At 37.5% G+C, this 68,344-nt stretch overlaps 4 protein-coding genes across 6 annotated transcripts; 1 reads left to right on the top strand and 3 right to left on the bottom strand.

The window, feature by feature from the left end:
• Window positions 1–7,968: 7,968 nt before the first annotated feature.
• Window positions 7,969–11,469, bottom strand: LOC109214045 (probable LRR receptor-like serine/threonine-protein kinase At2g24230). Its single transcript, XM_019377921.1, has one exon. It carries the CDS (start codon window positions 10,815–10,817, stop codon window positions 8,259–8,261), a length of 2,559 nt encoding a protein of 852 aa, XP_019233466.1. The 5' UTR covers window positions 10,818–11,469; the 3' UTR covers window positions 7,969–8,258.
• Window positions 11,470–33,083: 21,614 nt separating this feature from the next.
• Window positions 33,084–38,713, bottom strand: LOC109214043 (protein HGV2). 2 transcript variants are annotated; one of them, XM_019377919.1, is made up of 6 exons: window positions 38,332–38,713; window positions 37,015–37,271; window positions 35,493–35,690; window positions 34,242–34,332; window positions 33,821–34,088; window positions 33,084–33,744 (listed from the first exon to the last, which is right to left on the bottom strand). In XM_019377919.1, exons 1-6 carry the CDS (start codon window positions 38,601–38,603, stop codon window positions 33,412–33,414), a joined length of 1,419 nt encoding a protein of 472 aa, XP_019233464.1. In that variant the 5' UTR covers window positions 38,604–38,713; the 3' UTR covers window positions 33,084–33,411. The 2 variants fall into 2 exon arrangements, with proteins under 2 accessions (XP_019233464.1, XP_019233463.1); XM_019377918.1 differs by having other exon boundaries at window positions 35,493–35,696; window positions 38,332–38,712.
• Window positions 38,714–58,215: 19,502 nt separating this feature from the next.
• Window positions 58,216–58,930, top strand: LOC109214046. Its single transcript, XM_019377923.1, has one exon. It carries the CDS (start codon window positions 58,314–58,316, stop codon window positions 58,776–58,778), a length of 465 nt encoding a protein of 154 aa, XP_019233468.1. The 5' UTR covers window positions 58,216–58,313; the 3' UTR covers window positions 58,779–58,930.
• A 616-nt stretch (window positions 58,931–59,546) lies between these two features.
• LOC109214042 (wall-associated receptor kinase-like 14) lies at window positions 59,547–66,126 on the bottom strand. Of its 2 annotated transcripts, XM_019377916.1 has the most exons (5): window positions 65,803–66,126; window positions 64,830–65,602; window positions 63,672–63,716; window positions 61,407–61,481; window positions 59,547–60,978 (listed from the first exon to the last, which is right to left on the bottom strand). In XM_019377916.1, the coding sequence occupies exons 2-5, from the start codon at window positions 65,569–65,571 to the stop codon at window positions 59,690–59,692; spliced, it is 2,151 nt and encodes a 716-aa protein (XP_019233461.1). In that variant the 5' UTR covers window positions 65,572–65,602; window positions 65,803–66,126; the 3' UTR covers window positions 59,547–59,689. The 2 variants fall into 2 exon arrangements, with proteins under 2 accessions (XP_019233461.1, XP_019233462.1); XM_019377917.1 differs by lacking the exon at window positions 63,672–63,716 and having other exon boundaries at window positions 65,803–66,120.
• Between the last annotated feature and the right edge of the window lie 2,218 nt (window positions 66,127–68,344).

Genomic DNA, 68,344 nt, shown 5'->3' with positions numbered 1-68,344 from the left:
GACGCCTGCAAGGCTACCTCGGTGTCTCGCTAGACTGAAGGCTAACTCCCGCGCTACTGCAGCTGCTGTCCAACACCTGAATCTGTGCAAAAGAGCACAGAGTGTAGTATCAGCACAACCGACCCCATGTGCTGGTAAGTGCCTAGCCTAACCCCGGCGAAGTAGTGACAAGGCTAGACCAGACTATCACATAAACCTGTGCAGTTATATATATATATATATATATATAGACACACACACACACACACACATCTACAGCGAGAAAATAACAAGAATAAATATTTTAAATGGGAGGGGGGACATGCTTCGGGAATAGCAGATAATACAGAATTGTAGGAGAATAATAGGAACATAAATAAATTAACTCTAACACGGATAAGGGAAATAAAAGCAGATTTCACTTTCGGTACACATCTCGTCGCAGGCATGCAACCCGATCCCATTTCTTAATGTTTCCGTGGTAGGCGTACCACCTGCTCCCATTTCATCAAAATCTCGTGGTAGGCGTACCACCCGCTCCCATTTCATCAATATCTTGTGGTAGGCGTACCACCCGCTCCCATTTCATCAATATCTTGTGGTAGGCGTACCACCCGCTCCCATTTCAATCAATAACTTGTGGTAGGCGTACCACCCGCTCCCATTTCAATCAATAACTTGTGGTAGGCGTACCACCCGCTCCCAATTCGATTCAACACAAAGCCACAATAAAATTCCGGCAAGGAAAACAAATGCAATAAAATAATAATTTCCCGGCAAGGGAACATCAATACCAAAATAACCATCCCGGCCAAGGAGAATCAGCTATAACCAAATCCTAGCTCAACTCTTACTCAGCTCGATTAATACCAGTACTCAAACATAAATAAAGTCCACGAGAATAAACTAAATCTCCACTCAATATCAAGAGTCATCAATTTAAAGCATCCGAAGTGTCATTTAAGAAAACAACAACTATCAATTTAAGACTCACGGTCATGCTTGACACCAACGTATAGATACTCGTCACCATGCCTATACGTCGTACTCAACAAGAAGCAATTAACAAAGAAGACTCAACTCCTAGTCCCTCAAGCTAGGGTTAGACCAAACACTTACCTCAAACTTTTACGGCCAATTCAATCCTCAATAACCGTCTTTCCTATCGAATTCGGCTCCAAATCAATTGTATCTATACAATAATGACTTCAATACATCAATAAATGCTAAACAGTACGAACCCAATGCCTAATTATAGCTTTTCCATTATTTTTCCCAAAAACTCAAAAATCAACCCCGGGCCCGCTTGGTCAAAACACGAGATTCGGACCAAAATCAAATCCCCCATTCACCCACGAGCCCGAATATACAATTTGTTTTCAAATTCGACCCCAAAACGAGGTCTAAATCGAGAAAAATCAAAAAGCCCTAACCCTACCCATTTCTCTAATTTTTACCCTTAATTACATGTTTTAGGCTTAGGAATTCATTAGATGTTGAAGAAAATGGAAGGAAACAAGCAAGGATTACTAACCCAAGAAGTCTTTGGTGAAGGATAGCTTCAATGGACGCCTAAGGACCTTAGAGAAGAAGGAGTTCGTGAATGTTTATGAAAATCCCGCAACAACACTGTTCTGGAATTAAAAATATAACTGGGCGAAATTGCCCTTCGCGTTCGCGACAGGCTGGTCGCATTCGCAAAGGGTAGCACTTACTGACCATCGTGTTCGCGAGATGGGGAATGCGAACGCGTAGAGTAAAAGGCTGGGGTCCAGAAACTTGTTCTATGCGAATGCGTGGGCTGCCACGCGAACGCGATGAGGAAACAATGCAAGGCTACGCGAACGCGATCACATGAATGCGAACGCGAAGAGGAAAAGAAGACTGAGCCCTCAGGGTCAAATAACCTTACGCGAACGCGTGGGCTGGGACGCGAACGCGAAGAAGGGGAAAACTAAAGCATCGCGAACGCGGGAGGAACAACGCGAACGCGAAGAAGAAATGGGGCCTGCAACAGCTGAAGCAAAATCTACAATTTTTCTAAGTCAAAAACTATTCCGAAACACTCCCGAGCCCTCGGGGCTCCTAACCAAACACATGAACTCACTCAACATCATCATACGAACTTAACCGTGCGATCAAATCGCCTAAATAACATCATTATCAACAAATTAAACCTCAAATTCAAGGCATTCTCCAAAACTTCATCAAGTTCTAAATTTAGGATTTCAAGTCCGAAACACGTCAAACGACGTCCGATTTTAACCAAACTTCACAGAAAGGACTTAAACTATATATAAGACCTGTACCAGGCGCCGGAACCAAAATACGAGCCCGATACCATCGCTTTCTAATCAAATTTTATTTCTAATTTCCTTAAATAATTTCACAAAAAAAAATCATTTCTCGGGCTTGGGACCTCGGAATTCGATTCCGGGCATACGCCCAAGTCCCATATTTTCCTACGGACCCTCCGGGACCGTCAAATCACATGTCCGGGTCCGTTTACCCAAAATGTTGATCAAAGTCAAATTTATTCATTTTAGCATCAAAATTTAGCACTTTTCATAGAATTTCATATTTAAACTTTCCGGCTACGCGTCCGGACTGCGCATGCAAATCGAGGCGACTCTAAATGAGGTTTTCAAGGCCTCGGAAGCACAGAATGGGTAAGAAAATAGGTGATGACCCTTTGGGTCGTCACAGATCAAGATAGACCTTCAAAAAGCCTATGATTCTGTGGAGTGGAGCTTTATGAAACAAGTGATGGAGGAGCTAGGATTTCCACAATTATTCATAGGATGGGTTATGGAATGTGTGCAGACAGCTAACTACTCTATTGTAGTTAATGGTGAACCTACAAGACCCTTCAATGCTGCAAAAGGACTAACGCAAGGTGATCCCATGTCACCTTTCCTGTTAGCTATTGCTATGGAATACCTAAGCAGGAACCTAGCTAGTTTGAAAGAGGAGAAAGAATTCAAATTCCATCCTAGGTGTGCAAAACTTGGGATCACTCACTTAAGTTTTGCAGATGATCTTTTACTGTTTGCTAGAGGTGATTTGAAGTCTGTACAATCAATGCAACAGAAGTTCAAACAATTCACTGAAGCATCTAGATTGCAAGCTAATCTAAGCAAGAGTGAAGCATATTTTGGAGGTGTTCATGAGACAAACAGACACCAAATATTGCAATGCTTAGGTCTTACAAGTGGAGAACTCCCATTCAAATATCTAGGAGTTCCTTTATCTACAAAGAAGCTGAGTTTAATGCAATGGCAATCACTGATTGAGAAAATGACTAAAAGAATTACTTCTTGGACAGCTAAAACCCTTTCCTATGCAGGCAGAGTGCAGCTAGTTCAGAGTGTGCTATTTGGGGTGCAGGCATTCTGGGCACAAATATTTATTCTACCAGCTAAGGTGATTAAAGTAGTAGAGGGAATATGTAGATCATATGTTTGGTCCGGGACAAATGAGATTACAAAAAGGGCACTGATAGCATGGGATAAAGTATGCTTACCAAGGGCAGGTGGTGGACTCAACATAATCAACTTGAAGCTGTGGAACAAGGCAGCTATTGCAAAGACATGTTGGGATTCAGCATACAAGCAGGACAAGCTATGGATTGGATGGATATATGCTTATTATATCAAGAATCAGCAACTGAAGACAATGCAAGTTCCTCAACAAGCATGCTGGATGGTAAGGAAAGTGATTGAGTCATACAGTATACTTGAAGAGGTGCAGTTCTCACAGAATCAGAAGAAGAGCATGATCAGACAAATATACCTGCACCTACCGGGAGATTACAGAAGAATGGAATGGAAGACAATGGTGTTCCAAAATGCAGCAAGGCCAAAAGCAAAATTCATCATGTGGCTAATGATCCAGGAAAAATTAATGACTTGTGACAGGTTAATTAGCTGGAAGGTCAATGTAGAACCTGAGTGTGTGATGTGTAAAAAAGAAAAGGAAACAAGAGATCACCTTTTCTGGCATTGTGATTATGCAACCCAAGTGTGGAACAGAATGTGCAGATGGCTTGGAAGACAGAAATTGGGAAATGGCAACTGGCAGCAGTTTGTTCAATGGTCCATAAATCAAGCAAAAGGGAAGTCTGCTTATGTGATGATATTCAGAATGATGTATGCAGAAGCTGTTTATCATATATGGCTTGAAAGAAACAGAAGAATATTTGAGAAGAAGAACAGAAACGAGGAGCAAATTTCAAAAGATATAGCATATATAGTTAGTGCTAGAGTCACTCCTAGGAACAAACATTATGTGTATAGTTTATGTTTCTAGGAAAATTAGTATAAGGAGTAAGCAAAAGATTAGCAAGTTGTGTTAGCTTTGCTTTGTTATGTAAATACTTTTTGGTGATTAATAAAAAAGAAGTTAGTTACCAATATATATATATATATATATATATATATATATATATATATATATATATATATAATTTACTTGAAGAAATTATATATTGTACATGTATAAATATACCATATACTACATACTATATACCATATACTATAAATATACTATATATACTCCTCTTATATCCAACGTTCTTTATTTGTATATAGATAATAGAGCATCTAAATATATTTTGCAAATACGTATATTAATGTATTCATTTATGCTATATGAAAAGTATCTACATATATTATACCAAATTCATAAATAAATCTTTTGGTATTTTACCTTAATCCATGATACTACGTGATTAAACATTGTTACTTTCAAATGAAACTATTGAATTGCGGCAATGTCTCAGAAAATAAATTTAAGAATATCAATTTCTATTGATTGAATTTAATACCGAACAAAAGAAAGAAAAAAGAGGAAGAAAAGAACACCATTGGTGTGAAGAACAAAGATCAAAATAAATTTGAAGATTCGAAATTCAAATTCATTAGTGATATTGTTGTTCTTGGTGAATTTGTAACTCATTTCTGCTTCCATGAATAACACGACAAATATTTCCAAAAATAAGTGGTTTGGGTGACTTCTCTGAGTGCTCAAACGAGCAGATGAAATTGAAGTGCAAGGAGAAAATAATATTATTTCCCATGGATAGGGTAAAATTCAATAGGGTAAAAATTTGCTTTGTTACTGTGTATAAAATTTTACCCTTTTAGGTAATGTAGCATGATTGAAAATTTTGCATGTATATAAGCATTCTTGAACAAAATGATCATAATGTAGTATCCTTAGTCATTACTCTACCAACTGTTCCATAATAATTCATTGACAACATGAGAGCTTCACTTTCAAGTCTATAGTTATCATTATGTTTGAATGTTATAATTTCACAAGTAGGATTTGACCGTCAGGAGGATAATGTGTACGCAGACCTTACTCTTATTCTGTGGAGATATAGAGGTTACTTCCGAAGACTCTCGGCTCAAGAACAAATAAAAAAAAGCTATAGAAACAACGATATAATGAGATAACTGACGCGAAAAAATATAATTAGTAACAACATCTTATGTACATTTCACGTTAAAAGATAAACAAAGAAATTTGTGTGTCATTTCTATTAATCATTCTTGAAAATCGATTAACCCAACTAAATCTTGTATGCTATGATTATCACTTAGCATTTTGCATAATTTACTCTTGGACATTCACCTACTAAATTGCAAAAGTATGTTATCTAATTATACTTAATTTATCTTTTAACTTTCTAGTTCCCTTATTATTAGGGAAAATGACATTGTATAGACGCTATGAAAATAATAGCTGAAAAATATATTTTTTATATACATATACATTTCTATATGTTATATACAAAAAAATATGTAAATTTTTTACATTTATACGGCTACCGAATGTAAATAATTTCAGCCGCGGCCTAAAAGTGATCTTTGCCCATTATTATTACTCTTACCAAGAAAGCAATGATTTTATTTTTGTTTATTGTTTATTTCCCATTCAAAATATTTTAATTAGTCCATACCAACTTCTTGTACAATTCAAATTCAAACCAAATAAATTATTGAAATAGCACCATACCAAGAGTACAAATACTAGCACTTAATGACAAATACTTAATATTCCAACCCATATTACCTGCAATTGGTTTTAGTATTTAAAACCCTTTTTATTTTTTATATTTTATTTTCCTGTCTGAAACTTAAACATATTACAGAGAGTAATTGATGCCAGTTCTTTCCATTCTTCAGTACTTTAGTCAGAAATTCCTGCAAACATGCTCCAAAACCAAACCAATGAATAGCATCTTGCATTTATTTTATTTATTAATATTGATTATTATAAAGTACTACATTGTACCAGTATTTTTTGACAGGTAATAGTCAAGATTCCTAGAACATGACATTACTGATTAGGTTGGTTGTGAATTACGATGTTGTAAGCAAACATCTTGCTAGTATCTAGCAAGATTTGTTTGTTTTCTCTTGCTGAAATCATTTTAGGCATATAAACTATGTTATAAAAAGAAAATTGACATTTTTGTACTATTAGTAACATGGACAAACACCCTCACAACTCAACCCCCCCCCCCCCCAAAACCCCCCTCTACCATCTCTCAAAAAGACAAGAAATAAAGGAATAAATATATATGGCGTTCGGATCAGTTTGAGCATATTTCGACTATTTCATCGAATGCCTATTACCCCTTTTATCCATCAAAGTTTCGTCTGATCGGAAAATATCACCCTAGCAATTTTTTTTGACAATGTTGGATTTTGTATCCTGATTTCTATGATTTTCACTCACTTTATTGACCGTTAAGCCAATGCAATAAATGACTAAATATATATGGTGTTCGAACCAATTTGCAAGTATTTCGGCTATTCATCGAATACCTATTACCTCCCTTTGTCCACCAAAGTTTAGTCGTTTAGGAAAATATCACCAAATGTTTTTTTTAACTCTGTTGGACTTTATACCATGATTTCTATAATTTTCATTCTCTTTATTGACCGTTAGGCCATGCAATAAAGGACTAAATATATGTGGTGTTAGACCCATTTTGCGTGTATTTCGGCTATTTCATCGAACACCTATTACCTCTCTTTTGTCCACCAAAGTTTAGTCATATAGGAAAATATCACCTAACGTTTTTTTTTTTTTTTTTAACTCAGTTGGACTTTGTAACCTGATTTTCTATAATTTTCACTCACTTTATTGACCGTAGGACCAGTACAATAAAGGACTAAATATGAAGGACCTAGAACATGAATAGCATCTAAATGATTAAGGTAGCAAGATTCAGAGAACATAGCAACAGAGAAAATTAGTCAAAAGTGATTAACTATATTATTAGTCAATAGTGATTAATTATATTAATGTTTGGAAGAGTTAGAATAATATAAATTTCTTGTCCTACATATACATTATACAGTGACACATACTTCATGAAAAAGACCACTAGAGAAAGTGGTCCTCCTATGGTTTTTCTGCAATTACTGTTTCCAAGAATTGTAATATGGAACCCCATAAATTAACAGCAGCTCCACCATAATATATTAATGAGAAATTTTTTTCCTTTATAAGAGTATTCACTCAAAAAGGTGACTTATCTCATTTTTGGATATATAAAGAAAGCGTTTTGAAAACAACCTCTCGCAGAAATACTATATCAGAAATACCATCAACCTCTCGCAGAAATACCATATCAGAAATACCATATAAGGCTGTATACAATAGACCCTTATGATCCGACTCTTCTCCGATCCCACAGACTCCAACTACTCGTACCCCAGATAGTAGATGGCCCATGGTTATCAGACCCCCGTAGTGCTATCGGTTGGGGGAGTTCAACCTACTATTATCATGCCTGAGGATAGGCCCGCGATATCGCGCAAAGCGGGAGCTTAGTGCACCGGACTACCTTTTTTAAAAGAAAGTGTCCTTGGATGCTGTTCTATGTCATCTAGTATTTTTTCCTATGAACTTTAACAGAATGAATTCATAACATGAAGAAAAACAAGGCTAAAAATATGAAACAACCAAAAGTGCCAAAAACTTGTAAGAATTTCAAAGAATTGGAAAACACAAATGGAAATGAGTGGAAAACTTTTTTCCTTCTCAAGGGTCAAGCAAGTCCATTTTGTACTATAACTTAAACCTTTGCTAGTGGAAATGTTAAAAGGAAAATGAGAAACATGGCATAAAGCAGCAAACAAAAATATTGGACTAATGTACAATTCCTCTTGTGGCAAACACAAGAAGGAGAACTCAGAACACCAAAATGAAGAGAGGTAAAAATTTATGCATTGAGCCAATGTTTCTGTATCCTTAAATCTTTATTGTTGTGTAGGCTCAATATCCTTAAGCAGTCCAACTACTTGATGCATGCTCGGTCGTTTCGCAGGAACTTCAGCTGTGCATAGATAACCAATTTTCAAGGCTTCTAGTATTTGAGTTTGCGATGCAGTTCCACGAATTTTTGGATCGATAACTCTTGATCCCTGGTTGTTCCTTACTAATCCTCTAACCCAACCAACCAAATCAGCATCCTTGTCTTCTGGATAATCATCTTCAACTGGTTTTTTCCCGGTAATTAGCTCGAAAAGAATGACTCCAAATCCATACACATCTGACTTTGGTGTTGGATATTTCGGGGAGCTGCTGCTCTCTGGCTGAAGAAACTCTGGGGGAATATATCCAGGTGAACCGCGAGTGATCTCATCCTCAAGTCCGGTGCCAAATATTTTAGCCAATCCAAAATCAGATAATCTTGGTTCCAAATTTATATCAAGATAAACACTGCTAGCTTTCACATCTCTATGTATAATGGGAGGCGAGCAACCGTGGTGGAGAAATGCAAGGGCTCTAGCTGTGCCAAGCGCAATCTTGTGCCTAAATCTCCATGTTGTCAACAATCCTTCAGAACCAACATTCTGAATACTGTTATTATCATCCTCTTCCCACGTGTCTGTGCTCCAGTCCTCGGTAGTTTGAACCCCGAGTGGCAAGTCATGAAGCAAATTCTGCAAATTTCCGTTCTCCATGTAATCGTAAATGGCAATTCTTTGCTCACCAGCCAAGCAATATCCGGTCAACGGCACAAGATTTGGATGTTTTATCCGGCCAAGATACTCGAGCTCTCTTGCAGCTTCTTGGTCTGTCATTGTCGAACCGTGAACAAGAACTTTCACTGCCACATGAATCCCACCTGGTAAAAAGCCTCTATAAACCGGACCAAACCTCCCTTCAGCTAACAATGTACCTCGATCAAAATTAGAAGTCGCAGACAAGAGATCTGCAAATGTGAAATTCAAAAGTGGCTTCTCAAAAATAACCACGGGCACCGAGTTAGCTTGCTTAACATCAGCAACCCAAGTGGTTGAATCAGTCTGAAACGAAAAGGGGCCTGAAATAGTCTGTTCTTCTTTGTAAGAATTCTGTTTAACCACCCATATCGTGGTTTTCCTTCGACAACCAAACGCCAAGAACAACAACCCCAAAAGCAGAAACACCATAGAGAAAGTTAAAGCCAATGCAAGTTTGAGTCCTCTATGTTTTGGAGCTTTCCTATGGAAAAGAGCAGGATTGGCAGCAATAGGACATCCATTTGATGAACCAATGAAAGCCGATTGGAACGTTTTCGAGGAGAACTCAGAAGCACAAAGAGTTAGATTATTGTAAGAGAAATTGAACCTTTCCATATTGGGAAGTTTCTCTAGAAGTGGCAAAGGGATATCACCAGTCAAATTATTGTATGAAACATCAAGAACTTGGAGATTTCTATTGCTCAATACAGGAATGCGGTTACTAAGATGGTTTTTGGATATGTCAAGGATTTTCAAGTGACTCAACGACGAGAGCTCTTGAGGAATATGGCCAATCAAACTGGTTCCAGAGAAATTAAGATACTCTAAACCAGATAACATATCAACATGTGGAAATTCTTGTGGTAAAAATCTATTATGTGCAAGATTAAGGTATCGAAGACTTTGCGCATTGATTAACTCCTTAAATATCTCTCCACTAAGATGATTCTCAGATAAATCAAGATAAACCAAATGAGACCAATTGAAACTGGAACTGAAGTTTACCTGAGAAATATGACCTTGAAATTGGTTTCTACTCAAATCAATCACTTCCAATGGCCCCTCAAAAACACCAACAACAGAACCCTTAAACAAATTTCCTGAAATGTTGAGATGAGTGATCGAAACCATCCCTAACAAATCCGAATCTTTCCCATTAATCTCATTTTCCGCAAGATTCAAGAACTTAAGCTTTGGAAATGCAGCACCAAAACCATCATGTAAACCACTAAGTCTATTTTCTGAAATATCAAGAAATTCCAAAGAATGACAATTCAAGATTCCATAAGGCAAATCTGACTCAAACCCATTCTTACTAAGATTAAGAGAATGCAATCTTGAAAGAGAGCTAATGGCTTCTGGAATTTTACCAGAGAAATTGTTAACAGAAATGTCCAAGATTTCAAGCTCACCAAAATTGCCTATATTACTTGAAAGGTCATTAGAAATGTGATTATGTGAGAGGTTAAGGTACTTAAGTGAACCTAAACTCCAAATATCAGAAGGTAAACCAGTGAGATCATTGTTACTCAGATCCAAATACTGAAGTTTAGTGAGTTTACCTATAGTATTATCAGGAATAATACCAGATAAACCAAAACTTTTAGCTGTCAAATTGACAATATTTTCTTCCTTTGAATCACATCCTACACCTTTCCAAGAACAAAAATGAGCTGAAAAGTTGTGAACTTTACCCATTTTTTTCAAGAAATCAGAGACAAAGAAACCATCAGTGTTTGGTTGCTGACAAACCAAAGGCCTAAATAACACTGTTAAAACCAGGAAAAATTCAAGAATCCAAATTCCCATTTTTGGGATTCAACTGTCAAACTCAGAGAGAAAAAAAAAAAAAAAAAGGAGAAAACCAAATCCCCTCCAACAACACCAAAAATCTCTCCTTTTTCAAAACTTCAAAAGCACCTTGTACTTTCCAAGAATCAGCAAAAACAAACACTTTCTATATTTAGCACCACAAATGACAAACCCACAAAGCCAAGAACTTCAAGAATAGTATAAATTGGCTAAAAGTCAAGAACTTTAACAAGAAAAATGGTTAAAAATCAAATCTTTAAACAAGAATTGAGAAGATAATGGGATTTTCAGAGGACAACTAAGATTTTGGGGTTTCTGAATAATGTGAACTTACTTACCTTGTTGCATGTCTACTAATGAAACCAACAAATACAACAACATAAATGCTTTGTCTTTGTGTTTCAACAAAGACAAAAAAAAGAAGTCCAAATCTTTTATATAAAATAAACAAGACTAAAAAAGGAAGAAAAAGATACTTAGAAAATTGACAGTGTTGTGTAAATGTGTAGTGGTAAAAATGTTGGGAGGGTTTCATAAATGGAAATGAGAGTTGGGTTGGTGAAGTTAGTAGTAAAGGTGTTGGATGGGAATTCAATGATTCTGCATTATGTTCATTCATTCATATCATCATTTACATAGCAAGTGGAAATACAAATACTAGTAATACATATGATTTTCTTGATTACTATCTTTAAAGAACAAAAGGAGAAAAAAAAATACAGCAGTACTGAACTATTTTTAGGCTATTTTATTTAGGGGTCGTTTGGTTCGAATACGGTTTATGCTGGGATAAGTTATCTTGGGATTAGTTATGCTGGGATTGTTTTTATTCACTGTTTGGTATGTTGTATTAAAAATGACAATTGCATAATTTTTAAGAAAAAAGTATAAGTTATCCCGGCACTAATTATTCCACCCTCTACAAGGTATAAGTTATCCCAGTACGGGATAACTTATAGTCTGCTAACCAAATAAAGTATTAAGGTGGTATTAAATTTTTATATCAACACTATATCTACTTATACATCATACCAAACGACCCCTTAAGGGCTTAAGTTATTGGGATTGTTACACAAATAGCCCGCCAAATTTGATGTTTATTTTTTTAGTCGGTATACATAGATTATATATTAATTATACATAGTTATACATATATTATACATCCGCCGATATTTTTAGTTTAAGGAATTAGGCGAGCGGGTGTTTGAGTTAACTCTTTTAAGTTTTATATACACCATTAATGTAAAATATTGTACATTATCAGTATGAATTAACATATGATAGCAGTTTATTTATTATTTTTATGATATTATTATTAGTAATATCTAATATATAATGTACATGCAATTACTGGATAAGTTATATGATATTTTTTTTTTTGAGTTTAAGTTCTATGTATTAACTATATGAAAAGCTATGTAATCAGATCAATCATTAAATAATTACAGGTAAATATTTTGATCAATATTAATTAATAATGTGATAAAATTGATAACTCCTAATATCATAAGTGAAAGTTTACTGATTATGTAAATATTTTTATATCATCAGTGTGTATAACTTAAATCTTATTTTTTACCGTTGGATGAATAGAACTTTAAACTCATTAATTAAATAGTAAGAAGCAGGCTAAAAGTGAATAATTCCGGAATTAAATCAAAAAGGCCCTTTTAACTCAGTGGTAGAGTAACGCCATGGTAAGGCATAAGTCATCGGTTCAAATCCCTTTATTAAAAATTATATTATTATATTATTTTTAATAATATAAAGGGGTTCCAACATATTAATATCTTTGCCAAAAAAAAATAATAATAAAGGGGGTCACTTAATGAACACTTTAGTCATATAGAATATCTAAGGGAAAAATAATAAAAATTGAGAGGACTATCCAAAAATTAAAAGATTTGCTCACTTTTCCTACACTTTTTTATGGCTATTCAAGAAAGAGAGAGATTCAAGATTTCTTTACTATTTTTAGTCTTATATTCTCATTGACATTTTGATTTTGTACTAAAAAAACTCTGGAAGATCTCTAAAGATCAATAATTGTGGAATTAAAATATTTTGCATATTTTGGTGTAATTTTAACAATTGTGAAAATAAATGCCTGAAATTTGGCTCTTACTCTTTGATAGTAGCTGATTTTGCAATTATAATTATAATTTTTTATATTTATTTTATTTTGTTTAAACTATAATATTCTGAGTCATGGGATACGTGTGCTCTGCAAACAAACACAATGCATGATCAGCCAACTACAACACTAAAGGCTCGTTGGGTACGAGGGATAAATGATAATTAATTCTGAAATTAAACTTGAGATGAGTTTATCCCAAGTTTAGTTGAGATAAAATCGTGGTATAATTAATCCTAGGATTAGTTATCCCAGAATTGTAGTATTTTTTTATTCACATCGGAGGATGGAATAGCTAATCCCGGAATAACTAATCTCGAGATAATTAATCATGGGATAACTTATTTACCAACCAAACGACCTCTAAATGCATATTCATAGTATTGTTGATTTTCCCAATTTATTTAAAGGCCTACATAATTTGAATAATCCAATTAATTATAATTTAATTTTTACAAATCATAATTAAATAGTTTTACACTGGCAGTTAATTTAATGTACTCTTCTACTTTATTCAGACTTTACATCCGAAAGGAAAGCCGTCTCAATGGTAAGCCAATTTGTACTGATAGGCTAACTGCGGATTGTGAGAGGGTCTCCTATGCTAGAGTTCTAATTGATATGGACATCACACAGCCTCTACCAGAGGAAGTCCACATTGAGATACCTGGTCAAAAAAGCTGGATTCAAATGGTGGAATATGAGTGGAAACCAAAATTCTACCTAGAGTGTAACAACTTTGGGCATGAGAAAGGAAAATGCCAACAGATGGAGGAACAGAAAGAAGAAGTCAAACAGAAAAGAAGAAGAAAGAAGAGGAAAATGATATGGAAGCCAAAGGAAGTAAAGGAACAACAAACAGATAATACTGCACAGGAGGAGAAACAGGAGCTAGACAAAGGCAAGCAGAAGATGAACACACAAAATTTGAAGCATAAGGAGATCAATTATGAGGAGCTAGCAAATAGAAACAGGTTTGCACCACTGATGATAAAAGAGAAGCCACCTGAACAGACTGTGCATGCAGATACCAGAAATGAAGCAGGACAAAGGAGCCTAAACAGCACCCCTAATGCTCAGCCACCATGATCATCATATCTTGGAATGTGAGGGGACTGAATAAGTCCCACAAGCAGCGAGAAGTGAGGAAATTCTTGCTGAGAAACAAAGTGGATATGATAGCTTGCCTTGAAACAAGAGTCAAAAAGCAGAAGGCAAAGGATGTTCAAAGGAAAATAGGCGATGATTGGAAAATTGAGGACAATTATGAATATGCACCAAATGGGAGAATATGGCTAATGTGGAAGGAAGTCAATGTCAATGTAACAGTACTGAGAAGACAGAGCAACTGATTCATTGTTATGTGTAAGATAAGAATTCTGTTTTCAATTGTTACATAACATTTGTTTATAGATTGCATACTGTTCAACATAGACAATCGCTATGGGGGAAACTAAGAAGTATACAATTGAATGATCCTTGGCTTATAATAGGAGATTTCAATAGTGTACTAAATGTTGATGATAGGATAAATGGTAATCCTGTACAACAAGCTGAAGTAGTAGATTTCCAAAATTGTATTGAAGATATAAGAGTAGGGCAGATTACCAAAAGAGGGGGTGACTTCACATGGTGTAACAAAAGAGATGCTGAAGTAAGGATATATAGTCATATAGATTGGGCATTTGGGAATGCTGCATGGTTCAACCTATACACTGGTATTGAGGCTCAATACATGCTTCCTGGATGTTCAGACCATACTCCAATAATGATAAGTACTGATGTGCAGAAGATGAAAGTCAACAGACCTTACAGACTGTTAACTACCGTAATGAAGCAGGCAGAATACAAGGAGATTGTACAAAGAGTATGGGAACAAAGAAGTGGAGGAGATGCTATGTCTACAGTCTGGAGAAAATTGAAGTAGATTGAGAAAGAGACTAGAAGTATACAATATGAGCATTCATTAGTGGATAAAAAGCTAAACAAGATGAGAGAAGAGTTGAATCAGATTCAAGGAATGTTAAATGAAGATTATTTTAATGCAGAACTGATAGAGGATGAAAGGAAATGTCTAGCAGATATTGAGAAGTGGGAAGCAGTCCAAGAACAAATACTAAGGCAGAAATCAAGAGCTACATGGATCCAACTAGGAGACCAAAATACAAAGTATTTGCATGCCTGTATGCGAGCTAGACAAGCAAGAAACAAAGTGAGCTGCATTTACAATGATACTCAGGTGAAGATCACAAAACCAAAGCTGATTCAACAGGAGTTCATCCAATTTTTCAAACAGTTACTGGGGACAGCAGCAGACCAAATGCCAGGAATTGATCTAACTATAGCAAGAGATGGGCCATGTTTGACAGTGATTCAACAGCAGCAACTAGTAGCTCCAATCACTAATGAGGAGATCAGCCAAGTAGTGAGGAACCTGCCTAATGATAAGGCACCAGGCATTGATGGATATCCTACAGAATTCTTCAAGGAGTACTGGTCAATCATAGGGCAAGAAGTAACAGATGCTGTGCAGAATTTTTTTCAAAAAGGAAAGCTAATGAAGGAGGTTAATTGCACAACTGTCACATTGATACCAAATGTAAAAAATCCCAGTCTTGTTAAGGAGTTTAGGCATATTGCTTGTTGTTCAACACTATACAAGATCATAGCTAAACTCTTAACAAATAAACTAAAAATGGTGGTGGATTACCTGGTTGGACCTACTCAGTCTGCTTTTATTGAAGGAAGGAATATACTAGACAATGTGATAATGGCACATGAACTAATCAAGGGATATACTCAGAAGAATGTATCACCTAGGTGTATGATAAAGGTGGACATTAGGAAAGCCTATGATTCTGTGGAATGGGGTTTTCTGAGAACAATATTACTGGAGTTTGGTGTGCCCTTTAAGCTAGTGGAACTGATTATGACATGTGTTAGTACAGTAAGCTACTCACTACTGTTGAATGGAGGTCTCACTGAGAAGTTTGAAGCAAGGAAAGGCTTAAGGCAAGGGGACCCCATGTCACCTTACCTGTTTGTTCTAGCCATGGAGTACCTCAATAGATCTCTGAAAGCTCTGACAAGAATACCAAACTTTAATTTTCATCCTAAATGCAGGAAACTGCAGATTGTCCACATCTGCTTTGCAGATGATCACAGATGATCTTCTTATGTGTTGCAGGGCTGATGAAATATCCATGAAGATGCTTATCAGATGTTTCCAAAATTCTGTGAAGTCTCAGGATTGCATGCTAATATGGATAAAAGTTCATTATATATAGCAGGAGTAAAGAAGGAATTCAAGGATAAAATGTTAGCCGAGTTGCAGTTATCAGAAGGGACCTTATAATTCAAATACTTTGGAGTACCATTATCTGCAAAAAAGATCAGCATACAACAGTGTATGCCCTTGGTGGAAAAAATTGTGGACAAGATTATAAGCTGGACCTCTAAGTTTCTTTCATATGCAGGCAGACTACAGCTCATCAAGAGTGTCTTGTTTGAAATGCACACATATTGGGCTCAAGTGTTCCTCATCCCTAAGAAGATTGTAAAGATGGTTGATAGCATATGCAGGAGGTATCTGTGGACTGGAAGCAATGACATCACCCAGAGAAATCCTATATCCTGGGAGACTTTGTGTAAGCCAAAAGCAGCAAGAGGACTAAACATAATTAACTATGAAGCATGGAACAAGGCAGCAATAACAAAGCTACTATGGGCATTAGTGAATAAGAAGGATAAACTCTGGATAAAATGGATATATGGCCAATATATAAAGAAGCAAGATATAGCAAGTATGGAAGTTCCTAAACAAGCTAGTTGGCTTGTAAGGAAGATATTCAATGCAAGAGAATGGTGGAAAAATGACATGCAAAGAATGCAGGCCAGTGTAAAGAAGGGGAAGTTCAGCATCAAAACAGCATATGTAAAAAGCAATCCAGAATGGCCAAAAGTGAGATGGAAATCCATAACAATAATCAATGGTAGTCTGTTAAAGCAACAGTTCATAGTGTGGATGGCAATGCATAGAAGATTGGCAACAGTGGATAGATTGTTGAAATGGGGAGTTCAGGTTGAACAAGGATGTGTTCTGTGTGAAAGAGACTTGACTGAGACTCATGAACACTTATTCTTTGAATGTTCATACTCAAAGAAACTATGGGAAAGCATGTTAACATGGCTTGGATATCACAGAAGAACTCAAGACTGGGAAGAAGAAGTTAACTGGTTAATCAAGAATGTGAATAACAGAAACCCAAAGAAAGCCATAATAGGAGTTGTGTTTGTTGCTGTGATGTACAACATATGGATGGAAAGAAATAGTAGAAGATTTCAACAATGCAAGAAGACAGTACAAGACAGAGCAAAGGACATTGCTGTCCAAATTCATGTTACTGGACAAAAACAACAAAAATGGAAGCCACTACTGGAAAAGTTAAACAACTATCCTAGTTGTTTATAGGATAGTTATATGCTTTATAATAGAATAGCAACAGAAGAGTTGTATAGGAAATTGTAAATGGTTTTTTTATTTATTTTGAGATCTGCTCCAAAGTCCATAGAGAACAGATGGTGTATATTTGCAAAAAAGGTTGGAATAAAAGTTTCACTTTCGACCAAAAAAAAAGAAAGGAAAGCCGTCTCTACTCTCACGTCCATCCGGAGCAAGTATCGTAATCATACTGTTATAAATTATCCATAGGAAGTGGAGCAATCTCTACGTATTGTCTATCTGCCAAGGCTTTCAGTGAACTATTAAAGCTATCGAGAGAATATCAAATATTGACGATGACGAAGGTTCCCGACTTTCAGTGGGCAAATAAGCTCACAAATGTGAAATTGGGTAGTGAGATTGAGGTAAGTGCTTACGATTTACTTGAAATTAAGACGTAATTATCGTTATTGTGTTGTTAATCTCCATTATGGTGAGAAATTTATAGTTATTAGTTAAGACTTAAGATTGATTTCTACCATTGATGGAAAACACTAATCTATACTATATTAAAAGCATGAAGGTCCTTAGCGAAATGTCGTTCGTCTTTTTTACCCTTCAAAAATAAATTTTATATTGGGCAAAATAGTAATTTAAGTTAATTTCCTAAAATTTAGGACTTCAAAATCAACTAATATTTTAATTATTAAATTTTTTTCCTTATTTGAATTATGAAAAAACTCCTAATATTTAGGTTACATAAATATATTCCTTATTTTAATTGTATAAATTAATGTAGCTTCTTTCCTACACGTACATTAGATATTTACTAACAAAAATAGATCTAATTCTGAGTCTTTAAAGGTTGATTTTGACTATACAATCTAAATCACACAATCAAACGTACAGGCATATTAGCAAAAAAGTATTTTTTAAGTAAGTTTACAAATGATATGCCTACATTTAAAAATAATAATAACTTATAGTAATATATAATACATATTATAATATACTTTAAGTTTTTATTTACATGTTGTAATATATACCTATATTAAAGTAAAAGCCAATTACAATATTGGATCTAAAATATATATAAGATACTCAAATTCATATATTTAAATTAATAGCAATATATTATATGGTAATTTATAAGAAATTTAAATTAGTTTTAAGTAAATCTTCCTACATATTTTATTAAAACTTTTCTTATTTGAACAATGTAAGAAGTCCTAATATTTAAAATTTTAAAAGTAATTAATATAATTATAATACTTTACTTGTTACTATTTAGGATATTCATATTACTTTATCCAGTCTAAATATTACTTTTAATGAGTAAAAAGGTTGATTAAAGTATTGTAAAAAATATTTTTGATGAAGATTCAACACAAAATGTTGATCGATTTTTGTATCCTTTAAATATATATTTCATCTTGAAGAAAATTATCATTTAATTATTCTTTTTAATATTTTAGGACTTTAAAATCAACTAAACTTTTGTTTATTAACTTTTTATTATTATTATTTTAACTATGTAGGAGATATTAATATTTACTTTTTCTGACCCACTCATTAGCCGTGTTTAACTGAGTATGGAGTTTAAGAAAGAAGAAATAATTTTGAGTTTTATGGTCTAAACAAGCCATAGATATTTATGCAGCTATAAAATATTTTTATCAAAAAATATTAGAAATTTATGGGTTCAACATTCTATTGCCTCCAAACACAACTAAAGAGTACAATAATTTTTTTTATAGCAATTAACCAATAAAAATAATCAATAAATATGAGTTTGATTTCATGACAAAGCAAATGTGTGTAGTAGAGAAACACGAGAGATGTTTATCCATTTAATTAAATAGGATCAATATTCTTCACTTCATAAACTTGCATTTTTCCTTTTATTTTTATTTTATAACTCAATTATATATATTTATAATATTTAAGTAATTTTACAAAAAAAATTATACGCATTAATATGAGGTATACGCGCAACGTGCGTACCCTAAAACTAGTATAAAAGAAAAAGAAAAAACTAATTTAATGAGGGGTGTGAGAATGAAGTAAAATAACTCAAACAAAAATGGTAACTTTGCCAGTTTCATTGACTAAAAAGGGTAAAAATTTATTAATTCAACTATCATATGTATAATTAATTAAGACGATTTCTTTCTCTGCTTCATTAATTAAACTATCTATTACCATGTATTTTCCTATTATTAGTTACTTCAACCACAAGTTTAGTAAAAGATCTATTATTTTAATTTTCCTTTTCCTTTACTTCACATTTTTATTAAACATATCAACATATTCTCTTTCTTTCTTTCCTGTTATATAATCAACATTATATTTGGCTACAGATTAATTCCAAAACTGAGCATTTGTCTGAACCGAGTTTTCTAAGAAAGCACATTGGCTAATTTTTGGATAAATATCACTTTTAGCTCGCGGTTGAAACTATTAAGATTTGATAGCCCTAAAAATGTATAAATTTTTATATTATTTATGTATAACATACATGAAATATATTATATATATATATATATATATATATATATATATATTTTTCATCTATTATTTTAAGAGAAGCTATATAGTGTCATTTTCTCCTAATTTCTTTTGTTTTTTCTCCGATTATCCCCGTTAGGGTCCGGCTTATCTGGATTCGCGCGACGTAAGATCCATTAAAGAATAAAACATTCCTTGCCGGGATTTTTTTTTTTATTTTTATAACTTAAACCTAATATCTCTAATTAACAGTGGAGAAATCTTATTTATCTCATTACAACACTTGGCGGTAACACATTGACTAATTAAGAGAAGGAAAATATGACTTAAGCCCATGATTTGGCATTTTTCACCCAACCCACTGACTATAACACTGTTTTGGTCTACAAAATATTCTCTGAATTTTGACTGACACATATGTAAAATTAAATAGAATATTATTGGAGTATATATTTTATATTATATCGAGTGATGAATATTGAGTACCTAAATGTGACGACCCAAAGGGTCATCACTTGTTTCCTTATTCATTCTGTGCTTCTGAGGCCTTGAAAACCTCATTTGGGATTGCCTCGATTTGCGTGCGCAGTCCGGGCGCGTAACCGGAAAGCTTAAATATGAATTCTGTGAGAAAAATGCTAAATTTTGATATTAAATTGGATAAATTTGGCTTCGGTCAATATTTTGGGTAAACGGACCGGACCCGTGATTTGACGGTCCCGGAGGATCCGTAGGAAAATATGGGACTTGGGCGTATGCCCGGAATCGAATTCCGAGGTCCCAAGCCCGAGAAATGAATTTTTGTGTGAAATTGTTTTCTGGAAATGATTAGGGAAAATGAAAATGAAATTTGATTAAAAGACTATGGTATCGGGCTCGTATTTTAGTTCCGGCGCCTGGTACAAATCTTATATATGGTTTAAGCGCTTTCTGTAAAGTTAGATTGAAAACGGACGTCGTTTGACGTGTTTCGGACTTAAAATGGAAAATTGATGTTTTATGAAAAATTGGAAGAAATCATGAGTTTTGAGGCTTGATCCGATGTATATGATGTTATTTTGGCGATTGATCGCACGAATAAGTCCGTAAGATGTTTTTGAGGTTGTGTGTATGTTTGGTTTGGAGCCCCGAGGGCTCGGGTGAGTTTTGGATAGGTGTCGAGTTGCATTTTGACCTTAGAAATCTCAGAAATTGCTGCTGGTATGAACAGGCCTGCAGGCTTCACAATTGCGAAGCCTGGTTCGCAAATGCGAAGGCTGGTTCGCAAATGCGAACCCAGCCCAGGCCTGCCTTGGCTCGCAAATGTGAGGTCCTCCTTCGCAATTGCGATGTGTGCCCAGTGGCTGGAGGTCGCAAATGCGACTAATTGTTCGCAAATGCGAACANCGAAGCCGAGCCGAGCCGAGCGAGCGACGACGACGGCGCGAGGGTTCATTCTCTTCAACTCCTTTTAAGAGCTTTAAGAAGTGATTCTATATATAAGCACAAAAATGTAGTTGTCCCTCACCAATGAGGGACAAAGTGCAAGTCAAAAGTCCACTTATTCAAATTTTCAATTTCCCTCCATTTCCAATTCACACTTTTTCTACTTTAAAGCCCAATGGCTTAAAGTCCAACAATCCCCCACATGAATGGGAATGGCTTTAACAAGAATGATCATAGATGAAAGCTGTGTGATTTGCAAGTAAGGATTAATCGCATCTGGATAAGTAGATTTCCCTTTGAACTTTCCGTAGTGAACGTATGTCGGATATACTCGGTCAATCGGTAGATTTGATATCTTTGAACCGTCGAACTTTAGTGTATACCTAGACAACCATATGTCACACAACCAACCCTTAACCGTCTTTTGGTTCTCATTGTTGTGTTCGTTTCAGCCATGAACACCGCCTGGTTTCATAAGTGCGTAGAGAATTGGCCTTACAGAAATTCTCATTGAAGCGGCTTCCACTTCACACTTACATAGGTGATTCCTAAACATGTAATCCTTTAGATTGACACTATTTGATAAATACCACATCAAACTTAGGTAATCATTAAAGAACGTGTAAAGTTCTATCCTTGTTACTGAACATTGTCTTCATCACGAGAAGGGACCAAAGATTTTACTTTGACAATGTTGAACCGGTCAATCACAACTTTGTTTGAGCTCCTTGAACCTAGATCTCGGAACATCCAAAATTCTAGGTAGAGTTACCGCCATGCTGACTTGACCTCGGCCATAGTCCCATTCCCTTGGATGATTTCTCAACTCCCTCTTTAGCTAAGCCTTTTGTAAGCGGATCCGCCACATTATCCTTTGATCTTACATAATCAATAGTGATAATTCCAGTAGAAAGTAGCTGTCTAACGGTGTTATGTCTTCGTCGTATATGACGAGACTTTGCGTTATACATAACGCTCCCTTCCCGTCCTATTGCAGCCTCACTATCGCAATGTATACAAATAGGAGCCAAAGGTTTTGGCCAGAACGGAATGTCTTCTAAGAAATTTCGAAGCCATTCAGCTTCTTCACCGGCTTTATCCAAAGCTATAAACTTTGATTCCATTGTAGAGCGAGCGATGCACGTTTGTTTGGAAGACTTCCAAGATACTGCTCTTCCACCAACAGTAAAAACATATCCACTTGTGGATTTTGTTTCTGTTGAGCCGGTTATCCAATTTGCATCACTATATCCTTCGATAACCGCATGATATTTATTGTAGTGTAAAGCGTAGTCTTGGGTATACTCCAAATATCCCAGAACTCGTTTCATTGCCACCCAGTGATGTTTGTTTGGATTACTTGTGAATCGACTAAGTTTACTTATTGCACAAGCTATATCAGGTCGTGTACAGTTCATGATGTACATTAAGCTTCCCAACACACGAGCATACTCCAATTGAGACGTACTTTCACCTTTATTCTTTATAAGATGATGATTTAAGTCAATTGGAGTTCTTGCACTTCTAAATTCCAAGTGTTTGAATTTTTCAAGTACCATTTTCACGTAATGTGATTGAGACAAAGCTAGACCCTGAGGAGTCCTCTTGATTTTAATTCCTAGAATTACATCGGCAACTCCTAAGTCTTTCATATAAAACTTATTAGCAAATATACGCTTAGTAGCTTGAATGTCGGCAATGTCTTTGCTCATTATTAGCATATCATCAACATATAAGCAAACAATGACTATATGATTTGGAATGTTCTTAATGTAAACACATTTATCACATTCATTAATCTTAAACCCATTTGACAACATTATTTGGTCAAATTCCGCATGCCATTGCTTGGGTGCTTGTTTTAGTCCATAAAGAGACTTAACAAGTCGTCACACCTTCTTTTTTTTTCCCGGAACCACAAACCCTTCAGGTTGGTCCATGTAAATTTCTTCCTCTAAATCACCATTTAAGAAGGCTGTTTTTACATCCATTTGATGGATTTGAAGATCATACAAGGCGGCTAACGCTATTAGCATCCGAATGGATGTAATTCTTGTTACCGGCGAGTATGTGTCAAAATAGTCAAGACCTTCTCGCTGTCTAAATCCTTTGACAACAAGTCTGGCCTTGTATTTGTCAATAGTACCATCGTCTTTCATTTTCATTTTGAAAATCCATTTAGAACCCAATATTTTGTTACCTGGAGGAAGATCAACCAATTCCCATGTATGGTTGCTCAATATGGATTCTATTTCACTATTGACAGCTTCTTTCCAATATTGTGCTTCTGAGGAAGACATTGCTTCCTTGAAGGTACGAGGCTCATTTTCTAACAGGAAAGTCAGAAAATCTGGACCGAATGAAGTAGATGTCCGTTGACGTTTACTTCTTCTCGAATTTTCCTCATTAGGCATACCATCTGTTATTTCCTCCCGAGATCGTTTTGACTTTTGGTAGATCACTTCACTTTCCTTTTTATACGGATAAATAGTTTCAAAGAATTCAGCATTATCTGATTCTATTATCGTATTAACGTGAATCTCAGGATTTTCTGACTTATGAACCAGAAAACGATATGCCTTGCTATTGGTTACATATCCAATAAATACACAATCAACCGTTTTTGGACCTATCTTAACCCTTTTAGGTTTAGGAACTTGTACCTTAGCTAAACACCCCCACACTTTGAAGTATTTCAAGCTGGGCTTCCTTCCTTTCCATTTTTCATAGGGAATGGACTGTGTTTTACTATGAGGTACACGGTTGATTATTCGGTTAGCTGTAAGTATAGCTTCCCCCCACAAGTTCTGTGGTAAACCAGAACTTATCAACAACGCATTCATCATCTCTTTCAACGTTCGAATCTTTCTCTCCACAATTCCATTAGATTGTGGAGAGTAAGGGGCAGTTGTTTGGTGAATAATGCCATTTTCCAAACATATTTCTTCAAAAGGAGATTCATATTCGCCACCCCTATCACTTCTTATCATTTTGATCTTTTTATTTAGTTGCGTTTCAACTTCACTCTTGTATTGCTTGAAAGCATCAATTGCCTCATCTTTACTATTAAGTAAATAAACATAGCAGTATCTCGTGCTATCGTCAATAAAAGTAATAAAATACTTTTTCCCACCGCGAGATGGTGTTGACTTCATGTCGCAAATATCTGTGTGAATTAAGTCTAAAGGACTTGAATCCTTTCAACGGACTTATAAGGATGCTTAGCATACTTTGATTCCACACATATTTGACATTTTGAATTAATGCAATCAAATTTTGGCAATACTTCTAGATTTATCATCTTTCGCAATGTTTTGAAGTTTACGTGATCTAAACGCGAATGCCATAAAGTGTTTGACTCAAGCAAGTAAGAAGAAGCATTCACTTTATTGATAGGAGCTGCTATTACATTTAGCTTAAAAAGGCCCTCATTTAGGTAACCTTTTCCTACATACAAATCGTTCTTACTTAGTACAACACTATTGGNACATGTTCTTCGTATACTCGTATTTCATTGATTGACGCTAAGCACACGTGCAACGCACGTACACTAAAGTTAGTATATATATATATATATATATATATATATATATATATATATATATATATATAGGTATAATCAAAATTTAAATCCTACGTCCGTTATACGTCTATAACGACATATACCTGCAGTGGTTGGAGCACATCTATTTTGGGTCGTGGTCTGAGGATGAGGGATGATAACCCAGGCCAAGGACGACAAATGCAGTGTTTGCCTTGTTCGATGCTAGCATATAGGGTGGTCAAATGTTTACCACACCCACCCCATGAGTATTTACCACATGTTTACCCCATGCAATCCACTGTATAACACATTTTTTTCGTTCTACGTATTTCTTTTCTTGGAACTCTTCGATTCTAAGTTGATGACTTTATCCAATTCTTGAACTCCTTTATAGGAGTGCCATCAACTTTGATGGCAACGACCAATCGTTAACACCCATATAATGTATATTGTCACAAAGTTCTTTTGGTGGTATCGTATAGTTAGGTTTTTCTTTTACGATAAGATTCACTTACTATGCTTTTCTTGCTGCATTTTCTTTGGTATATTGGCAATATGTGGTTGTTTTTGTTTCATAGAGAATCCATTAACGCTTAACACGTCAATCCACATCTAAGACAATAACAATCATACTAATCCAACTGTCATCAGACAAAACGTGCTTAAGTACAAGATATAATACTCTTAGCACTAAAACAATGATTTCGCATGTAATAATGCTTAAGAGCATCTTTGGGAGAGTATAAACATTCACAATATACGACACAGAGCTTCACATGAAAGTGAGCTTAATTTCAGAAACATTCGGACGCGCCTTAGCTGCCAGTGTAATGTTGGATTGAATTGTCTTACTAAGATATCCTGGCACTGATGAATTTTATCTTTTATTTTCCCTATGCAAAAATAATCTGTAGGACAATAGCGCTGGTTAGAAACCAGAAATTTCCTATGAGGAAAGTTTGGACGAATAATAGAATAGAAAAATCACACAGCATTAGAACAAAAACATGGTACAAGGATCTTTTCTTTTCTTTTTTGGATAATGGTGGTGTCTAGACCAACCTATGCGATCTACCAAATACCACACCTCCTAGCAGCATTGTACAACGAACAAAGTGTTTTAAAGAACGGAGCAAAATCACACTTACGAATTTATGAGAGAGAGACTGCGAATTGGAATGCCATATTTTCAGAAAGAAGGAAGTTCTGTAATGTTTTTGGTGTGTTAAAAACGAAGCCATGCCTCAGAATTTATAGGCAATTATTGGAAGAGGTGTGATGTTTGTTCTGGAAAGGTGCCTTTTCAGAAGTTTACGCGGCCTGCCGCGGTTACGCCAGGACCGCGGCCAGAGTGGCCCTCTGAATCTGCAGCAGGGTTCTGGCGCAGTCCTACCGCGGTTACGCCAGGACCGCGGCCAGACTATCCTTCTGAATCTTCAGTAGTGATCTGGCATTTAATTAATTATTAAATAATTAATTAAATAAATTTTGTCCAAAAAATAATCTTATCGATCGATTGACAAATCCAAATCCAAATCCAAATCCAAAGCCGAAACCGAGCCGAGCGACGACGACGACGGCGCGAGGGTTCATTCTCTTCAACTCCTTTTAAGAGCTTTAAGAAGTGATTCTATATATAAGCACACAAATGTAGTTGTCCCTCACCAATGAGAGACAAAGTGCAAGTTAAAAGCTCACTTCATTCAAATTTTCATTTCCCTCCATTTTATTTCCCACCATTTTCAATTAACACTTTTATACTTTAAAACCCAATGCTTAAAGTCTTCGAATCTCAATGCCCTTAAAGTCCAACAATCCCCCACATGAATGGGAATGGCTTTAACAAGAATGATCATAGATGAAAGCTGTGTGATTTGCAAGTAAGGATTAATCGCATCTGGATAAGTAGGTTTCCCTTGAACTTTCCGTAGTGAACATATGTCGGATATACTCGGTCAATCGGTAGATTTGATATCTTTGAACCGTCAAACTTTAGTGTATACCTAGACAACCATATGTTACACAACCAACCCTTAACCGTCTTTTGGTTCTCATTGTTGTGTTCGTTTCAGCCATGAACACCGCCCGGTTTCATAAGTGTGTAGAGAATTGGCCTTATAAAATTCTCATTGAAGCGGCTTCCACTTCACACTTACATAGGTGATTCCTAAACATGTAATCCTTTAGATTGACACTATTTGATAAATACCACATCAAACTTAGGTAATCATTAAAGAACGTATAAAGTTCTATCCTTGTTACTGAACATTGTCTTCATCACGAGAAGGGACCAAAGATTTTACTTTGACAATGTTGAACCGGTAAATCACAACTTTGTTTGAGCTCCTTGAACCTAGATCTCGGAACATCCAAAATTCTAGGTAGAGTTACCGCCATGTGGACTTGTCCTCGGCCATAGTCCCATTCCCTTAGATGATTTCTCAACTCCCTCTCTAGTTAAGCCTTTTGTAAGAGGATCCGCTATCCTTTAATCATACATAATCAATAGTGATAATTCCACTAGAAAGTAGTTGTCTAACGGTGTTATGTCTTCGTCGTATATGACGAGACTTTCCGTTATACATAACGCTCCCTGCCCGTCCTATTGCAGCCTCACTATTGCAATGTATGCAAATAGGAGCCAAAGGTTTTGGCCAGAATGGAATGTCTTCTAAGAAATTTCGAAGCCATTCAGCTTCTTCACCGGCTTAATCCAAAGCTATAAACTCTGATTCCATTGTAGAGCGAGCGATGCACGTCTGTTTGGAAGACTTCCAAGATACTGCTCCTCCACCAACAGTAAAAACATATCCACTTGTGGACTTTATTTCTGTTGAGCCGGTTATCCAATTTGCATCACTATATCCTTCGATAACCGCAGGATATTTATTGTAGTGCAAAGCGTAGTCTTGGGCATATTCCAAATATCCCAGAACTCGTTTCATTGCCACCCAGTGATGTTTGTTGGGATTACTTGTGAATCGACTAAGTTTACTTATTGCACAAGCTATATCAGGTCGTGTACAGTTCATGATGTACATTAAGCTTCCCAACACACGAGCATACTCCAATTGAGACGTACTTTCACCTTTATTCTTTATAAGATGATGATTTAAGTCAATTGGAGTTCTTGCACTTCTAAATTCCAAGTGTTTGAATTTTTCAAGTACCATTTTCACGTAATGTGATTGAGACAAAGCTAGACCCTGAGGAGTCCTCTGGATTTTAATTCCTAGAATTACATCGGCAACTCCTAAGTCTTTCATATCAAACTTACTAGCAAGCATACGCTTAGTAGCTTGAATGTCGGCAATGTCTTTGCTCATTATTAGCATATCATCAACATATAAGCAAACAATGACTATATGATTTGGAACGTTCTTAATGTAAACACATTTATCACATTCATTAATCTTAAAGCCATTTGACAACATTGTTTGGTCAAATTTTGCATGCCATTGCTTGGGTGCTTGTTTTAGTCCATAAAGGGACTTAACAAGTCGACACACCTTCTTTTCTTTTCCCGGAACCACAAACCCTTCAGGTTGGTCCATGTAAATTTCTTCCTCTAAATCACCATTTAAGAAGGCTGTTTTTACATCCATTTGATGGATTTGAAGATCATACAACGCGGCTAATGCTATTAGCATCCGAATGGATGTAATTCTTGTTACCGGCGAGTATGTGTCAAAATATTCAAGACCTTCTAGCTGTCTAAATCCTTTGACAACAAGTCTTGCCTTGTATTTGTCAATAGTACCATCGTCTTTCATTTTCTTCTTGAAAATCCATTTAGAACCCAATGCTTTGTTACCTAGAGGAAGATCAACCAATTCCCATGTATGGTTGCTCAATATGGATTCTATTTCACTATTGACAGCTTCTTTCCAATATTGTGCTTCTGAGGAAGACATTGCTTCCTTGAAGGTACGAGGCTCATTTTCTAGCAGGAAAGTCAGAAAATCTGGACCGAATGAAGTAGATGTCCGTTGACGTTTACTTCTTCTCGGATTTTCCTCATTAGGCATACCATCTGTTATTTCCTCCCGAGGTCGTTTTGACTCTTGGTAGGTCACTTCACTTTCCTTTTTATACGGATAAATAGTTTCAAAGAATTCAGCATTATCTGATTCTATTATCGTATTAACGTGAATCTCAGGATTTTCTGATTTATGAACCAGAAAACGATATGCCTTGCTATTGGTTACATATCCAATAAATACACAATCAACCGTTTTTGGACCTATCTTAACCCTTTTAGGTTTAGGAACTTGTACCTTAGCTAAACACCCCCACACTTTGAAGTATTTCAAGCTGGGCTTCCTTCCTTTTCATTTTTCATAAGGAATGGACTGTGTTTTACTATGAGGTACACGGTTGATTATTCGGTTAGCTGTAAGTATAGCTTCCCCCCACAAGTTCTGTGGTAAACCTGAACTTATCAACAACGCGTTCATCATCTCTTTCAACGTTCGAATCTTTCTCTCCACAATTCCATTAGATTGTGGAGAGTAAGGGGCAGTTGTTTGGTGAATAATGCCATTTTCCAAACATACTTCTTCAAAAGGAGATTCATATTCGCCACCCCTATCACTTCTTATCATTTTGATCTTTTTGTTTAGTTGTGTTTCAACTTCACTCTTGTACTGCTTGAAAGCATCAATTGCCTCATCTTTACTATCAAGTAAATAAACATAGCAATATCTTGTGCTATCGTCAATAAAGTAATAAACTACTTTTTTCCACCGCGAGATGGTGTTGACTTCATGTCACAAATATCTGTGTGAATTAAGTCTAAAGGACTTGAATTCCTTTCAACGGACTTATAAGGATGCTTAGCATACTTTGATTCCACACATATTGACATTTGGAATCAATGCAATCAAATTTTGGAAATACGTCTAAATTTATCATTTTTCGCAATGTTTTGAAGTTGACGTGACCTAAGCGTGAATGCCATAAAGTGTTTGACTCAAGTAAGTAAGACGAAGCATTAGCTTTATTGATAGGAACTGCTATTACATTTAGCTTAAAAAGGCCCTCATTCAGGTAACCTTTCCTACATACATACCATTCTTACTTAGTACAACACTATTGGAAACAAAAATACATTTGAATCCATTCTTGACAAGAAGTGAGGTAGACACCAGATTCTTGCGAATTTCTTGAACATGGAGAACTTGGTTTAGAGTCACAATCTTTCCAGACGTCATCTTCAACGCAATCTTGCCAACTCCTTCAATTTTGGCTATAGACGAATTTCCCATGAAAATTGTCTCGTCGGGTCCTGCGGGGGCATAAGAAGAAAATAACTCCTTGTTAGCACAAACATGGCGGGTGGCTCCAGAATCAATCCACCATTCTTTAGGATTTCCTACCAAGTTGCATTCAGACAACATGGCACACAAGTCCTCCATGTCTTCAGCATTTTCAACCATGTTAGCTTGATTCTTTTTCTTCTTATCATTCTTTGGTGCACGACAATCCACGGCCTTATGCCTAGATTTTTCACAGTTGTGGCAATTACCCTTGAACTTTTTCTTGCTTGGGTAATTCTTTGGTCCAGAAGCCTTCTTCCTCTTCTTATTTTGTGGCGCCTCCTCAACAATGTTAGCCCTTATTATTGTCGAGTTTCCACGTGACTTCTTTTCAGCATTTTTGTTGTCTTCTTCTATCCTCAAACGCACAATCAAGTCTTCAAGTGTCATCTCCTTCCGCTTGTGTTTTAGATAGTTCTCAAAGTCTTTCCACAACGGAGGTAATTTCTCAATGAAAGCGGCGACTTGAAAGGCCTCATTAATGACCATACCTTCAGCCATAAATTCATAATTAATAACAAGATAAATCTTATTAATAAATTTATTGATTTGGGTCATACCTTCAGCAAGGAGGTCATGCACAATAACTTGTAATTCTTGGACTTGAGTTATGACCGACCTAGTGTCAATCATCTTGAAATCCAAAAACCTTGCAGCCACGAACTTCTTAAGTCTGGCATCCTCAGCCTTGTACTTTTTCTCAAGCGCATTCCATAACGCTTTTGAAGTTTCCATGACACTATAGACATTGTACAAGCTATCTTCCAGACAACTGAAAATGTAGTTTTCGCACAAGAAATCAGAATGTTTCCATGCTTCAGTTACAACAAATTGTTCGTCATCTGGAGTGTTTTCAGCCAGCACCGGAGGATCCTCCTTGATGAATCGCTGCAAACTCAACGTAGTAAGATAGAAGAGCATCTTCATTTGCCAACGTTTGAAGTCAATGCCGGAAAATTTTTCGGATTTTTCTGCTGGTGCCATAGCATGAGCAGGAGTTGAACGGCTTGACGAGGCAGCCACATTTGTAACAGTAGCACCCGTTCCCGCAATATTTTCATTAGTTTGGTTTTCATTCGTCATTTTTCTGTAAAGTTGGAAACAAAATAGAACTTGGTTAAATCAGTGAAGTTTTGATATCTTCAAACTGAATACCAAACCAAACATACAACACATAACAATGGTGAAGTTTTTATATACTTCAAACCCGTACGTTTATTATTCCGGTAAAGTTTTGATATACTTTAAACCGGACAGAACAATTATTGGAGTAGAAAGCACGAAAGCTTTAATCTCCAAACCAGTATATAAAATATAGATAACAGTTTAATATATATTTCAACACAGAAACGTTAGTATAAAATTCCTTAAGCTTGTTGTTGCTACTGTGTTAAAACACAAAATCAGAAAACTGTTAGAAGAATAAAAGAAACTGGAAAAACAGTAAAGATTAAGAAATATTCCGAGTCCACAATTTGCTTGTGCGTCCTTAAGGAATTTTAACCTCCTCACACGTTGCCAAGGTAATGGATTAAATCCTCCCAGGATAAAACGGCATAAACCTTCCTGCAACAGTGGCAATACAAACTGCAGGATACCAACGAACTTAAAGAACGGAGCAAAATCACACTTACGAATTTGAGAGAGAGAGACTGCGAATTAGAATGCAGTATTTTCAGAAAGAAGGAAGTTCTGTAATGTTTTTGGTGTGTTAAAAACGAAGCCATGCCTCAGAATCCATAGGCCCAAAGCCAAAGCCAAAGCCAAAGCCGAGCCGAGCGACGACGGCGCAAGGGTTCATTCTCTTTAACTCCTTTTAAGAGCTTTAAGAAGTGATTCTATATACAAGCACACAAATGTAGTTGTCCCTCACCAATGAGGGACAAAGTGCAAGTTAAAAGCTCACTTCATTCAAATTTTCATTTCCCTACATTTTATTTCCCACCATTTCCAATTCACACTTATATACTTTAAAGCCCAATGCTTAAAGTCTTTGAAGCTCAATGCCAAAGTCCAACACAAAGCGTCAAAAAAAATGTCATCTTAATTTGAAATGTAATAGGAATGTTGTTAAATGATATGAAGAAAGAAGAAATCTACTTCCCTGATAACCACAAGTTTACTTGAATGTAAAGATAGGTGAACGAGTGTTAGTTTCAAGACCAAGTCATGTTACATCCTACATTGCCCTCACGACCCTACCACCATATAAACGAAAATACTAACAGCTTGTTTGGATGGTTGTAACCCATTGTGTCGTATTGTATTGTTATCTTAAAACAATATTTATTTTGATTGTTCCATTAAAATTGGTTGTATTGTATTGTTAAATCCATTGTTCCGGAACAATGAAAAGTCCCCTTTTTCGAAACAACCGATTTGGTGTGGTGGGATTGTTTCCTATTTTTCTTTCCAATTATACCCTAACTTATTACTCCACAATTCTATTTTAACCTTTACCTTTTTTTCTATTTTAACTCCAAATCTCAAACCTATAACCTACTTTATTTTTTTTGCAAAACTTCTGCCGCCAACGTTAAAGGTGTTTTGTCGCCTTCTATTTTATTTTTTCTCCTAATTTGCTTTTAACTCTATTCTAATTAGCTGTGCTCCTTTCTTTTGCTTTCTTCTGTCTCGCTCCTTTGTTCTGCTTTCTTAAGTTGTTTTGCCTCCTGTTTTATTTTTAAAATTATTTTTATGCATAATTTTTGATAAATTTAATATTTAAATAATTAAGAATATTTTAGTAAACTAATCAATTACAGTGCAGTACGATACAGTCAAACCAAACAGTAAAATATTATTTAACAATAACAAACAATACAATCTATCCAAATATGTATTCATAAAACAATACAATACAAGACAATACATTATAAAACGACGGTAACAATGATCCAAACAGAGTGTAAGACTTGTTATTTGCCATGACGGTTAATCAGCACCCAGTAGTCTAGGTAGTGAATAACTGTTAACTAGTTCAGTTACTGGTCTTCCAACAAAGTTAACATCTCATTCAAATAAGTGTTCAACTTCTGAGTCTCAGTAGACTATCTGAAGAGCATACAACTGCAAAGAATAAAGCAACAGATACAGAATAGCCACTAAGGCATACGTGATCAAGAACAGGACATAAACTGATGCCATCTTACAACAGAATTCCCAGCTAACAATCTTTGTATGTTAAAGATTACTTCATCACAGCAACAATAATACATTCTTTACGAGGCACTGCCATCTGCACTATTTGATGGCGGCTCAGATGCAGGCTTTTTCATTGGACTAGACTCTGTAGTTGTGTTTAGCAGCACCCTCTTGACTCCTCTTCCCACTACACCTAGATGAGTCACTCCAGCTGCCTCATTTGTGTGGGCAGTGGAAACGGTTTGGGAGTCAAAACCTCCACTACCACTGGTAGCAGCACCCATCTGTGAAGAGCTCACAGCTATAGAAGAAGCAGCTTTTTCCGGACTTCTTGCTTTCCCAGAAACCAGTCCCATAATATCTGAGAGGATAGATGATGGATTTGACATGCACTGCTGCAAATCTTCAAGCTGCAAATGGAAGAGTCACAATTATAAAAGAAGAAATAACCAAGACATTAATCAAAACTCATTTGGTGATACTTGCCTTCTTCTCCAATTCTGCAGATAGACCTGTGAGCGTTTCAATCTCTGTTTCTTTAGCAGATACAGAGTCGGACTGTGATGCACTGGAGGATTGTCTCGCAATCTGATCTACATTAGTAGCTGATCTTTCTGTTGATTCTGACAAAAGCTTTATTTCATCGGTGAGCCTCTGTAGCCGCGACTTGCAAGTCGAAACAGCTTTTTGGCAGTATGGTATGGCTTCCTGAGGCTTAGAAGCAATTTCCAGACATAAACATATCCTAAAGTTGCTGTAATCCAGTTAAGAATACAAGGCGAGGAAGAGGAAGCAACACCAAAATTTGGCACTTAATAAAACCCAGATAAAGAAATTAATACTAAGATGTAGGTCAGACAACAATCCCCTTAAGGGTTGAAGGCAAGTTACATGTTACTAAGGATACAGCTCAGCAATATGGCGACTGTCAGGTTCAACCAAGCGTTCCAAAATGGATAATGCCTTCAGGTAATCACTAAGGGAAGTTTCAAGATCCTCTGCAAAAGAAAAAGACAGAATTTACAAATCTTGTAGCATGTGAAGTAGAGTAATAAACATCTTGTTACAACTAAACAGGCAACCAAAAGTACCAAATCATTTGCATTCGGTTTGCTCAGTTCAGTTTAGGTCATTTTTATTTTAACCACTTAATCCATTTCCAGTCAGCTAGGATTTTCCTAGGAACTCATGAAACAAACAGGGAATCACCATCTAGAGCGTGAATACGGCCTTACAACTAATAATGCTAGCAAGTTGCTAAATTATGTTTTAATAGGAGGAAGGGGGCTCCGTCAATCATGGTCATGACCCCTCTTCTTCTCTAAGCCTCAGCAAGGAGTTCCGCCATTGTGCCAAGCGACTAGTATTACTTCTCCACCCTTGTTCGCCCCCAATATTTGCCTCCAACCCTCCTCAATCTGCCCATCATTTCCTCATTCTTAGTCCCATAATCACAACACAGAAACACCTCTCAACACATCATGTTCAAAACATCTATACCTCGCTGGTGATAGAACTAGATATTTTATTAATCAAGATGATATTAATTGATTTTTATTTTATTTTTTTTGCTAAATCACCAAGCTATTTGCAGCACAGGATTGCACTTCAAAATAACCAAAATGCTAGAATAAAATCTAATGGAAGTTGAAATGTCCATCGAGCTATCAACCACCAATGGACACTTCAACTTCCCACACAGAAAATAGGAGTCTGACAACACCATTCTAATTAAGGTAATGGAAGTACAGTATAGAGGAGAAAACCTTTTTCGAAGGCTACCTCAGCGAAAGATTATAATACATCCAATTTTAATTTCATTTAGCGCTACGCCACACGTTTTAATGCTGTTAAAATCATTCTCATATCTAGTTATCACTGTTGTCTCCATTGATTTGAAAATTTTGAGTTAGATAAATTATTGCAGCATGGGATTGCAATTAAAAATAACCAAAATGCCAGAATCAAATATACTGACTTTTCCAGTTGAGATGACAACTTAATTATCAGTCCTGGTATCAGTATTCAGTAGATATTTCATTCAACAAGACAAATGGTGGTTGATAGCCCAATGGACAACTTCACAGGACAGATACTAAAAGGAGTCTCACAACACCATTCTAATAAAGGTAATGAAAGTATTGTTTAGGAGACAAACCTCTTTCCAAGGCTACCTCAGCCAAAGCTGATAATACATCCACTTTTTCCATTGTGTCACCAGAGTGCTTTTCAGCAATTGCCCTTGCAACATCTAACAGTTTCCAGGCCAAATCCAGGTCAGTTTCATCCTCATCGCCTTCAGCCACATCCTCAGCATCACTTTCTTCATCTTCATCTCCTTCCTTGTCTTTTTCCTCTGCAGCTGTCCCATAACAGAGTATCCACAACAAGAATTATCATATCTAAAAAGGATATCATTACACAATTTCCCAGGTTCTACTTTGGCAACCTAATTTTTTGCACTGCTAACATATATCTCAGAAGACCAGCAAACGCGATAGTAAATACCCATTTCTTAGAATTAGAACGTCAGAGACTAATAGTTTCCAGATAACTGATTTCTATTAGTGGGAGGACAGCACCAGCACATCTTTACAAGTCTAACAATACATCTTTCCAGAAACTACTCTACAAAGGAGGCAGCAGTAATCAGTAACAAACCAAAAATGACAAGCATAGAAGGGGAGTGGTATCTACTTAAGTCGCAATTAAGAAATTATATGATTCAACCGGGTAACAGAGTTGTGTCCTGTGTCTTTAAAGCAAAATGTGCAATAAGAAACAGGGCCATGGGCTTTTAAACCAAAACGTGAAGCAAAGAGCACGCCTCTTTGGAATGAAGCGCACATTTACAGAAAATTCAAATATTACCAAACATATATGTTTTTTTAAAAGGATATATGAACTTGGTACTTATAACACTGTATTGCAATTAAAGTTGCTTCTTTCAACGTCCGGTGTACAATTGACACTATTAATCCAACTCAAATTAAACAACTTTCAAATGTTATGTCAACAAGGATACAGAAACATAAGTTTACTCGCATAGTTGATTTCAGATTTCAATTAATCAATCATTTTGGAAGGGGAAAAAAGAACTAATATGCAACATCCAATTCTGTATTTAGTTATTTAAAAATTGAAATAAAACAGTAGAAGAGAAGCTCAAAATGAGAAGTCATAGAAGAATAGAACTCAAATACTGGAAGAAAGAAAAGCCATTGTTTGAGAAAGAGAAAAATCAAAAGAAACAATGAAACAGAAGCAGTAAAAGGAGAGGTTTTACAAACTCAGGAGCACTAGCACTCAAATAGCAAGGAGAGGTTCAAGAAATAGCATTAGTTCTCCCTCCCTCCCTCTTTCTTTAAGCTACATTCAAAATAAACTGCTCTTGCTGGATCACTTTGCTCCTCGCTTCTTTTTTCCAAATCACTTTGTTCCTCACAAACTCATTGCTTCACCCACGAGGCAATAAACCACCTTGCTTCACATCACTCTATTGCTTTAGGCGATGAATCAATGGATTTTAATGACACTTTTTGTGTTGATGCTAACTTTGTTAATTAATTAGCAAACTCTTCAATTCAATTATTATCTTTTCATAATAAACGATGTCGTTGATATAAAGCACGAGTAGCATTATAGAGAAGTCAGATGAGATTAATGCAAAAGAATCTAACCATCATCTTCCTCTTTCTCCTTTCCATTTGAGCTTCCACCTGGTTCATCAGTACTTGAGATAGAAGCAACAGAAGATTCACAACTAACAGCACTCTTAACAGAACCGTCTCTGTTAGAATCTTGTTGAGACTCGCTGTCCTTTTTAGGCACAGAAACCAAAGGATCAGCCTCATCCTGAGCTTTGTACAGCAAAGCACGCCCATATCTATAGTATGCATTGATACATTCAGGAGCAAGTTCACCAAAATGTGCAACCCTGAAATTTTTGCAAAATAAGTCAACGTGAAACGAGAAATCTATTAGAAAAGGTAGAACGGCATAGAAAAATAATATCTTTCTCCCAATTGATGTGATGCACATTCCTTTTTAGTCTCCCAAAAGGAATGATATCTTACTATATTTAGAAACAATTTAACTTTAAACAACACATTTTCCCGTTACTGGGATGATTTATAGCCACACAAATATCTATGACTTGTTGAGAGATATATATAGGGAGAGAGAAACTCTAAAACTAAGTGTATCATCTATGACTTGTTGAGAGATATATATAGGGAGAGAGAAACTCTAAAACTAAGTGTATCGTATGATGAAAAAACGTACAATGTCCTTGAAACAACTTGAAAAACTCTCTTGAAATATTTTCTTTATACACACACACACACACACCCACTCATGTAACAAAGAATGCAATAGAAGAGAACAAGAAAGAAAATGAAGGATCATACTATGAAAAGACTGATGGATACTACTTCCTTTATTCAATTAGTCAACTCAACAGCTTTGAAACATTTTAATTCCGCTTTGAGAAGGCTATTGAAGAAAGTATTTGAGAATAGCCCAGAGTCCCCCAGAGCATGTAATTCTCAATTATAAACAGTTGTACTTCATGTCAGCGGCTCAATCATCCCAAAAGGGGAAAATTTAAGCCGCACCAAGCCGAATTTTTTTTCACATTGCAATTTAATAAGATAAGTAAAGCACGTATATGAAGAAATATTTATCCAATAATCTCTTAAAGAGTCTGTACTGTGTATCAGTCCTATATTAACAATATATTCTGCTCGTCAAAATAACTTGAAAGATGAACTTATCTACTGCACCTGCAGTACAATAAACCCTAACCTTAGCTCTGGTGCCTTTGCTGCATCACTAACAAAAAACGATCAAACGATTTTCTTTTGTGATGTAAGTTTCGAACAAAATCTTAATTCGAAATAAGCTAATCTAACAGTCTATAACCAAAGAAAATAGGCAGGCAGCTAAATATACTTGATATACAAAAACCGGAGGAAATGAAATGTGTAAACCCTAACCGGATTTCTAGGGCACGACTATAGCATTCAACGGCCTCTCCATAATCTCCATCTTTATCGGCCTTAGCACCTTTCTCTGTTAGCTCATCGGCGTACTCCAGCGATTTTTCGCGGTCACCATCAGAAGTGACCGCAGAACTCTCAGCATTATTATTGTTGCAAGTCGATTCTGTACCTCCCTGAAACCCTGATTCGATGGTGGCATTCACCGAGTTCTGGTTCTGCTCCGCCGTAGGGCTTGTTGTTTCTGAATTTGCTACTTCCTCAGCCATAATTCACCTTCGATTAGAATTAGCAACTCCTAGCGGAAACTTTATAAACCCCCGTTTTCCCCTCTTTTTTGAACCCCCATAAACCCCGTATGGCGCAAAAATGTAAAATGGCTGGTTGGGAAGAACCGACGTCGTTTCACATCAATGGTACCTGAGGAAAAAGAACAACTCCCAATCGTGTGCTTTTTATGTTATGACTGTCATTTGATCAATTTTAAATTTTTACCACAATATGATAAAAGAATGGCTTAATCTAATGGTTACAGATATATGAAAATATTTCTTCGGGCCTAGTGCATACATTACACGGAGAAATTTAAAATTAGCTTGATTAATAATTGCTAATTGAGAATTAGTCATTATTTTAAAATTAATCAAAATTTAATTATTTTTTATGCGATAATAAAATCTAGACAAAAATGTCCTTAATTACAATCCGGAAAATTTTCCAGCACAATATATTGGAGTTCGAACTATTTACATACGGAATTCCAGTATAATATATTAGATACCCTATATGTGAACTCCAGCATAATATGTTGAAATTCGCATACAACGTATATTTGAAGTTTAAACTCCAGCACAATGTGCTAGAATTTCATAATTCATTATATTATGCTGAATTTTTTTCGCGTTTCAGCTAAGGTATTTTTGTCCTGTTTTTATCTCTGCATTAAATAGTGATTATTTTTCTGTTAATTTACAAAATACTTGCAGCATTTTTTAAATCGAAAAAGGGCTAATAATATCCCTATTATTTGGTAAATAATTTACTTCTACGTTGCGCTCATCTTTTGGTCCAAAATACAGGATCTTTAGGAGTAAAAATACCCTCGTGGCTAATGGAATTTTCCGTGGTCCCTTTTTTAATGTGATGGCAGTACGTAATTGGGCCGCGTGGCTCTTTTGTCCGGATCAAATTTAATCCGCTCCAGATATAAACTCGCCCAAGATTTAGATCTGCCCTAATTTTTTGGATTGAACCTGTTCTTTAACCTTCGAATTTGCTTTGGAAATTACCCAAATCCATCTCAAATCTATTCCAAACTCCCTCAAATTTCAGATTTAAGCTCCTATTAGTGTCTCCAGCAAAATCTAATAACACACATCCAAAATAAGTTACAATTTCAAAAGAACCCAATTTCGAACCAAGATTTCAAAGAGAGTTTTAATGGAATTACAGCTCCTTCTTCAAGGTTCTCATTCTCAAATTAGTTTGTATAGATATATTTAGGCTCATAACACATTAAGTAGCTGATTCCAACAACAAGTGATAAAATTTCAGATCAAAATAAATTTCACTCCAAATGGGTCTTGGAAAAGCTCTTCGTTGAAAGTCTCCTGGTTTGCTATTGATTTGGAGACTATTTGTGAATATCTATTATCTTGTTGAGTGAAAAACTTGGAGAAAAACTGTCCACTATTGAGGAACCCCTTTGAGCTTCGCTTGAAAAAACTTCCAAATCTGAAATTCTCAAAATTGATTAGGTGTTGCTGGAAATTAATTGCTAAACCTTGATAGAAAAAGTGATGGAAATGGAGGATAAAGGGATAGGATCTAGGATTAAGGTTGAAAAATTTAGTGGGTTAATCTAATAAACTGGGACAAGTTTAAATCTGGAGCAGGTTAGATTTGATATGGACAAGGGAGCCACGTGGCCTAATTACGTGCTGCCAACACATTAAAAAGGGGACTACAGCCTAATTACGTGCTGCCAACACATTAAAAAGGGGACTACAGAAATTTTCGTTATTTGGGGGTGGTACTTTTAGTCAGAAAGATAACGTCGAGTGCATTTTTGGACCAAAAGATGGACGGAGCGTAGAAGTAAATCATTTACTAAACGATAGGCGTGTTTTTGGCCCTTTTTTATTTTTTAATTACTAAATCGAAAATTGGCTAGCCCATGTTATTTCGACTAATGTATAGGGTAAAATATGTTTATACTAAATGATCGCATGAGGAAGTGACACGTGGAGCCGAAAACAGAAGAAGCTAAAACCAAAGGCAACGATCCCGTCTGTTACCGGAGAGAACGATACTCATAAAGATGGAATAAAAGACTGCCATCCGGTAACATTTAATGAGGAATATTCTACAATATCAAGTACTCTGCTCTTTACAAGAAATATGGCATTCAATGCCTGCCGTTAAACATTGTTCAATGGCCCTTATAATTGACATTAATCAGGGGATTGATCTAACCTTATTCCCTAGATGCAGCTATAAATAGTGGGCTATATTATCATTGTAAAGGACACAAATTTTCAGGCAAACATACGCTACACGGTATTCAAAGCTTAATGTAATTTTATCTTCTTCTTTTTTTGATATCATTGTTGTTGTGCCCAGAAGTCCTGCTACCGGAATTACTATTCCCGCTATTTTATCTCCATCTCAAGGCTAAGTATTATATTTTTATCTAATTTATTTATTATTTCAGGATCAAATTAATTTACTTGTCTATAAACCACGTGTAAATTCAAATATACCGTTTTACGAGAAAACAGTTTGGCGCCCATCGTGGAGCTTAGACAGTTGTGTAATTAAGTTGGCCCTTGCCTCTTTTACAAACGTGTTTGATTATTTGTTCTTAGCAAAAAATCATAGAAAGTGTCAGATAATGGTGTTAAAAACGCACACAACCTTGAGGCCCAAGGAAATCAGCCTCAACACGAGGATTCAATTAGTGCTACCCGCGGTGAGGGAAAGGAGGCCACACCGGTCCACGACAGGCGGTACCCGACATGTTCGAAAAATGACTCATGATGATGTTGAAGAGGAGCACGCTGTCGAGCGGTAAGTGGTCCTGTAGGAGCAACAAAAGGCCATTCTAGGCCATCTCACACGACAGGATAAGATTATGACCGAGCTGAAGCAGGCGTTATCGGGTGCTTCCAATAAAGCAAATGGACGAGGTCCTTCCTCCCGATGCTCCTGCAAATCAAACAACGCAAAGGGTCGACAACAACACCCCGAGGGGAGAGTTCGGCTTTGATAGTGCGGGGGGAGCGGATCCGATCACAACAACAAAAGTGATGCCTTCAAAAGCGAACTCATACAGTTTATAAGGGAAGTAAACGCTCGCATGGATCAAATTCCAGGCGCACCACCAGTGCTGAAGGGGTCGGACTCAAAGAAGTACACTCAATTGTCGTACAAACCAAGCGCGGCACCTGAATTGATCCCAAAACGGTTTAAATGCCTGACGTGCCGAAATATAATGGGACTTCAGATCCTTAAGAGCATATCACCACCTATACAAACGGCGGTGAAGGGAAACGATTTAGCTCCCACGAGATCGAGTCAGTTTTGCTGAAGAAATTCGGAGAGACCCTCATGAAGGGAGCCTTGACGTAGTATTTGCTTTTGCTCGAGCATTCCATAGACTCCTTCGAGATCCTGGCGGATTTTTTTTAAAGCCCATGTTGGTCTAGAAAGGTGCAGGCCCGAAAGGCCGATATATTCAGAATTGCACAAGGAGAGTCGGAGTTGCTGCAGGAATTTGTAACCCAGTTCCAGAAGGAAAGGATGTTGCTCTCGGTCGTTCCGGATGAACTGGCAGCTGAAACAGTCACCAAGGGTTTGAATCCTAGAAGTTTCGATGCTTCCCAGAAGTTGAAAGAAAGCTTGCTCGAGCTCCAAGCGACAGCTTGGGCGTTCAGAACCAGCACGAGTCAAAGATAAGGATTGAGGATGATCAGTTTGGTTTCCTGGCGTCGGTTAAAGGTCGCGAGAAGAATAAAGAGAAATCAAAAGACGATTTCGACACAGATAGACGGTCTTCGAGGAGCCGATTTCTGCCCTATGAACGGGCCGAAGGACGCGATAGAGGCTTCCGATTGGCAGGCAGGTTCATTACCGATAGAAGAAAGGATCGCGACCGAAACAACGGGTCATTACAGGACAAGAACACGTCAGGTTCTCGAGATCCTTCCTACCCCAGACTTTCAGAATACAACTTCAACGTCAGTGTAGCACAATTGGTATTTGCTATGAGGAACATTAAAGAAGCATGGTTCCCGAAGCCGATAAGATCCGATCCCATCCAGAGGGATCCTAATTTGTGGTGCGAATACCACGAGACTAACAGTCACTAAACTGGGGACTGTCGACATCTACGTAAAGAGGTTGCAACACTGCTGAAAAATGGCCATCTCAGGGAATTCTTAAGTAACCGGGCTAAAAACGATTACGGTCGCAATAATGACAACACGGAGCCCTCAAAAGCAGGAGAAGATCCCTCGAGCCTGACGATCAACATAATTTTTGGGGGGAACGAGGTTGACGGGGTTACCTTCTCGGCAGCAAAAAAGACAAAGGTATCAGTAACCCACAACAAGAGACTCCGGGAAGTCGCTGAAGACAACATCACTTTCACGGAGGAAGACGGATATGGATTGTTGCTACCGCACAACGACACATTGGTAATTTCTTTAAATGTATTAGATTTTAAAATCAAACGTGTACTGGTGGATCTAGGGAGTTCGGCCAATATTATACAATGGAGGGTATTGGAGCTAGCCAAACTAACCGGAAGCATTATTCCGGCGACAAAACTCCTCACCGGGTTCAACCTAGCAAGCGTGACAACCCGAGGAGAGATCCTGATGCCCACGAACGTCGGAGGGGTGATGAAGACGACCCTTTTCGAGGTGGTGGATGGAGATATGGGCTACAATATTATCCTGGGAAGACCATGGTTGCACGAGATGAAAGTTGTGCCATCGACATATCACCTGTTGCTGAAATTCCTAACTCCCGAGGGGACTAAACAAATAAGAGGTGACCAACCAGCGGCAAGGGAGATAAATGCAATTTCGGTCTTCGGTAGCAGAGCATGCGATACAGGAATTACAGGAATCGGTGCCTGCTCACGAGCAAAGCGAGGTCAACTAGAGGGAAGAGGCACCGGAATCTTATCAAGTGCCAAGGTATTTCTAGGTACCAGAAGAGATGGACACAACAAAATCCACAGCGAAAGAGCATGAGCAACTCGCATTATTCGAGAAATTCCTGGAAAGGAAATTCCACTTGGGGACAGGACTTCACCCCGAACTAAGGTCTGATTTATTGAATTTCTTAAATTTAACATCGATTGTTTTGCGTGGTCGCATGCGGATATAACAGGTATCCCGTCGGAAGTGGTCGTACATAAGCTAATCTTGGATCCCAACATTCCTTCGGTAAGACAGAAAAAATGTCCTATTGCCAAGACTAGAACAAATTCGTCAAAGAGGTAACTCGCCTACTTGATATCGGTTAAATTCGAGAGGTAAAGTATCTAGAATGGCTAGCTAACGTAGTAGTAGTTCCAAAGAATAATAATAAATTTTGCATGTGCGTAGACTATAAGGACTTGAATAAGGCGTGCCCAAAGGACTTGTTCCAATTGCTAAACATCGATTAAATGATTGATGCAACGGCCAGGCATGAGTTAATAAGTTTCCTTGATGCTTATTCTGGGTACAACCAAATTAAGATGAACCCGAAGGATCAGGAAAAAACTTCTTTCATAACGAATTTCGGCACATATTGCTATATTGTGATGCCCTTCGGGCTAAAGAACGCCGGAGCCACTTACCAACGACTCGTAAACAAAATGTTTGAAAAACAAATAGTGAAAACAATGAAATTCTATATAGACGATATGCTTGTTAAGTCTTTGAACACAGGTGTTCATCTTAAATACTTGCAAGAAACTTTTGACATCCTAACGAAGCACAACATGAAGCTTAACCCCGAAAAGTGTGCGTTCGGGGTCAGCTCAGACAAGTTCCTGGGATTCTTGGTATCACAAAGAGGGATTGAGGTTGACCCCGATAAAATCAAAGCCATCAAAGACATCCCGGACCAGCTATCGAGCGTAAAAGAGGTTCAAAGGCTCACGGGGAGATTGGCCGCTTTGAGCAAGTTCATTTCCCGGTCTTCAGAGAATGCCATCATTTCATTTTGTTACTCAAGAAGAAGAGCAACTTCGAATGGACCCCGTAATGTCAACAGGCTTTGAGATATTTAAAAAGGTACTTGTCAAGTCCTTCGTTATTAACGAAGCTGGAGGAAGGCGAAAAATTATTAATCTACTGAGCAGTCTCAAAGGTAGCGGCAAGCGCTATTTTAGTCCGTGAGGACGAAGGTATGCAATCTCCAATTTATTACGTTAGTAAAATTTTAACGGGAGCAAAAACTCGCTACCCACATTTGGAGAAGTTGGCCTTATCCCTCGTAGTCGCTGCTCGGAAGCTAAGGCCTTATTTCCAATATCACCCGTTAGTTGTGGTGACCACCTTTCCCCTGCGAAATATCCTTCATAAACCCAAACTTTCAGGTAGGCTGGCCAAATGGGTAGTCGAAATGAGTGAATTTGACATAGAATATAAACATAGGACTGCGACTAAGTCATAAGTTTTGGCCGACTTTGTGGCCGATTTCAGTCCGGGCCTGTTACCTATAGCTACCAAAGAAGCAATGATGGTATCAAAATCGACATCAGAAGTTTGGACCCTATTTACAGATGGAGCTTCCAACGTAAAAGGTTCGAGCTTGGCATAGTATTAACCATGCCTTCGGTAGAAACCCTAAGGCAGGCCATAAGAACGGTTCCTCTGACTAACAATGAAGCGGAGTATGAAGCTTTGATTGCAGGACACGAATTTACCCGGGACTAGATTCCGAGGTCGTAGAAATAAACCAGGACTCCCACCTAGTGGTAAATCAAGTCTACGGGTTCTTCGAAACCAAAGAGGAACGCATGCAACAATACAAAGCGAAGGTTCAGGCTCTACTTGCTCAGTTCCGGGAGTGGTCAATTACGCATATCCCGAGGGAAGAAAATGCAGAAGCGGACTCATTAGCTAACCTTGGCTCATCAACGAAAATAAAGGGATCGGACTCCGGTATGATCGTACAGCTTATGCACTGTTGCGGCCAAACGCACACGCAATTATACGCGATCGTCAAGTAATAAAGTGACTAAAAGTCGGATGTCGATCCCACGAGGACTTGTGATTAACTATTAACTAAATTAGACTATCCTAATTATCTAAACAAGAATTAAACCTATTCTAAACTAATTAAATTAAGAAATATAAATAATGAAGTTTGAACAGAGAAAGAGAAGATTTTTATGATATCAATGTAATGAAAACGATCTAGGGTTATGGGTTATCTAACATTCCTATTGTATTCTTCAATTGAATTGACTAACTAATTTATCTAGTTTATTGGTTAACATGGTTAATATTGCTCATAAGAATTTTCCGAGTTCTTACTCGCCTATTCAAGCTAACCTAACTCCTATATGTCTATGGAATTAGAACTAACAAGAACGCATTTATAATTATTGTAAATTAAACAAGCAAGGCAATTAGGTATATGTCTATCCTAACCGTGAATCCGTTCCCCGATGCCCAGGTTCAAGAACTTGCTCTACTCCCTATATGCAATCTAGAATTCTCACTTTCGAGTTCAATTCAAGATTCGTAGATAGTATTCAATTGGTGATCAAGCAATCAAATAATTAAGTGCAGGATTAAATAAATAAACCAATATGATAAATCGAGAAACCAAATTCAATATCCGAATAACAATAGTCATGAAAGAACCACAACCCTAGAACGTGAAGTTTAGCTCCACATAGACATGGTAGCAAAACAACAAATCATACAAAGAAACATAAAAAGACTAAGTTGGTGGAAGAAAAGATGAAACCCGGCCTCCACGGCGGCTCTGTGCTTGTGTTTTACTCTCAAAAAACGTTCTCCTCTGCCTCCTTAGGTCTAAATTATCTCAAAAGTGTGTCCAACCTCCTCAAAATACCGTTTTCCATGTATATATACCAAGTAGGGTTGGGCCCAAACAATTATACCTTCTCCAATGTGAAAAAGGACACTTTTCCCGGGTTTGACTAGCGCGGCCACGCTAGTGACCGCGCTAGTGGCCCAGTGTTCTGCCTGACGAGCGCGACCGCGCTATTGACGCACATTTTTCACCCTGTTCTGTTTAGACTTTGGAAAAACGTAAAACATGAAAGTTGTATCCCTTTGAGTTAAATTTCTAACCATATATTGTGGAGCCCAAATGGAGCTCTGAGCAAAACGTTATATCCATTTTACTAGACAGTGCGCAATATGCCTACTCGATTCTTCGTTTGTTCTTAACTATCAAAGTTGACCCCTGACACGATCCCGGCTTAATCCCTTGGGATTCTACTCAGACTTCAAAGCTCCAAATCACTTGAATTCATTCCATAACATTTATATAGCTCGGAATCACTCCTACAAGGCATAAAACACACCGTTAGTGCAAAACACTAGCGATTAAAGCGCAAACTCAACTAAAGTGCAGTAAATTAGAGTGTAATAAGCGACTAAAATACGTAATTATAGCCTATCATCAACACCCCACACTTAGACTCTTGCTCTTCCTCGAGCAAAGGGACAATCTACTACCCTCCACCACGTACAAAGTCTCAATTATAGAGGAGCACCTTAACTTTTAACCACACACTATATCCTTGACCGTGATAAATACCGGCACACAAGCATGAACACACAAAATTTCACATTCTTCCCGTTTAAGCATGCCCAAGTATAATATTTCAATTTAATCAATTCCAACAACCTATTTGTCACCACTCAACCTCAAAAGCCGACTTGCAACCACTAAGCAACCTCAATCCACGTACTCACCCAACAAGAAAGTTTACAACGTTACCAATCGTTCATGAGATCATGTGCCCTCACCAACAAACAAAAGAGTGAATATAGATTAGTCCACACATTCAAATATGCTTTTGAATATAGATTAAGGACATCACACAATTGAACAAAATTCGCTCACTCTCACAAGGAATTCATATGTATCCCGTGGTCGTACCATAAGCTTGCCCGTAGTGTAGATCTCTACAAAATTAAGCTAGCCAAATCTAGGATCAATTAGGACTTTAAGGTTGTAATGTAGGCTAAGGACGGGTAGGATATATTTAGGAATAGTGACTAACCCTCCTAAGCACTTTAATACACTACATTTACAATTCAGGCACATACTCTTCTCAACCAATTCACTTGCATATACAACATTGCCCTCTTTTCAATTAAGTACTTCTATATTTTCACTAGCACGAATCAATAAGAATTGGAGGTATTTATTGTTTTACATACTTTCACTATCATTTTTCTTTTCTTTCAATTTTTCTTGTCCTTTCTTTTTTTTTTCTTTTCTTCACACACTCCATACATTAAAGTTCATCGGCTAGTGACCTTTGATTTCAACTTTAGTGCACCAAAGGGCCCTTCTATGGTTCCACTCAAAAGATACTCCCCAATCTCTAACCTAACTTCTTTAGCGACTAAGTACCTTAGGAGGTAAAGGTTCAATCAATATCAAATTAAGAACAAAATGGGGGATCACTTGTAATGTGGGTGCCAAAAGAAAGGTCTATAGGCTCAAAGAGGCTAGCAACGGAAAATTTCATTTTTATGTGACAAGCACATCCATGATCAAGCAAGAGAATGCCTACGTCATCTCCTAGATTAGCACAACTTACAATTTCGCTTCAATTAACACACGGGGCAAGTTCTAGACTACACAGGATAGAAAATCACGAATCCTCACACACACGTTGCACATGACTCAATCAAGATGGTTCTGTTCAACTCTCAAGTCAAGCAAGCACAATTAAATGAGAAATTTAAGCAATATTGCACTATGTGGCTTACGAGTCAAACAACTGAGAGAGAGCGTCACAAAATAGGCTATTTAATTTACTTAGGCTTCACAATTCAAACCAAATACACGAAAAAACAGAATGTATGTCATAGCCTAATGTGCCAGCATCAACCATGTCAAAGAGTATCTCAGAGCGACTCAGTTTCTTCCTAAACTACTCCTAAAAATAAATAAATAAAGTGCCCGGTTCGAGCTACACCCTTGGAAAAGAACCGGTGCCCAAGGAAAAACCAAGGGATACTACTTAACTATCCTAAAAAGAAAAAAAATCTTTTTGGTATTTTTAATCGGACTTTATCCCTCAAAAAAATTGTCCAAAAGATCCATCGTCGGGAAAAATTCCGAACTTTTTCTAAAAAAATTCCATTTTTTTCGTTTTATTTTTTATTTTTTTAACACAAATAACTACACTAAGAAAAAATACTACAACAAATCTAGGATAGTATAGAAAATCACCCAGACAATCTCCTCACTCCACACTTAAAATTGTGCAATGTCCTCAATGCACTGAAAATAACAAGAGGTTAAAAGAAACTCCCTGGTAGGCCAAAGGCCGAAAAATTAGCAGCTCACGGGATACTCAGACTTCTCCCAGGTATGATCCCTTGTGCGGGTACCTCACACTTAGTTTCAACCACCTGCACCCTTTTGCACATGCCTATTGGCTTTGACTCTATGCTCCTACTCCTACAAAACACAAAAATAATACTACAAAATAATAAAAATAAATTAAACAAACAAAAATAAAAGAAAGCAGTAAAGCTGGGTTGCCTCCCAACAAGCGCCTCATTTAACGTCGTGGCACGACGTAAATCACTTTTTGCCTCCACCTTGAACTTATGAATTGTACCCCTAACATGGCATCCAGTCTGCGGCTATGCTCCAGTGGTGGGGCTATAATAATAACCAGGCCAAGTAATAATTTTTTCACTCTGCACTTTTTGGCCTTTAGATGAGGAATGTAATTTTTGCTTTTTGGCACAACAAATTCAAGTATATAGGCACTCTCATACTCACCATTTGACTCCCTCATAGGCTCAGATGACTCGATTACTATTTTACTATCTAAACACAATGTGGAAAAATGATTGGAATGAGACCTAATGCTCCCTAACTCATGAATTTTACTACTATTTACATCCCCATATTTACATACACTCAAGTCTCCCAAAGTAATGTTATCTACTCCTTCACATGACTCTAGAGCACTCTTCTTATATTGGCATCCTCAAAAAAAATATGGTCTAGTGATTGGTATTCTCGTTTTAGCTCCTCAATTTGGTCTAGAAGATTTTTTTCAGCTTCACACAACTCATTATTAAATTGTTGGGCGTTACACGCATCAACCTTTCTACATCTAAGTTATGTAAAACCAAGTCAAAATTATCAATTTTATGTGCAAGTTCATCTCTCTCCTTAGACCAATCATTTACCAACGTTGTTATAAGACAACGTCGTTACTCATATTCCCTTAATCGTGAATATTCTTCCCAATACCAACCCTTACTCCCATATTCAAATTCAGACCTTCCGGAGTTCAGGCCATGACAAGCCCAAAGATACGGGCCATAAAAGTCTTCCTCAACCATGCTTCTTCATCAATAACCTTACCTCCGGATATTTCATCCCTAGATGTCATGTTGAGAGAACTAGAAACACACTAAGAGAACGATCAAAATTGTTATAAAAATAAAAATATTTACAAAAAGAGAAGAAAAAAATCAAAACTTGTAAAGATAAAAGTAAATGTCTAATATAGAAAAATAGATAATTTCTAAGTCCCTGGCAACGGCGCCAAAAACTTATTGCGGCCAAATGCACACGCAAGTATACGCGGTCGTCAAGTAATAAAGTGACTAAAAGTCGGATGTCGATCCCATGAGGACTTGTGATTAACTATTAACTAAATTAGACTATCCTAATTATCTAAACAAGAATTAAACCTAGAAGTATTTGATTCTAAACTAATTAAATTAAGAAATATAAATAATGAACTTTGAACAGAGAAAGAGAAGATTTTTATGATATCAATGTAATGAAAACGATCTAGGGTTATGGGCTATCTAACATTCCTATTGTATTCTTCAATTGAATTGACTAACTAATTTATCTAGTTTATTGGTTAACAGGGTTAATATTGCTCATAAGAATCTGTCGAGTTCTTACTCGCCTATTCAAGCTAACCTAACGCCTATATGTCTATGGAATTAGAAATAACGAGAACGCATTTATAATTCCTGTAAATTAACCAAGCAAGGCAATTAGGTATATGTCTATCCTAACCGCGAATCCGTTCCCCGATGCCCAGGTTCAAGAACTTGCTCTACTCAATCCTATATGCAATCTAGAATTCCCACTTTCGAGTTCAATTCAAGATTCGTAGATAGTATTCAATTGGTGATCAAGCAATCAAATAATTAAGTGCAGGATTAAATAAATAAACCAATATGATAAATCGAGAAACCAAATTCAATATCCGAATAACAATAGTCATGAAAGAACCACAACCCTAGAACGTGAAGTTTAGCTCCACACAGACATTGTAGCAAAACAACAAATCATACAAAGAAACATAAAAAGACTAAGTTGGTGGAAGAAAATATGAAACCCGGCCTCCACGACGGCGCTGTGCTTGTGTTTTACTCTCAAAAAACGTTCTCTTCTGCCTCCTTAGGTCTAAATTATCTCAAAAGTGTGTCCAACCTCCTCAAAATACCGTTTTTCATGTATATATACCAAGTAGGGTTGGGCCCAAACAATTATACCTTCTCCAATGTGAAAAAGGACACTTTTCTCGAGTTTGACTAGCGTGGCCGCGCTAGTGACCGCGCTAGTGGCCCAGTGTTCTGCCTGACGAGCGCGGGCTAAGCGCGACCGTGCTATTGATGCGCATTTCTCACCCTGTTCCGCTTAGAATTTGGAATAACATAAAACAAGAAAGTTGTAGCCCTTTGAGTTAGCTTTCCAACAATATATTGTGGAGCCCAAATGGAGTTCTGAGAAAAAAGTTATATCCATTTTACTAGACAGTGCGCAATATGCCTACTCGATTCTTCGTTTGTTGTTAACTATCAAAGTTGACCCCTGACACGATCCCGGCTTAATCCCTTGGGCTTTTAATCAGACTTCAAAGCTCCAAATCACTTGAATTCATTCCATAACATCTATATAGCTCGGAATCACTCCTACAAGGCATAAAACACACCGTTAGTGCAAAACACTAGCGATTAAAGCGCAAACTCAACTAAAGTGCAGTAAATTAGAGTGTAATAAGCGACTAAAATACGTAATTATAGCCTATCATCGTGCACTTGGTTCTGGATGCAAATAACTATTACGAGGTAAACACGACTAACTTGGTCTGGGACTAGAGGAATGAGATCATTGATTACCTCGAGCACGGAAAGTTGCCTGAAGATCCCAAGGCATCCCGGGCGCTGCGCGCTAAAGTAGCGTGGTATAGTTTCAAAGGAGGCACAGGAAATCTTTCCATGACCCGTTGGCCCGATGTTGGGAGCCTAATGGAGGTTGGCTCTTCGATTGTAATATCTTTCTATTCTCTGTTATTGAGTTTCCATCCTTATATGCGTCAAGTCCCTGCGTCATCAAGCAGCTCCAAATTGACCAACATTGCTTCATTGTTTGCTTTTTCATTTGCTTGGAAGTATCTCAAGGTAGGCTCCCCTACTTCCACCGGAATTAGGGCTTCTGCTCCGTACACAAGGGAGAAAGGAGTCTCTCCAGTGCTCGATTTGGACGTTATTCGGTACGCCCATAGTACTCCGGGCAGTTCCTCGGGCCATTTGCCTTTAGCTGCTTCCAATCTCTTTTTGAGATTTTGTATAATTACTTTGTTCGATGATTTCGCTTGACCATTTGCGCTCGGATGATAGGGCGAAGATGTGATCCTTTTGATTTTTAAGTCTTCAAGGAACTTCGCGACCTTTGCGCCTATAAATTGTGGCCCGTTGTCGTATGCTCTCTCTTTTGGTATCCCGAATCTACAAATTATGTTCTCCCACAAGAAATTCACCACTTCACGTTCGCCGATCTTGTGATAAGGACTTGCTTCAACCCACTTAGAAATATAGTCAATTAAAATCAAAAGAAATCTTACCCTACCAGGGGTTGGCGACAGTCCGATGATATCCATTCCCTCCTTCGTGAACGGCCATAGAGACAAAACCGAGTGCAATGGTTCTTTTGGTTGATCTACCAACGGTGCGTAGCGTTGACACTTATTGCATTTTTTACCAAAAGCTTTGGCGTCTTGTTCCATTCGGGGCCAATAGTATCCTACCCCTACCAATTTTAGTACTAAGGAATCTGCGCCCGAATGATTTCCAACATATCCCTTCGTGACTTCTCGCATAACATAATTAGCTTCGAATTTCAAAGTAGGAGATTTGGTTTTAAGGAAAGTAACTCAAAACACCCGGAAACTCAGTGCAGGGAAGCGATGTCCAACATGAGAAGGCCCTTGTCGGGTTTCGGCAGTCACTGGGAAAGGATTATATGAGTTGAAGAATCAAGATGGTGAAAAGTTGCCAAGCAACTGGAATGTGTCACACCTCAATAGATACTATTGCTGATGAACATCACCTGTACTGAAAGTATGTGTTTTACTCTTTTACCCTTCGTCCAATTTTTGACCCAATTGGATTTTCTGGCAAGGTTATTAATGCAGCAAAGGAAAGCATACTACAAAGGATGTTTCAACTACAACAATAAGACTTTTTAATAACAAGGCACACACGCGAAGAACCACTCTAGAGAAGTTAGATAATCTTTTGCTCGGTAGCGAAGTTCCCACCGGGAAGTTAAGTTTGTTATCGAACAAAGGTTACCCGATCGTTCACAAGTGCAACCCACTAGGGGATTGTTAGATAGTCTTTGGCTCGATAACACAAATTCCTAAGGAGAAGTGAAGTTTGTTACCGAACTGAAGATTATCTAGCAATTCATTAGTGGAATCCTCGAAAGTGTTAAACTTCGAGTGTTCCAATTCGCATTCTTCGCATTCGAACACTGGGGCAAAGATATGAGGATACGGCAAGAACGGCTGCCTCTTCGACTGGAATAAAAAACCCTGAAGCATAGTTATATCATCAGGACCAGGGACTGCGCGGCCAGCCCCGTAGATACAAGTTGCACAAGTTAGCCACAAGAAATGGAAATTTCTGTTTAGCACAACGGATGCTTATGTACTTTTTGGAAATGGAAGGAATAAAGTAAAGTCCTTTTATTTCTATCTTATTTCTTGTCTGAACGGTGAGTTGATTTTGTCATTTGAAAGTTAAACAAGTACTTCAAATCCTAGTGCCGTAATGAACAGGAGACGTCCTCTTCAAGAGCATCGTAAACATAAGAGGGTCCTCTCTTATGGAAACACTCATGATAAAGGGTTGATTTTGGAAGAACTTGTGCCCAAAATCCAAAGCTTTCGGGGGAAATACACCCAAAGACTTGCATAATCAGATGCAAATAGTAAAATTTGCGCAAAACACTTAAACAAAAAAGGACGCAAAGATTAAACTTGCATAAATGTTTAAACGAAAGTACGCAGGAAGGAAAACTCATACAATACCTAAGCAAAGGGTGTTTTAGTTTACAACGAACGTGCCAAACGGCATAAGTACAAAAGTTGGGAAAAGAAATCAAAAGCTAAGCTGCTGCTAGAACCTGGAGGGAGAGAAGTATCCACGCCCCCCAGGAGAAGTGGGTAGATCCGTCGCCGGCTCAATGTCTTGGCCTTCATCATTTTGTCCTTCAGCATCATCGCCTTCTGGTCCCTCTTTAGTTCCCAAGAATTCGAAACCGGAACCAGAAGAATCGGAAGCATCAGGCCTGGCCGGAAGACCCCTTTTAGCAGTTGACTCCAGCTCACGGGCTTTAGCGATTTCGGCATCAAAGTTAATGACACCCGCTTTAGCCTCTTCCAAGGTTTTTCTCCTCATTCTATACATAACATATATTTTATCAATAATGAGGGAAACCACTTGGCGCTTGAGTTCTTCTTTAGGTTGGTTAACCTCGGTAGAAAGATTTTCCCGTGCGGATCTAACGGACCGAAGGCTAACATCGAGATCACAGACAGTAGAGCTGAAAAGTCTATTATGCTCAAGGGTCCTCTTATACTTCTCATCCAATTGGGAATATTTCACCCCGGTAGCAGCAAGATCTTCAGTTTTGGAGTTCAAGGCCTCCTACAAATTATTTAATCTTTCAGTAGAGGCAGCCTCGCGATCGGATGCAGCTAGAACGACACTATGGACTTCAGCCCATTTGGCCCTAGCCTCTTCAAATTTAACCCTTAGCGGGGCGATCTCTTGGCTAAGGGTCTCTACTTCTTGCTCGCTTGCTGAAAACGAGCCTCCAACACAACAGCCTCAGCAGTTTTGGCTTCCAGTTCTGAGAGGCGAGCAACAGTGTGTTCCCGCTCGGCCAAAAGTTGATCCCGCTCGGAGGTAAGTTCCTCCTTATTTCGAATCAACCTTTGGAGGCCCTTAGAGGAAGGGAAATTGGCCTGCAAAACAAAAAAGGCAAACTCAAGAAGGGAAATTGGCCTGCAAAACAAAAAAGGCAAACTCATAATACTATTAAATCAAAGATAGAAGAGATAACGAAGGAAGTGAAGAATATACCGATGCCGCATTGTGAATAACATTGTTCAACAAGCACTCTCCCGAGAGAGCTTGTATCTTTTCCCAATGTTTTTTTGAAGCCAAAGGCCTCAGATGGTTAGCAAGTTCTACCAGCCGGGACAACAGATTGCATACGGTAGAGACCGAGAGAATAACACTCCTCCTCCTCCTTTGCGGATCTTCTGAGGGGGCATTGTAATTTTGACCCAAGTTCCCATGAATTGGGGATTGAGGGAGAGGAACATCCTCTTATCGGACAGGTGCGGCCGGTGGAGATGATGTAGCAGTTGCTGGTGGAAGAGTTGGTGAAGAAGCAGATGAAGCTGATAGCGTTGAAAAATGAGAAGTGGCTGCGGCAAGCGCAATGCTAGGTGTTGGTTGCTCGTCAATCGAAGATGGCAGGGACCCGATACTCAGCCTCACGGCACTGGGCGCAACGACTGGGATCCGGAAATGGGAGTTGGCATTTTTCACCATCTCTAACTCCCCCAAAGCGCTGAGGTATCATCCTTGGTTGGTGTAACTAACTCAACAGATTGAGAAGTCTGTTGAGTTTAGGAAGGTCATCGTCTTCTATGTAGAGAAGCCCCCTCCTCGCTGGCTTCCCATCATCGTCAATCATTATGGTGTCTATGGCCAGCCCGGGCGGGGTGCTCGTTACCACAACTTTCGGAGATGACTCGGGAACGACATTCTTTGCCCTCTTATTTTTTCCCCCGCCACGGAGGAACGTCTTCTTTTTGGTTGTTTGTTCTCCAGCCGGGGATTCCGAGAAGAAGCACTCGCACCAGAAGTAGGTCCGGAGACACCTGTCTATGTAAAAGTCTCCTGCAACAGCCTCGCCGCATCAATAGGATTAGCCAAACGTCCTCATCGGAGATGACAACTGAGCCTTGGGGTAGACTTGAATTCAACAGGAGAAAAGAGTCAAATAACTTCCTTATATGAAAAGGTAAAAACAAATAAGTTCGGCTTACCACGATTCTTGGCCTTCCGCCCATATTTCAGTGATAATTCTTTCCACGTACGGGTTTCGGGCGTAGTAACGTCTAAAATTTTCTAGACCCATTGGTCAAAGCCCTCAACCCTAGGTGGAACCCACCGAGTCGCTGAAATGGGTAAAAGAAGAAGGGTCAGTAATAATGTGGAATGATCCATACAGAAAAAGAAACAAACGATAGACTTACGAGTGCAGTTCCAAAGTTTCGGAAAAGATGGAGTCCTGGCCAGGATGATATCACTGGTGGCGACTAAAACGAACTGTTCCATCCACCCACGATCGTTGTCATCGTCCATGCTGGATAGCAGGGCATGGTGGCCATGATTGATGAAATTTATCATTCCCTCGCGGAAGATTTTGGGGGAATAGAGGTTCATCACTCGAGCTAGGGATAGCTCTTCTCCTGTCTCCTGACATAGGCGCAGAAGACAAGTGATTGTCCTCTACACGGAAGGACTTACCTGTGCCAAGCACACCTGATAGCGGAGGCAGAACTCCACAATGACGGAGTCAAGCTCCCTACTCAAAGAAAACACTCCCAAAGTGAAGGGATACATGTAAAAATATGTAAAACCCGTCTTGGGTAAAGTTATCCGCTACGCCAGGTCGGGAGCGATAATATCCAAATCTTGACAGTGTCAGTCTTCCTTCACAAGAGGAATATTGGAAGGACGGATAGAAGTAGGGTATACGCTAACAACCCACATACGAGGGTGAGCAGAAGGATACTTCTCTTCAAAATCTTTGGTAGTAATAAGATTCTTTGGGATGATGGTACTCACCGTAGGGGGAGCATCATCATCAACTTTACCTTTGTTCTTTGAAGAACTAAGGTTTCTGGAAGAAGAGGCCATTTTTTATTAGAAGAAGGATTTTTTCTCAAAGAAGAAAGCTAAAGAAAGGTTAAAAACAAAGTATGAGTTGAGTAAAGAAGTTTGAGAAAATTTAGAGTATTATGAAGTGTAAATGAAGGAGGTTGATACGTATAAGTAAAGGTATATGCGACTAAACTCGTGGCCATAATTACCTTGATAACTGGTAAAAGTGATGCTAAATCGTGGGATGATGCGTGTTGGGGGCACTAAATGTGAAGAGACATGCGTCTAATCAACCGTCAGAAACTTCAGAGGAGGTCAATGAATTTCCCGCCAAAGAAGATGTTTCTACCAACTTCCCGGTGACACAAAGTTATGCCACCAGAAAGCAGGGGACTATCTGTGTAGGGTAAAATATGTTTATATTAAATGATCGCATGAGGAAGTGACACGTGGAGCCGAAGACAGAAGATACCTGAAACCGAAGGCAACGATCCCGTCTGTTACCAGAGAGAACGATACTCATAAAGATGAAATAAATGCCTGCCATCCGGTAGCATTTAATGAGGAATATTCTATAGCATTAAGTACACTTCCCGTTACAAGAAATATGGCATTCACTGCCCGCCGTTACACATTCTTCAATGACCCTCATAATTGACATTAAAGAGGGGTTTGATCCTAGGACCTTGTTCCCTAGATGCAACTATAAATATTGAGCTCTATTATCATTGTAAATGACACGAATTTTCTGGAAAACATACGCTACACTCTATTCAAAGCTTAATATAATTTTATCTTCTTGTTTTTAATATCGTTGTTGTTGTGTCCGGAAGTCCTGCTCCCGGAATTAATATTTTTGCTATTTTATCTCCACCTCAAGGCTGATTATATTTTTATCATCTATTATTTCAGGATCAAATTAATTTATTTGTCTTTAAACCACGTATCAATTCAATTGTACCATTTTACGAGTAAAAACAGCTAATGTTAGTTTATCGTGATTAAATAATAGATTGACATAAAAATATGTAGATTGAAATTTGTTAAATTAAATTTATTTTATAAAAACATGTCATTCATTTGTTGGTTTGATACATAAATTGGTGTAAGTAACTATATTTTCAGTGTTGTCTAACCTTTAATTAGTTAAACAATTTCAATCCTACTATAATTTCTTCATCTATACCTCTGTTCCTCATTATTCACGAGTCAATAATATTTTTCGGAAGGATTGAAGCTGTCGTTTAATGCATCATTTAAGTATGGTACCAATATACCAAAAGTCTTAACTATTTTTAACACATCACTCTAGAAAATTTATATTGAAAAAATAAAAAAACAGAAAAGAGGAAAAGGAAAATTTTCGGAAAAGAAAAAAAAAAAAATCCTTTTCAAGTCCGAGTATATATTTATTTATATGTCCTTCTGTCCGTTCAAAAATATCAGAACCACACACTTCGCTGTGGTATTGAGGGAGCTTTGCTAGCCTCAGTTTGATTGCAGAGAAAGAGCAAAGCTATGGCTTTCACCACTAGCTCAATTGCCGTACGGACATTCCCAATTCGTTGTGTGCTAGATGCAAACACAACTCCTATTAAACAGGCGCCGGTAGCTCTCCCCGGTCGTCGGCAGTTAATATCTTTGCTGACGGCGACAACGGCACTGAAAGCGCTGGAAATGCCGTCAAAGGCAGAGGACATTGGCCTCTTCGGACTGAGAAAGAAGCTGAAGAAAGCCGAGGAGGAAGCAGAAGTGTTAGTGAAGGAAGGATTCGAGGCGGCAGATAAGGGAATTGAAGCGGCGGAGAAAGGATTGGTGACGGCTGAGAAGGGGATAGAAGCTGCGGAGGAGAAGATCGAGAGCTCAGTGAGTTTTGGAGGGCTGGCTCAAGCTGGAGCAGTGGCTGGTGCTCAATTAGTTGGAGTTTTGGTGGCCTCAACTGTTGTTAATGGTATTTTAGGACCTGAAGCTCAAAAATCTTGAAAAGATTCTTGCTTTTCATGTAATATTTCATTTTTGTTACTGTTATTTGCAAACTTGATTGTGCTTTGCTAAATGCAAAGGGTGGCATTTCTGATACATATATTCCGATTTATAATGTCACTTATAATTTTATTATATGTAGACTTATTTAACATATCCGGTGTACTAGAAGTCTTGAAGATGATGCAATTGATGCAAAGAGTGTTCTTATTGAATTCAAAGAGGAAATCGAGATAGTCGTCAAACTTTTTTAGGAAGTTCCTTTTCCTGAGGCGAAGGTCTACCGGCTCTCTACCTTCTCAAGATAGGGACATATTTGCGTTACCCCACTTATGTGATTCTATTGGGTTTGTCGTCATTGTAGAAAAGCTCCTTTCCCATGAAGGATGGGAAGGAAAAGAATGCAATCTCATCTGTACCAATTTGTTAGGAGTATTTGAAACTTCTGATACATTCTCTAATGCTGATTGCTGAAGCAAATCGTGCGATAGGTAGCTAGATAGACTTTTGGTTTCTACACGGGGTTCAACTTCTAAAAGGAAAATCTGTCCAATCCCCCCCCCCTCCCCCCGGCCCCATAAATTAACAGAAAATAAGGAATGCACAGATATATAAGGAATACTCAAATTCGGGCACTGCAATACGAATTCGGATCGCTTAGTCACTGATCTTTCTCGTAGTTGTTGGCACTTGTCCAATCACTATTTCACATTGCTTTTGTGTATGAAGCTGCAGAGGCAAGAAAAAAGCTACTAGTAGTTTCGAGCATGTAATGACAAAGAAGACTGTTGTATTACTCTTTGGTATTAGTTCACTATATTATAAGACAAGAAAAGGTGGTAAACTGGTTGTAATAGATTACAGGTGATCACCTCAGTTTTCTACCTAAAGCAGACTTTCTTTTCAAGTCATCATCGACCAGCACTACCCAATAGTCTGTTTGTTGAAGGGGGACTCTCTTCGCTTAACCAAGGATCCTGCACTGAAACAGGGGAACTATCCTTTATTTCCTCCATGGTTGACAGTGCATTCCCTATCTTCTGTGGAAGAATCAACCTCCTACTCCCAACTCCTCCTTTCTTAGTTGTTGTACTACGAAAAGATGTCTCGCTCATACTACGCGGAGATGAACAAGAGGAATTCACTGATGATGTCATACATATATTGTCCTCCAATGATGTCCAACTGCTGAGCCTGATCTGTTCTAGTTCATCTGCCACTTCTATCATTGAAGGCCTCATATCCCTATGAAATGCGAGGCATCTGAAAGCTAGCTCTGCAACTCTATGAACTGATGATAGAGTCCATGCATCCCTGTGTGGCTCAAGAAATGGATCGATTATCTCATCCACACGACCTTTCCCAATTCTGTCGATTGCAAGTGCAGCCAAGTTAATCTCACTGTGTGGTCTAGAAAAATCAACCACCTTCAGTGCTGTAATGATTTCTATAAGAACCACTCCAAAGCTGTAGACGTCACTCTTGTCGGAAAGATGGTAATTCTGATGGTACTGAGGATCCACATAACCTGGTGTGCCTTGTGGTGCTGTAGAGATATGGGAATCATCCATCATGCCAAATCTGGAAAGGCCAAAATCTGCAACCTTTGAGTTGAAGTTGTAATCTAAGAGTATGTTACTAGATTTGATATCCCTGTGGTATATTGGTGGATTCATTGCTGAGTGAAGGTGAGCTATCGCTTGAGCAGTTTCTGTGGCGATAGTGAGACGTATTGTCCATGGAAGTCCTGAACCCCTTTCTCTCTGTAGATGCTGAGCTAGAGTTCCGTTGGGCATGAATTCATAAACAAGAATCTGTTCACCATTTTCAATACAACAGCCTAAGAGGCGGACTAGATTTGGATGGCTTACAGAGGACAAAAGCTTAATCTCATTCATCACTTGTTCAACGCCATCTGGATCTCGATGTCTTAGTTTCTTAATTGCAACCCATTCATCACTGTGGAGCTTTCCAGCATAAACTGTGCCATAAGCACCTATGCCCAGCCTCTGTTTCTCAGAGAAACTGTTTGTTGCTTTCTCAATTTCTTTGTATTGGAACATAGGAACACTGGAGCTACCTGCAGCTTCAGAAAGAAGGCGCTTTGCGCTCATTCTTTTCTTCAGAGATGCAGAACGTCTTCGAATGCAGTAGCAGAGAATAGCCAAAGCAGCCATTAAACCAGCTCCAGCAATAATCCCTGTAAGTGATCGACAATTTCATTAAACCAGGAACAGATCAAACTCACCGTTTACATTGAATCCAATAAAATTAAATCAAGAGGTCGTAAAAGTATAGCAAGCTTGGAAGTTTACTGATCAGCAAGTTCAGCAACTCTTTTGCAATTTCGCAAGATCAAATCTCTTACATAATAAGGTCAAAACCAATATGTGCTGGCTATCAAGCTCATTTAAAGAAAACTAAAGAGTGCACATTTGGCAATTGAGAGGTGTTGCCAAAATGAAGCAGGAGGAACAGGAAATGATTCAGCAAGAGATGCTAAACTGAACACTAGTGCATTAAACGACTGGAGAAGTAATGGTTCACACAGCACAGGGAATTGAGCGAAAAATCAAAGTAGCTATTTACTAGCAACATTTTCTGGAGAAGTTAAGCGAAAAAAGTTACCTCCAATGAGCACACCAATTCTTGTAGTTCCACCACATCGACCAGAGAGGTATTTTGAAGGATTGCATTTAGAAACTGATGGAGACACAAACATAAAGAGGAAGTTAGTAAAGGATGACATACTGAAAAATTAGGGTGGAGGGTGGGGGAAAAATTTATTTCTATTTTATTGAATATATAGCTAAAGTATCTTAGAAAATGTATGCCCTCCCAGTTATGAATAAAGTACATGATCAACAAATGAAACCAATTTTCCAAAAGCGTGTTATCTCACAAGAACTGCTCAGTTAAGGTTTAAATCTCCAAGTCAAGATGTTCTTTTAAGACAGTTTCCTGGACATTGAATTAACTGGTAAATGTATCAGTTCCAACTTCATTCCTTCAAATTATGCTTGATTCAAGCGAAGTACTAACTTGTCTAAATTAGACTGGCATAACAATGAACTGTCTCTCACACAGGTAGGAAGGGGATCACCTAACCTGCTCTTTATCTAAACTCTATCAATTACACTATGGCAAACTTGTATTAGAGTCTTAACAATTGAATTATGTCATTACACATTAACCAATTTGAAGCCTTGGAGCAACGGTAAAGTTATCTCCTTATGACCTATAGGTCCGGGGTTCGAGCCATCGAAGCAGCCACTAATGCTTGTATTAGGTTAGGCTGTCTACATCGCACTCTTTGGGGTGCGGCCCCAGTCCCTGCGTGAACGCGGGATGCCTTGTGCACCGGATTGCCTGTCCTTACACATTAACCAATTTGGGAAAGCACCAAGGTTGGTGCCTAGTCAATCGAAGGTCCGGCCTTCTTCTATTGTTCCTTCCTCCATTATCCACGTGCCAATTCTGTACAAAAAAAAAAAAAAGAAAAATCCTGCAGTTGATTTAGAGAGGTTTACTTTTAGACTTGGCATTGATTCAAGTCCCTGTTACTATAATGTTTACTCAACAATAAAATATGAAATTATTCAACCATCCAGGTCCCCTTGATCCTCTGACTTTCACCCGTTCAAACTTGTAGACATCCAGTTACCATGTGCTCCTCCGTAAAATTAATTTAAAATACAACAGAATCATTGAAGCTGTTGACTCTGGGGATTATCCAATCACAATCTTGGTGTTGAATAATTCTGACCTTGTCAGCAATCACATTCACCGATCTTGGAGTCAGACAAGGCCAAAACAAATCAGTTAAATGCTTATTTATTTCCTTTTTTTCCGTCAGATCTTTGTTCGTGTCATATAAGATCCAAGAAATCACCTTTCTGCTATGTATGCAACTGTGTAACAGAAGCAACTAACTCCTCAAGACAAGCAAATTCCTTTGAGTGGAGATAGAGGGCTCAATATCACTAAATTACATAATTTAAGCTCATCGAGCACAAACTTGTCATTTTGATTTGAACTATACTCCCTCCGGTTCACAATAAGTGTCCAATTTGGTTTTTCATTTTGGTTCAAAATAAGTGTCTAGTTATGTAATCAAGAAAGAATTCAATTTGTTTTTACAAAATAACCCCATGTACATATCCCTAAAAAGTTTTCTTACTCCTCACATTAAATGTTTGATTAGGGGTAGTTTAGTCATAGTAGGTATTTTTGTATAGAATTTAATATTTTCTTAATAGGAGTGCTAAAAGCAAATTGAACACTTATTGTGAACCAGAGGGAGTACAAAGTTACAATACCACTTTGTATAGGCAGTCTCATAAAGACTTCATTAGATCCCTTTTCATCTTATTAAGGAAAGACCATAGATGGCTAGGATCTATGTTAGAGGGGGATCTATAATTTAAAATAAATGGGGAATGAGGATAGTAAAGTATCACCGCATCACAACTACTCTATATCAAAGTTAAAAACTAAGTATAAACATGAAACATTTTGCAAATATTACTTAACTTTATACTATTTGGTTTTAAGTGAAGGGCAATGAATACTATGGCACTCAATTGTCCTAATACTCGCTCCGTCCCATAAATGAGACCCTTTCTTTAGTATGTTCCAAAAAGACTAGAGATATTGTGGAAACAATCTAATTTTAGAATCTCAATTTTACACTTAATGATACGAAATTTTATAATCACAAAAACATCATAACATGTTTGAGATCACATATTTTAAAAAATTATCTATTTCTTTTTTAAACTTTGTATCGAATCAAATATTTTTGCGTAAAATAGGATTGAATGAGTAATATATTTGTCCCGGATCCACATGGTAGGAAGAAGAGAGGAAAGTAGAGGGAATTGTGAGTAATACCTAAAAGCCAAATACACGGAAATGCTGGCAGCTGAAGGTAGGAACCTGGTGGGGGAAAAGTAAGTGAGACCAAGTCCCACATGTGGAAGTCACTCAGGAGAAATTTCAACACTCGACAGCTTAGAACGCAAATTCAACAAAATCAAAATGTAGAAAAGGATTTATTGACTACACCAGCCGCATATGCACTAGTATTCTTAAACGCAACTTGTGGAAATATTTGGATTTCCTAATAAACTCAATCACACTAAAATAATCATTGTTTAATCATAGTCAATTCCTGTAAACTCATGATTCACTAATAAATGCCCATACTATACCTCCATTGAAATCAACAGCTTTTCTTATTTGGCGTGTCTCTACTGGTCAAACCAAATATAAAAAACTACTGGTCTCATCATCTCTCACGTCACAACTTGCCCATAGTCAAACAACAATTAGGCCATCTAGCAATTAACTTTGAATTTTACCCGTAATTTGATAAGCATTGTTTTCTATTGAATTGCCATATACCAAAATAAGTAGACATTTTGAATTCGACTATCAGCATTATCCATTAATGATATACTTCCAAGTAATTGCTCTAGGAGATCAAACCTATACGTCAAGGCGGATGGAGTCTAAATTATTGGGTTCAACTGAAGTACTTTTAATACGTCGTGCAAATATATTATATGAAAAAATTATTAAAATTCTAACAAGTATTGAATTTTAAACTTACAATTAATTTCAAAAGCTATAATAACTTCGTCATTGGTAAGATCGAAGAACTTAAATATTGAACCCATCTGCTTTAAAATTTGAATTTGCATCTACCTGTACATAGTAAATAAACGTGTCCTATTTCTAACATTTAAATTAGATTGTACACATAATTCAACATTATCAAGAGTAAGGATATGAGTTCATCCAAACCCAATAATTTTGACTTGTACCTTATATGTATTCAAAATTTATTAAATAACTACAAATAATTAATTTGAAGCTTAATAAATCAAATGAGTTATAGGATTGATAAAATTCTGAATCCGAAGCGATAAAATTAATTTGGATCCGCCAATGATAGAGAGCAAATAATGTTGCAGATAATTATTTTAACGTTCAAAAACAGAAAGAAAAAAGAATAATTTAAAAAGAAAACAGAAAAGTCGAACTAACCTTTCCGGCAGCCATCACCGTCCCTGAAACCATCACCTACGAAACCATCTTTACACCGGCACTGGAAACCGTTTCTGTTCCCCGGAAGAATTTTTTTTGTACAATTCGCATGTTCATCACATGCACAATCTCCTTCCAATCCCCACTCTAATTCAATCGTCTGAAACTCTAAGTACATCGAAGAGCTCTTCTTTGTATTATTATCCATACCAACCAATATAGACGAGACCACAAGTCCACATCCTATATTCTTCAGTTTCCAGTAATCCAAATAATCAGCACTCGCCTCTGAATAACAACTCACATTCTCATTCTTCGAATCACATGACGGTATGTTCAAACGCGCGCTTAAAAGGTCTGACGGTATGGTACACTCGCTCTTCGGGACTGTACAATTCTGTAGAAGCAGCCCGTTTCTCCAAGTCATACCGTAATTGGTTCCGCTAAATTGCTTAAGATCCTCAATCGGACGGCTGCAATTTACTGGAAAGTTGACCATTAATGTATCTGAAGTTACATTTTGTATTAGATATTCTCCAATTCTAATTTCTCCACTTTGAGTACAATTCAAGCGAATCGTACAACCCTCTGAGAATCCAAATGGATAAGGAACACGCTGGCCATTAGAACCAGCTCCACAGTACTGATTACACTGAGTTGAATTAGCAGCACCAACTGATGATGATGACCAGACTAATAAAATTGAGAAGACGAATCTGATAATTGTTTCATCAAAAACCATGGTTCGAATTAAACAGAGCAATCATGAGCTTCTGCAAGAGGAAATGAAAATGAGTGATAGCTAATTAAAAAAGGAAGAGGTAAAAGAAGAAGAAAAAAAGTTGAAGAGTTTGACTTAAGAGAGGACAATTAATTGAGGGGAATTAAAGGGGAGCAGTTGAGGATGGTGGGAAGTTCATTGTTTCTCAATAAATGCTATTTTCTGAATTCCATATAGAAGAGGAAAGAGTACCGTGGGACTGGTTTCATGAGTATTAATGTTGTGCTTAGCCTCTTAGCTAGCTTTTACTTCTCTCTTTCTTGTTCTGCAACTTTTCTTTTCTCTGATTGGTAGCAATTAATAGGAGTCCAAAATTTGAAATATCTGAGCTTCAAACGCCTCTGATAAAAGCTGGGTTTGAATTGGTTTCTATAGATATGAAGCTATCGAACAGTAATCTGAATATCAGAGATAGAAGGAAGACCTTAAATTACTGGGAAAAAAGTCCCCAATTTGCACAAGCGCATTTCCATTTCTCACTTCCCTTTATTTATACAAAAAAAGAAAAAGAATTATACTCCTAAATTTTTAATTTTTAAAATATGAATTTAAATGCGCCTGTGCAAATTGGTGCATTTCTCACTTTCCACAACGGATGTCCATGACATTTTCCACTTTCCTGAATATTCCTTCCTGTCTAATAAAATCCATATTTATGTTTTAAATTTTTTATGGCTTTTTCTTTTGGCGAAATACATAAACGGCCCCTTTAAGTTGTCCATAACGATCACACAAACACCTCAATTGACCCTTTTATCATTTAGACACTTCAAGTGTCTATTAAGTAGATAAAGTAAATACCCGAGTGCAACACATTATATACGTGAGTTACACTTGCCAATGACGTGTCAAATGAGCCAACCAATGAACGACACAAGTAATTTATAATAAAAACTTAACATATATAATTAACAAAAAAAGAAAATGAATTTAAAGAAGGAAAAAACTCTTTCCCCTCACTTTTAACCAAAGCAGTGCCCTCCCTCTCCTTACCCCGCCCCCAACTTCATCTTCTTCCTTCAACCCAAAACCAGCGCCACCCCCACCCCGATTCATCTTCTTCCTTCTACCCCTCTTTTACGTTTCCATCCCTTTTTTCCAAATCCACCCTCCATCCAACTAATTAAACACAACTATTTGTTGGGTTTTTAAGCTTAATGTAGCTTAAAAGAGGGTGAATGGGAAATGGAGGGAAAATGAAATATTTGAGATTTCCTCCTTGACAAAGGGACATTGTCCCATATTGGATGAGGAAAAGGTTTTTGATGTGTATATATACAATTGCTCTTCTTCTAGCTCTTAAAGAGTTAAGAAGAAGGCAAGTCTCGCGCCGTCTTCGACTTCGGCTTCAGATTGATGAATTTTCCGTTTTCCGTTTTTGTAACGGAAAATTAAGTTTCCTCCTCGTTATGATTTCCTGGTTTATTGTTGCGTAAATAGCCGTTTAAGTTATGGCCGCTTTACGTAAACAACCCTTCTGAAGAGATGCACCTCTTCAATTTGAGCTCAACATATTGGCTATAAATAGCTGTCCATTCTCTCAGATTTTCCGTACAAATTTCTGAGTTCTCCTCCTTTCTTCTGCGTTGTTTTAACTACAAAGAAAGCAACAGTAAGTGTGATTTGCTATCGATCTTTGTGTTCGCTGAAACACTGGGGTTTGAAGTACCGCTACACCAGTGTGTAATTTATTCTATCTTGGGAGGAAATAATCCACAACCTTGGGTACTAGGAGGGGATTAAATTCATTAAGAAAAAACTGTGAATTCAGCGGGCTCGGAATAAATTCTGTTTCGTTTACATTTCTGTTTATATGTTATTTTATCTTCTCCAGAATTATTTTACAAATATAGTTTACTAACAAGCTTAAGGAATTTAATTATTTTCTGTATTTGTGTTATATTCACTGTTTCTGGAGACTAAAACCTTTGTGGTTTTCTACTCCATTGGAGATGAAAATCTACGTGATTTTAACGTTTGTTTGTGTCATTCTTTTACAGAATGACGAATGACAACGGGAACCAGATTGTTCCTAAGGAGTGGTGGATTGATTTTGGAGCCAATAACCATTTTTGCGCCGTTAGAGAAGCGTTTGCTACATATGCTCCAGTTGGACCCGAAGAGACGCTTTCTTTGGGAAATTATGCAGCGGCCAAAATTGAAGGATGTGGGAAGATATTTCTGAAAATGACTTCTGGCAAGGTGGTGACTCTAAACAACGTCCTTCATGTTCCCGAGACTAGAAAGAACTTAGTCTCTGCTGGACTTCTTGTTAAGAACGGGTTTAAATGTGTCTTTGTATCTGATAAGGTTGTAATAAGTAAAAACGAGATGTTTGTAGGAAAAGGTTACCTCACTGAGGGCCTTTTCAAGGTGAATGCAATGGTTGTTGCGAATAATAATAAAATTTCAGCTACTTCTTACTTACTCGAGTCAAATGATTTATGGCATATACGTTTGGGTCATGTCAATTATAAAACCTTGCGAAAAATGATTAACTTGGAAGTATTGCCTAAGTTTGAATGCGACAAACAAAATGTCAAATATGTGTGGAATCTAAGTATGTTAAACATCCTTATAAGTCAGTTGAAAGGACTTCAAATCCTTTAGACTTAATTCACACAGATATTTGTGATATGAAGTCAATACTATCTCGCGATGGAAAGAAGTATGTCATAATTTATTTACGACGGTACTCGGTGTTGCTATGTTTACTTACTTAGTAGTAAAGATG

The sequence above is a fragment of the Nicotiana attenuata genome, unplaced genomic scaffold (genome assembly GCF_001879085.1).
Source record: "Nicotiana attenuata strain UT unplaced genomic scaffold, NIATTr2, whole genome shotgun sequence".
Lineage (NCBI taxonomy): Eukaryota > Viridiplantae > Streptophyta > Magnoliopsida > Solanales > Solanaceae > Nicotiana > Nicotiana attenuata.
The sequence above is the reverse complement of the archived record's forward strand: the minus strand, read 5'-3'. Positions and strand labels throughout refer to the sequence as shown.

Excerpts from the sequence above, each read along its gene's own strand:
- LOC109214046 (XM_019377923.1), top strand. The coding sequence starts at position 58,314 with ATGGCTTTCACCACTAGCTCAATTGCCGTACGGACATTCCCAATTCGT.
- LOC109214045 (XM_019377921.1), bottom strand. The coding sequence starts at position 10,817 with ATGGGAATTTGGATTCTTGAATTTTTCCTGGTTTTAACAGTGTTATTT.
- LOC109214042 (XM_019377916.1), bottom strand. The coding sequence starts at position 65,571 with ATGGTTTTTGATGAAACAATTATCAGATTCGTCTTCTCAATTTTATTA. Across the intron at positions 63,717-64,829 it reads CGGTGATGGCTGCCGGAAAG|GTTCCTACCTTCAGCTGCCA; the intron begins GTTAGTTCGACT and ends TTCCCCCACCAG. Across the intron at positions 61,482-63,671 it reads TCCGTGTATTTGGCTTTTAG|TTTCTAAATGCAATCCTTCA; the intron begins GTATTACTCACA and ends TGTCTCCATCAG.
- LOC109214043 (XM_019377918.1), bottom strand. The coding sequence starts at position 38,603 with ATGGCTGAGGAAGTAGCAAATTCAGAAACAACAAGCCCTACGGCGGAG. Across the intron at positions 37,272-38,331 it reads AGTCGTGCCCTAGAAATCCG|GGTTGCACATTTTGGTGAAC; the intron begins GTTAGGGTTTAC and ends CAAAAATTTCAG. Across the intron at positions 33,745-33,820 it reads CTGCAGAATTGGAGAAGAAG|CTTGAAGATTTGCAGCAGTG; the intron begins GCAAGTATCACC and ends TTCCATTTGCAG.